Source organism: Gymnoscopelus braueri (genome assembly GCF_963280865.1).
Source record: "Gymnoscopelus braueri genome assembly, chromosome: 22".
Lineage (NCBI taxonomy): Eukaryota > Metazoa > Chordata > Actinopteri > Myctophiformes > Myctophidae > Gymnoscopelus > Gymnoscopelus braueri.
Window position 1 is genome coordinate 21,767,078 of NC_137624.1, and position 67,064 is coordinate 21,834,141.

General features: G+C 39.6%; 1 protein-coding gene across 2 annotated transcripts; it reads left to right on the top strand.

The window, feature by feature from the left end:
- The first annotated feature begins 6,218 nt into the window (after positions 1-6,218).
- sppl3 (signal peptide peptidase 3) lies at positions 6,219-53,192 on the top strand. Of its 2 annotated transcripts, none has more exons than XM_080420493.1 (11): positions 6,219-6,707; positions 22,753-22,830; positions 31,150-31,256; positions 32,457-32,576; positions 33,172-33,250; positions 34,214-34,326; positions 35,648-35,754; positions 38,098-38,261; positions 45,629-45,807; positions 47,220-47,329; positions 49,450-53,192. In XM_080420493.1, the coding sequence occupies exons 1-11, from the start codon at positions 6,682-6,684 to the stop codon at positions 49,519-49,521; spliced, it is 1,155 nt and encodes a 384-aa protein (XP_080276619.1). In that variant the 5' UTR covers positions 6,219-6,681; the 3' UTR covers positions 49,522-53,192. The 2 variants fall into 2 exon arrangements, with proteins under 2 accessions (XP_080276619.1, XP_080276620.1); XM_080420494.1 differs by having other exon boundaries at positions 31,150-31,238.
- Positions 53,193-67,064: the final 13,872 nt, after the last annotated feature.

A 67,064-nucleotide genomic window follows, 5' to 3' on the forward strand; every position in this document is an offset into this window, starting at 1 on the left:
GGGATTATGGTTAGGGTTAGTTAGGGGTAACGTAGAATTGAGGGAACAGCTACAGTATAGAGTACACACACTCCTGTAATTTATGCACAAATATACTAGCAGCAGTTCACAAACCCTCGTAAAATGGACCAAAGTAATCGGCTACATTCTTCAACCCAAAATGGTGAGAGGTGAGTATACTTTGTAATAATTATAGCCAAGTCTACATCACCATATGTGGCAGAGGCAGCTACACTATAAATATTTAAAAAATAAACCTGACTGTAATAATTTAACTTTGAGAGTACAAATGGAACCAAATGTATTTGGTGGTGAGATAGTGAGTAGAGGCCAGTAGAGTTGATGAACCACAGCTGTGGTAGGTTACACAGGCATGTACATACTGTATGTACAGTAGCCTACTGTATAAGCACTCCCCCTATTGACCTAGATAACATCTAAAGCCCGATTTATACACTGTTGTATGACGGTGTATAATTTAAGCATATAACAACAGTTTTGCTCTCTCCCTCTCTTGCTCAATTTCTCCCTCTCTCAGTGTCTCTGTCCTATTCATCATCCATCAAATGATCATATGACAAACAGAATAATGCTAATGTCATCTCACCATTCTGTAACCTTTGAGTTTTGTCTACTTTTATAAATGCAATTTTGTTTAACATAATATAATAATAATACAAATAATAAGCCTACGTGCAGGCAAAATGTTTTCAGTAACACTGAATAGGAGACTGTATGGTCTTGCACAATGGTTTTAAGAAGCATTTATAAGCTCTCTGCCAATAGTAATCATATTGCTCTGGGTTCAAAACATCCTGAGAAAAAACATCCTGTCAGTCATCTAGACCACATTTCCCCAAACTTTTCTCATTTACGGCTATGGAAGACACTTGTGAAAATAAATGAATTGGTGAATCTGTGAAATACATACAATGATATCCTAAAACAGGATTCATGTATTCCAAAGATGAAATTCAAACACCTGTAAAGTACTGCATGATCAGTGGGAGCCATTAATGAAAATGAATCCACTCCCACTGTGAAAGCAGCATTCTGCACTAATATTTAGAATGAATAATCTACACTGCTATGTTAAAGACCATCCAATATGCTATCTAAAAAAAGGAATATAAACTATATTAAAACACATACTTTGATATAGTGAGTGACCTAATACTCTGATATCAACAATGATCTATGATACTTTAGCAATGAAGCTTACAGTGCTAGCTGTCCTTGGCTGGCACGGCTGGAAATGTGATTTAAAATGTTAGTAAGTATGGTTCTCTAAAATGGGAATATCTATATTGTGAACTAGAAAACTCAATTATAAGTTTCCACTCTTGCAATAAACGCTTCCATTATGCCCACTATCCCTTCTACTATTTTATGACCACTATGCAAAACTCCTATGCAAGGCTGACAACTAGTGGCCACAAATAGGTATTACTCAATTCAACATTTAAATAATACTTCTTCCTATGTGTCATAGTCCTTCTATTCCCTGAGACAAAGGTGTAAGGAATTTGTAAAAAAAAAAGTATATATAAATTCAAATTGATGAGATATCAAAGCTTTAAAGGGCCTTTCCTAATGATTAACTATATTTTCTGGTTTCTATAGTGTCTGGTTTAAATAGTTACGGTAGTCATATGTTTACTCATGGCCGGGCCCCATTATCAAACAGTTTTGTGCTTATCTCCAGTACGCACCAATGAATAGCTTAAAAATATGTTTTGACAAGTGCTGATATTGGTAGTATGTTAGCCACACCTTTTCATAACCTACATTACAATTACAATGTATTGGGCATTTAGCAAATGCTCTTATTCAAAGCGTCTTACAAGTGTGAAATCAAAGTAAGCATAGTAAGCTTGAACCCTAGTCAACAAACAGGGTATCTGTAAATTGTCACAAGAAGAGTGCAAAGAGAACAATGTTGTGCGTCAAAGAAACTAGGACACCAGGTAAACATCAAAGCATCTGTCTAAACAACATGCTATCTAAATAACATTCTTAACATTTGTGGTCAAGAAAAATTAATATAAATAACAAAAACGTGAACAAGTAACCGACATTATCTGCATAGTAGTAAACAAGCATTGGCCCTTAGTGGCAGAGGGGAGAATGGCTGTAGTTTTTGATGTCTACAAGACTCCCTCACCATGCAGACATTCTGGGGCGCATTTGATTTGCTGCATCAGCAATACAGAGAGCGGATTTAGCATCATGTATTGGTCATTACTCCAAGCAATAAAGTTATCGAGATATGTTTAAATAACAGCAGGAAATTCCCAAATAATGCTTGTCTTTATAAAACAAGGCCTTTCTGTTTATTTATTTTTACCTCCTTTATTCTTTACTTGCAATGCATTTCTTTATAATGATTATTCATATTAGATGCATCTACATTAACATGTTGTGACTCTGAAACATGCCCTACTTCCCAATATCTTGTAATGCTGGTGATACAGAAATGTTACCTTATTCATTGTAAGTTGTTAATAAAAAGAATCCGCTGAATATAAAAAGATAGTTTATTATTGGATTTCTTATAAACCCTTATTTTCTTCTGTATGGGTCAATTCCTTCACTTATGCATTCTCACCTGATATGCAGACTTGGATCAACCACATCATCATAGATCTCTCCATCCTCCTCAGGTGGAGGGGGCAGAACCACTAGAGGACAAAGAACACAAACACTAAATGTTGACATAATCATAACACCGGAGTGTAAAGAACATTTTCACTCATAAGTCCTAACATAGCAACACCACAAAGGACAAATACAGAGACACAGTAAAGTTCAAATAGCCTTCCTGTGCTATCTGATCTAAGTGAACAGGAAGGGTTGTGGGGATAGATCATGTCCTGAATGTACTGGGTACCATGCCCTTGAATGCCTTGTTGGCTGTCAGTGTTTTGTATTGGGAAGCGAGTGAAGGAAATGCAAAAGGGGGGAGACGTGAATATTTTGTGGGGTTGAAGACCAGACATGCTGCAGCCTTCTGTATCATTATACGGTCTCCAGTGAGCATGCTGGGAGGCCATTGGTAACATCAATGTGATACCAGTACATAAGGGACAATAACAACTTTTTGTTTCACTTTTACCACTTGATCCTTAGCATCCCTATTCTGGGAGGAACATTCTCTGAAAAATATCAGATCTAAGATCTCACAACGGGTTGCAACGTGACATTTTGTGAGCTTGATTGGCTAATTTTGATGAAGAGATTTGATGTAGAGGGGAAAGGGGAGTGGACCAAGGACCGAGATCGGCTCTGATCTCGGTCAACTAAGCATTAGTTTACTATGTATAGAGGGTTTAAATGGTTCCATTTTTATTTCACACTTTCTATACTTGGCTTGTTAATTACAAATAATCAGCCCGGTTGACTATCCAATGCAGATGCAATATACAGCTTGGATGGAGCGTAAAAATACTTCACAATTTTGTGGATGCCTTTGAATTGGGCATCTCCAATGTTTCATCAATTTGACATTATCTCTTGATGGTTGAACAAACAGTGATGCAATAACCCTCACTGTTTGCAATTTTTGCCACTTTTGGTTCCTCCCAAGTTCCACTGAAGCGCACACATTTCCTGTCACTTCTAATTTTCCTCTGTTTTATTGTGAACTGGTTCTGTGCAACCAATTGGGAGATTTTGTCACATTTACTAAATGCTCACAGATGTACCTGCAGACCAAGTAATGACCAATTACATACATAATAAGACTACTAAGTTATGCTACTCAAGTGTAGGTGTAATTTGTGGGAAAATGTCTATATGGGAAAGCTCAAAATCATGGACACTGTTGATACAGCATCACTTGATAGTAGTTTAACCGCTTAAACCCTGTCCTTGGTTGACCGGAGCCCTCAGGGATCTATATTAGAAACCTCTCTGTTTTCGCTCTACACTAAATATTAAATCCATAACTAAATATTAAATATTCTGTGGAATATTAAATATTCTATGGAACACCTTCGCTCAAAATAGCCAATCTACAAGCCCACAACGCTGTGACACGTTTCGACACGTTGTGAGCTTGTAGATCGGCTATTTTCAGCTAAAGTGTTTCACAGAATATCGATGCTGGGGTTTAGGTCAATTTCATAGTAGTTTAATTGTACTATGGAGTGAGAGAGCAGCTATGCTACATCAGTGTATGACACAGAAATGCTTCTCTATCAGGCAAAATAACACATTATTTGAAATCCTTGGGTAGATGAGCTCTGGTCAATGGGTATTGGCCAATATCCTTATTTTTAATAGTATTCAAATGTACTTTTATTAAGTGTTTCAATTGCGTGGCTATATTCTCTGAGTCTGAGAAGAGCAGCTCCTTAATGATTTCAGTAATCCCCATGACTCCGTGGGGGGAGAAGGTATCCCCCTGACCCTGTTTAAACCCCTAAAGCCTTTTCTCATTCAAGTTTTTCATTAATTTTTCACACACAGGCCCTTCAGCAGTGTACAAATGTCACAGGACTGATTAACAGCCGCAGCATCCATAAAACAAAAGCACTGACAAAACATAACAAAAACAAAACAAAACATAACATGGTACATAAGACAAAACATAACAGGAACACATCAACCACTTGACTGGCAGTCATAACCCCCCTCCCCCCGGCACCCCAATACTTTCATTATCATTATACACACACACACACACGCACATATATATAATGTATATGTATATGTATATGGTTAATATGTTGGCTGTCCACATGGGAGAGCCAGGTTCGAATCCCGGGCGAGACATTGGTTCCGTGACACCGCATCGGGTTTCCCGGTGGGGGAGGTCAAAGGTGGGGTGAGTGTAACAATAGTAGCTATGCCTGATGACCAAAAGCCTAATATCTCCCCTGTGCAAGGGAGGATTCCTCTTTAGGCTAGTGGTTAAGATGCTGGCTTTCCACGCAGGAAACCCGGGTTAGAATCCCGGGCGTTACACATATTAAACAGACATACACTCACTCACATCATACAATATAGATCCTCTTGTCCTAAAGCCTTTTCTATAGGGACGCCAGGAAAGACAAACACCCATTAGCTAATGTCTCATAAATTATGTATTCTCAAACATACTCACATAATTTGACTTGATGTACAGCCATAGCTTGAATGATCATTGTGCTTGTTCTATGATTACTGCTAACAGTAACAATGATGGAGAGGAAACTAGTATGCTACAATGATCAGTAATTACATTTAAACAAGTGTATACAGTAGTTTGTCACAGGTCCAGAATGACCATGAGACTGATCAATGTATTTGTCTTACACTGTAATGTGAAGGCCTACACACACACACACACACACACACACACACACACACACACACACACACACACACACACACACACACACACGAACACACACACACACACACACACACACACACACACACACACACACACACACACACACACACACACACACACACACACACACACACACACACACACACACTTATATCAGCTTCATGTACTTATATCAGCTTCATGTACTGGACAACTCTAAGATATGTAGAGAAATAGCTTTATTATAGATTGTCAACAACAATTATTTAAATTTTTAGTTTCATTTATTTACATTTCTGTTAAGTTTTCAGTAGTTTGACTTTTTAACTTATGTTTCTATTTATTACCTGCATGCTTTAGAACTTTAAAAAACAAAGTCCTTGAAATGGACATAGCATATATTGATAATGTTAATGATATTGATAATGATCTGAGCTATCACACATTTTCACCGGATATTTATCTTCCTCTCTCACAATAATGGCAATAAAGACCAAAAAGCCTGATTCCTGCTCAATTCTATATTGCCCCAATGAGCTTGACTTTTTTTCTTTTTCTTTGGATTTTTTTGAAAGAGGAATAAAGACCAAATAGTTTACCGTAGGCCGAAATTCTGTTCTATTTAAAATTTCCCCAATGAGCTTTACTGTTTGTTTCATTTTGGTAAGGTAAGATGTTGTAATTTGTTTGTTTTTAATCGCAAATAATAATAGACTGAGAAATGCCTCCAAAAAGCCTATGTTGTATATGATAGGCTGCAGTGCTACCAGCTGAGGAGAAGAACCCATTGCACAAAATGCATTTCAGTGCACGTCCTACTTGTAAACCTCTATAGCAGGGCGATTCTGCGCGTCCCCGTGACTCTCTCTCGCCACCACCATAGAAAACAAAGATATCTGAACGGCTTCCATTACAACCAGGAGGAGCGCAGACTTCAGGAATAATACGAATTTAGCCCGGATGATGATCAAAACACGTCTGAATATGGATTTGCAGTGGCTGTAGCATCGTTACATACCGAGCCTTCTTGGCTAAAGAGGGTGACGACGGGCAAAGGAGGGCATTAGCAGAAAACCGACGGGAAAATAACTAGTTTTTTCCTCCGGGTGGCTGCTGCTTTGTCTTATTAGCCACCTAACGTTAGCAAACCATCATTGCCATTTTTCTTTTTATCGCTCAAGCTAGTGATCACTAGCCTGGGACCCGCCGGGATGATGCATCGACATGTTGTTATCTAACAGTAACTACTAAAGGACGTTGGGATTTCTTTCTTTTTTTTTAAGAAAAGAGAAAACACATCTCCGGGGGTCGGGGACCTGAATCTGCGAGCTACCCCAGCAGCCACAGTGTTGTTGGAGAGCGACATGGCGGAGCTGGGCTACGCGTCCTGGTGAGTTTTGAGTGCGCAGAGCACAGGCGTCGTACGACGGCCAGAGCTGCTGCTACTGCTTGCTCTGTGTGTGGCTACTAGTAGGATGTTTGTATGGGAGAATGAAGGAGACGTCATTTTCTTTTATCCTCTCCAGTTCACACATCACATTTACATTGTCCTGTTCTGTTGTGCACGTTAATTCGTGTGGAATGGATGTACCTGTCATGTATATATTTTGTTTTCTGTGATCCGCCAGCGGCACTGATATTGCAACTGCGAGCAAGCTAAGTTGTGTTGGCTAGGAAGGTAGCAGCTACCAAGCAAGCTATACGCTTCGTTTAAAAAAAAAAAAAAAGACTTCGTCGCTCGATTAGAAACATTTGACGTGTTTTCTATCCGAGGAAAGTGTCGACGTGAGCGGCGTTTAACAGTCGTTTTGGTTAAAGAGACGTAATATTTGGTCGAGCGATGAGGTTAAAAAAAAAAAAAAAAAAAGACAGCAGCTGATGGTCTGCTCCTCTGACCGAAGCCTTTAGCCAACACTGTGTCGCGCAAATAAATTCGCGGATCTACAAAACCACAACGCGTTGTGGCTTGTGGGGCTCGTAGATTGGCTATTGTCGGCGAGCGACACCGCCACGCAACACGATCTATAAAAGGGACTGTGATCAAACGCTGGGCAGCTAGCTAACTGGGTTGATCAACCCACCGGTTAACTAGTAACTCACTGACTGTCTCTTTAGTTAACATCGGTGCTTGCTTGCTGACAAGTGGTCATTTTGGGACACTATAGATTTTTGTTTACATGGCGAGCGACGTTTAAAGGGTCACAGTAAGCTATCGGTACCAAATCATGCACCGTTAACAAACTAAGCTAATTAGTTCGTGTAGTGTTAGCTTTCGTCGTCGTCCAACTTGCACACAATAACAAAGCCTTTAGTCAAAGACCGTGTCAGATTAGCAGGCTGATTATAGCACAACCATGTCTGATATGTCAGTTCTAGCTGCACGCCTTTACTGGATATTACTATTAATTAATGCTGGCAGTTCATTCTTGTGACAAACTTCTTTTTTTTTGCAGCATAACGTTACCTGCATGGCTAGGTATGCTTGATCAGCTGTTCAGGTTTAGTTAAGGCCTAGCTAGCTAGTAGTAAGGCTATATTGAATGAATGCTATGTGTGCACTATTCATTGAATTCTATGGCATTGTATTTAGTGTCATAATAGCTTAATTACATGTTTTAGTCTAAGGCACAGTCTACATTTTTACGAGAAAGACTCTTATTTGTCAATAGCCCAAATCTGCCATTTTCAAATAGGCATCCAATTCTCACTTAAAAGCAAACCAAAATGTTTTTGCTTAGAGTATGCCTATTCATGGTGGACAAAATTAGTCTCTAGACTAAATAAATACGTTATAAGCCATGTCTCCAGTTTTGTGTTACTGGAGTGACTATGGGTCCTCATTTAATCAAAGGTTTATCCTAACACTGGCAGAATCCATTTTTAATCAATGTCTGAAACAAGAATTCTGATCAGCAGACATTTGCAATCTATTCACAGTAACATTATATCCTTATCCCTTCAGGATAATATCAATTAGAGTTGACCTTTTGAATTTATCATAGGCTGTATGTTACCAAGTTAAGGGGAAACCGCTCTAACTCCTGTAGCCTAACAACTGGGGATATTTAGGATTTTTGTTTTTCATTACTAAGTTTAAGCGACCTGTTGAAGCATACCACCTGTGTGAGGTGATTAACCATTTACAGTCCTAGTGTCGCTTGTGAGCGACTAGTAGAGATGCATTCTGAGATTGTAGATCAGCTGTTTTCAGAGAAGACATTTGGTGTTGTGGGAAATAGACCCTATCATCAATCGCAACAACCAAAATGTATTGCAGAGTAGATGGCACCGGCAGCGTTGCATTGGAGCAGTATTCATTAACCTTATTTCTGGAAGAACAGGGCACTTATGATATTGTTATTGACTATTATAAATATATTATTTTGTTCTAGATAACCGCAGGATGACAAACTAGACACACAACAGCTAATGTTCTGGACACTTTATTTTATGTTGTGTTGTGTTAACATTCTACCCAGGAACTACCACGTTTGTTTACAAACACTCTGATCTGGTCAATGCTGGTGGACCTAGTATAGCGCCTGGGGGGACTCCAGGCTCGTATACACTATAGGGTTTACAAGGTTAGGGTTTAAGTGGTTAAGCCTGTTCATATACAAGTTTTTTGGAAACTTCCACTAGTGACTATAACTATAGCTTCTGGTTATTAGCTTGATGTAGTGGTAGTTGGCAGCAGTGCAGTGGCACCATTAACCCTAGTAATCAAACAAAAATATTGGTCAAAATGCTGGTATTGTAATGTTCGCTCACCGCTTGAAGAAGTCTGACATCGTATGGACAGGTCCACAGTTCGCATATTGAGGAAAGTAGTGAGGATATTTTAATTCCTTTTTTTGCTTTACATGGGCCTGATTTTTCTATCTTGTGGGTTATGATAAACAGTTTGTTAAAAATGTTGAGTTTTATATGCCAGAATCATTGCTGTTAAATACAACCTAATTGGACCAAACCAGGCAAACCTTATTTTGTTGGAAGAATGTTAAAGCATGTCCTTCCAACACAAACATCAAGTAGGCTTGATGTTTTCCGATTATCCATGGCCTGATATTTGAGCATTGGTGCACTGCTGATCTGTCCATTGGTTTGCAAAATTAGCTCCAGACACCCAAACATACAGAGTGACTGACACATAGACAGAGCCTCTCATAGATGGCGAGCCTCCTGCAGAGCCACGCTGTCAAAGTCGGAATAAGATGGGTTTGTTGTCTATGATGCACGTCAATATTACATTTACATTACCTGTAAATTGGCTTGCTGTGTCATCCCTTGTTTGAAGGCCAAGGGCCGAAACACTCGCCAGCGTGTGTGCATCACAGAATTCTTTGCTTCTCCTTACGGTATCCATGTTAATATGTCAGATTGGCCACACCATTTTCGTTTGCAGCACGGCTCCATGGTTCGTGCACTACACCGCAGACGTGAGGTAACCTAGTGTTTCGGCGTTGAGCCTATTTCCCCCCCTTTTGCCGCTTGCAGAAAGCAGCAAAATAGACAGTAACAATTTTATCATATCGGCATTATTTACATAACTTCTACAAATGCTCAATTATTTCAATGCCTGTAGCAACAGAATATCACAGACAAAAAAGTTGAATGTTACCGATTATTTTTCATAGCTTTTGTGCAAACATTTAAACATTTTTCAGCCTCTAATATGAGCAAGGAGCTCATATTAGAGCTTGAAGTAACCGAAAATATCATTGATTTGGACAAGGTTAGGTAAGATAGAAAACATCAATTTGTAGGCTTGGTGCATTTTGGATTCATAGCATATACTAATGCAAATGTTCCTATTGCACATAGTCGTCTATACTATCATGGTTGTGTAGGGCTATAATTTCTGTAGGTTGGAAGTGGAACGGCAAGCAACGCCTTCTTCCCTGGTGGTACAATAGGAAACGGCAATGTTTTTGATCTGGCACATGCGGTCAAGTTAATCCTGGGTGCAACTATCGATTATTTATCTTATTAGCAATTATTCTATTGACTACTTTAAAAAAATATATATATATATATCAATTAAGCAACTCAAATTCTAATAGAGTTGTTTGTAATCGATTACTCTGAGTAACTACTTAAGCCCTATTTTATTATATACTTTTTTGTACAGCAAAAATAGATCTACAACCTCAATGCATTGCGATGCCATGGGAGCTTGTAGATCTGCTATTTTTGAAAATTGATTAAATGCATTGGGTGAAGGAGAGTCCAGGAGTAGGGGTTTATGTAAAATTGACAGTTAATCTAATTGATTTATACATGTTTTAATAACACATCTGCAAGAGTATCATATTCTGATAAATGGTTCCTTTGATTATGCATGTCAGAAGCGGTCTTTATCAGGTGGATTAGGCCTAAACTGGACAGTCATTTTATTTTGCGCTCCACTAAATGAATTGTTAATCAGATTAAGAAGGAAAGCAATTGGCGCATGTAGCAGCTGACAAGGCACACATCGGTTTCATAATGAGTTTTGGTTTACAGTGTACAGCAGATCATGTAGGCCCTAAATTACTGTTATTTCTAGTTAGTTAGTTACATAAGGTCCTGGTCCTACAGTAATTCAAATGAGATTTCATGGCCATCTAGTCTGATAGGCTTTTTTTTATCAATCTTTTTCTTTTTACCTCCCCCTTTTTCTCCCAATTTTGTCCTTATGCCAATTAATTCCTCCCCACACATTTCTGCGTTGCCATTGCTGTTGTGCCGTACTGGCTCATCTGTCAGCGAGTAACCTCCAACAGGAGGACGTAGCATCTTGTGTTTGTATAGCGTCTATACAAACACCAAGAGTCTATACTATAGGCTCTTGGCCAAGTTGGATGTGCCGCGGTGTATTCAAACCCTTAGACTTCATGTGGTGGGCAGGTACTTAACCTCTGTGTCACCTGAGCCCACTCAAATGTGTATTTATTTATTTTCACAACTGTTCACATTGCTGTTTTTTAACCGTTGTTAGCTAGGCTTTTAGACTCAAAAGGCCCTGACAGCAAGCTGACATGTAATAACTAACTGCAGCTATGGCGCAGTTCAGATTGCATTGCATCGGGTTACGTTTCTGGTAATAGTTGCACTAGATTCTAGTGACTAGAACACATCGAACAGACTTCAGCTGACAGTTAGCTGATGACTCTCCGTACCCAGAGGTGGCAGCAGTCTGTATCATGGCATGTGTAGCAGAGACAAGCTCCAAAGCAAAGATGACATGGGCTGTTTCACAATACCATGCAAAGAACAGACTTGCATCGTTGGGCAGAATGGCCTTGTCAAGTAATTTGGGGAGAACTGTCATGACAAGTGTTAATATTGTTGGCTCATAAATGTCTGGGCGAATACATTAATGAATACGATTATTGTAACAAATTAAATTAAAACCAATGCAACCAGCTGGGTGATGGGATTTCCCTGTCATTACTGACTAACATCAAAATCAAAATACAAAGCATACTACAATGCCAAGAAAAATAAACACTGGATTATATTCCACAATGGATATGTAGTTTAACACTTTTAAAGCACAACGGAGATAGCAATCTTGTCAATGCATTTAACTACCTAATTTTACTTGACCCCTTATCAAGCTAAGAATAAAATATCAGGATGTGTGCTCAACTATTGGCTAGATGGTTATGTATAGGTATTTAAGAACATGCATTACAGCATATTAAGCATTCAATTAAACCTGTTGCACATACTTCTTAGACTACTGAACTGAGTTCATCCCCTATTGTCGTCAAGACTGGTATTGAATGGAAGATTGCTCAAAGTACAGCCAGCTGGTTAACTCGAGAACTTTAATGTGATCAATCAGTTTTACATAGGCTTTTCTCTATGCTTGGATGAGTTATTCACTGCACCACAATTGGGAAGACAAAAACAGACTGAAACTGAGCATTTTCACGCCACTCATGTCAATATTGCGTCTGTGTTACCCCTTTATATGTCATTGGCTTGCTGTTCACTTATTCTCATGCTCCGATTTGCTCGAGCTGAACAGCCAAACAAAGAGCTCTTCCTCCCGGCTCCCTCCGTCGCTGATTCATCATGCTAAGTTAGGTGATAAGACCAGCTGATGGTTGACTACCATCAACTGCACAGGACACACTGCAAAAACTATGGGCGACTTGTTTGATTAGGTTTTTCATAGGGCTGTGACAGTATGGAATTTTTACTCCATAAAAAAACAACACATCATACTGGGTCTGTGGTTTACCCCACGGAATGCATCACTTAACTTAAGCGTGGTATTGTGGTAATATGGATAATTGTCCTAGCCCTGGTTTTTCACAGAGGGAGAAAGGGAAACTGAACACACATCAGAAACCTGTGTGTCATCTGTGCCCATTTACAGTTGGTTGAAAAGTGGCCAACATGATGATGAGAATTACACTTTAAATGTTTGATTAGTGAGTTTCCTGCATCAAGGCAGAATCGAGGAATAAAAAAGAATTGAGTACGCCCAATCCATACCTATTTGCTACCAGACGCTGTACTTTTAAGAGTACCAAATTAATTATGTTGATGGTACCTATTCACGTTGGATAAATTGGTGCCAAATTTTGGTAGTACCTTGAGAAAAAACGTTAACTAAAAACCAAAACCTGGGTGTCTTGCTGTGATGCTCATCACTTCTTTGCATCACTTCAATTTATCCCAAAATCTAAAGTTTGGCGCGAAAATTAACACATGATTTAACGTGACATTAGATCCAACATCACATTTGATTTAGTCGCTAGTTTTTGCACATTTTGGCACAATAGACCTTTGCAATTGGTCTAAATAGATCCCATCATTGGCAGTCTTGGCTAGTTATTTTAGAATCTCTTTTATTCACTTACTTTCCCATCTAGATTTTACAATTTTCTTTCTGTCAATTTCCAAAATGTATCATTCCAGGCTAGACTTAAGGAGGTTGTGAGAGGATGTTTTCTTTGTTTATCATTGCCAACTATTGAATTTGTTGTTTCCGGCTGGCTCCTTTGTCATGTTTGCAACTTTGCACCCAGATGGAATTGTTCGGCCATGGTTTGCGATCAGACAATGACATGTTTGTTTTCAAATATACTATACAGCCTGCTTTATATGTACCACAAATCTTGGAATCCTGACTAAATTCAAAATCTCAGTTACACCAGCTCCACCATTAGCCTATTAAGCCTAATATAGAAATACTATAAATATAGATATAATGTATTTGAGACAACTGCACTTTCCAGTGAAACATTTGTCTTCTGTCATAAATGTTTGTCAAAACAAGCAGATACACTTGACCATAATTAAAAAGCAAAGTAGATTCCACAATTTCTCGAGGTCCAAAAACGTCTCACAGATAAGCTCTTAAGATTGGACAGTTTCTGAGACTATTAGCCTAATGACAGAGAGTGAAAGTCCTAGCTATAGCTGTACAAACGCAGTTAATATTTCAGTGTTCAACAGCTATTATTGTTTATGACTCCTTTGGGTAATGGTTGCACTGGTTGGTGTCTTGTGTCAAGAAAATAAATAACACTTTAAAAGCAAACTCCAAAGCTGTTTTGGACTAAGAGAGATAGTTCAGATCCACCTAATTTTAAGCATTCTACAGGATAGTAAACCATTACGCTTTTTTTGTTGCTGTGCTTGACTCATGCAATTCATGGGGAATTTCAGCCATGTGAACTGTGGGTGAAGTATAATGAAAGGAAAACTGGTCAGCAGTTTTATAAAATCATTAGACCTTGGCCATAATCCTTGAACATGTAGCAGTGACCATGATCCTTGAACAATATGTATGTATTACATCCTAAGTTAACATGCTTGAAACGTCAGTGTGTTAAACTGCACCTGAAAAAGGTCAAGCTAATTATCAAGTCGCATTCTAGATGACCTCAAACTGATCTCTTTAAATGTATCTGCATGGGATTTAATCAGAATACAGTGGAGGGAGATTGTGTTTGTTTCTCTTCTGCTCAAGGAACCAGTCCACAGTCCACACACAAGGACAACTTTTGAAAAGTCTGGTCTTCGAAGTAGCCTGGTGATGTAGTCCATTGTGGTCAAGTTATGCACTGGCTTGATGGAGGAGGGTTTTGGAATTGCGTTATTGAAACCTAGTCTGTCAGTGAACAAGGACGTCTTATGGCACTTTGGGCTGCCCTCCAGCCCTCAACAGTCCGGGATTGTATTTTGTTTTAAAATGTTCCATTCATTTATCTCACCCATGTTCGACAGGCTTATGTGAGCAGAATTCAGAGGAACCCATTCGGCACTTGAATATGAATAAGGTCTATGCTGTTTGAAACAATTTGTTGTTCTGTTGACAACAAGGAAGTGACGACTTAGTTTCATTTAAACAAGTCTGAAGCTGTCCATTTCTTACATTTCTTCTTTTTTTTATCAGTTTTTGTTTGGCCAAGTTCTCTACTTTATTTGTTTATTTCCCCGACAGTGCACATTAATCAATACACATGATTGCATGTAAATATGCCAGAGTCCAAGTAGTCTAAGTATAATTGATCTTTTAGGCATTTAAACCGTCTAAGATGGGAGCTGCGAAGCAAAGTGTCATTTAAAAAGATATGGGCTTGGTTTTTGGGTGTTCTTTTTGACCTAGATCTATTGGGTCAAGGATATGCAGCCCCATTGTGTTTTTGATATATCTGTAAAGATGATTCCTGCAGAGTCTGTTTCCCAGTCATTAGTAACATGCCCGTATGGGACACGCAAGACCAGGCCATAGTTGGGAGATGCAGCATTGTCCCGGTGTCCCGTTTCAGTGGTGAACTACATGTTACCCCTCCCCTCATAGACACCCTCCAGTCATTTCTTTACTATTGACAGAATGAAAGACAGGAGATTCCCTCTCATTATTCTCAGCCTACAATGAAACCTCAAAATTCCTATGTTGGTGGTGCGTTGGAATGAAACGCCACTATAAGAGCAAAATCATTTTTAGCAGTGGCTGTTTCTCTTAGAGGGATATTTCACTTTCAAAAAAACTTTTGGTCATTTTATCGTCTACTCAGGCCTTTGTGAGCCCCCCAGACAGTTTTTAAGTTGCTCGATTCAGTATTTAGATATTTGATATTCATTTTATCAGACACGCCCCCTTCCTATACAAACCCATTGTAACTTCAAACTCCATTTTAACCATGTTAGATTCATCAAAAACACCCGTCCTTTGTTCTGGTGACTCATACCACCCCCCTAATACGCGAGGGGGCCGTGTTTTTTCAATTACTATTTTCATGTATTTTTTATATTTTTTTAGAAAGTGAAAATTTTTTAATACAATAAAAAAATTAAATAAAATAAATGAAAAAATTAATCAGAAAAACACGCCCCCTCACGCATTAGGAGGGCAGGGTGAGTCACCAGAACCGAGGACCGGTGTTTTCGATGAATCTAACATGGTTAAAATGGAGTATGAAGTTACAATGGGTTTGTATAGGAATAGGAAGGGGGCGTGTCTGTTAAAATGAATATCAAATATCTAAATACTGAATCGAGCAACTTAAAAACTGTCTGGGGGGCTCACAAAGGCCTGAGTAGACCATAAAATGACCCAAAGTTTTTTTGAAAGTGAAATATCCCTTTAACACCTGTAGCAAAACTGGTGATATAGACTGCAGTCAACTCAATTTCAATTCAAAGGAGCTATATTGGCATGAGAAAACAAAACGTTTACATTGCCAAAGCAAGTGTCAAAATATAATAAAAAACAGTTGAAAATGGGGAAAGTATATACAGTTGGTGGGAGTACAGCATTGTGTAAACAGAGCTATGTCACATTGCGTCGTTATATACATGTTATGTATGTACAGGGTATAAAGCTTGCTGCGTGGCACAAAGTGACACGCTGTGAGCTTGTATAACTGCTATTTTTTTTTATAGCCAACTTATAAAATATGGATAAGGTGGTTAAAGTTAGTGTGATGCTGTATTCACAAATCTTGCTGGGGGGACCCCCTGGAACCCCCAACCCAAGAACCCCAGTTTGAGAACCACTGCTTTAGATATCCAGCTGAATTGATGTGTCAAGGATAATGTAGTTATATTTGACACTTGTTGATGTTGGTAGAGTACATTTGTATCAAACGTGCAATGCAGTAGCTTATGGCCTTAGTCCAGTGTCAAGGACCCCCAAAATGATATGTATTTGGCCGCGGACCCCCATCTCAAAATATTTTATTCCAGGGACCCCCAGAAGCAAAGATTTGATATATTCAAAGGTTTGCACAAATGTTCACGATTAAAAAAAAACTAGAAATCAGATATACAAGCTCGTAGCGGCGCTATGAGCTTGTTGATTTGCTCTATTTGAATAGCCAAAGTATTAAAGGTTAAAATGATTGTGAAGCTTTAATAACTAATTTCACTGGGGACCCCCTGGTATCCCCCCAAGGACCCCTGGGGGTCCCCGGACCCCACTTTGAGAACCAATTCCTTAGTCTATGCAGCGGCAGTGGTGGCATGCTTTATTCTGAGTTCATGCATGATAACAAAGGTGTGCAAAGTACACTGCATCGTGTGTGCCTCTCAACACTTCAGGGTGTAATTTAGAGAGTTTAAATGCAGACTAAGTGTAGCTTTAATGCCCGTCGATAGCATGAGCAACGATCGAGAAGATGAACCGTTATTTGGAGCGGGGTCCTCTAACCCCAGACCACATTCCACACCCATGACTGGAGAAGCAGATGAGAGACGGGTCAGGTACTAGGGCCAAACCTACCACTTTCTCAACCGAAGACAACACTTAACAATGCTCATCTCCAGAAAGGTGCAAGCGTGATGTGGCCGCATAGCAACTGAAACCCTATGCTTATTTGACCGGATTCCCAAGGGCTCTATACTAGTCCCCCCACTCTCCGTCCTGTTTTCGCTCTACACTAAATATCTTAACATGAATATAGCTGATCTACATGCTCACAACAAACACGTCACAACCTGACACATTGTGAGCTTGTAGATCTGCTATGTTCGCTGAATGTTAGCCCCAGGATAGGGAAGCTAGGTATCAAGTGGATAGTCAGCCCTAAACCACCTTTGTTAGATTCGTATAGTTGCAGTTTATGGAAAAGGCTGATAACATATTTTTTTCTTTATTTTTTTTCACAGATTTGTTCACTCTATTATTATTATTATTATTAAAAGTGCAGTACCGTCAGGTTATTTTTTTTAAAATTAATTATCAAGAGAAATAGAGTAATCTCAAATATTCAACTGCAGGGTGTCAGCCTAGCTGTTGTCTTGACTGATAGATAGACCAAAGAGAGTGTACGTTTTAGGAGATCTCAGCCTGCTACAGTACAGTACTAAATACCATTCACTGTGATAAAACACTTGGACGTAAAGTTGCTAGGCATTATATCATAGGTAATTCACTCTTGTAAAAAATACACTTTGGCTTGCAGTGACCCTGGTTTTAAAGCCTTAAACGCTTGTTTTGTTGTTAAAGGGATTCAGCCAGTGTATAAGGAACACATTTTTGAGCACCAGTCTCTTAACAGAGGATGGTGTGTTGTGTATACAAAAAAAGCACAAATATATTCCAAAGCTGTGGTGCACTATATACAGCAGAGGTCAGCATGCAGGTGATCCCACATATCCAAGCCAGACCTCCTCCGCAAGAAGGAAGGAGAGAAGAAAATGATTTAGGGAGAGCTAAAAGGAAGCAAAAAGGCGAGTAATATATAGCTCTACGTGCTCACTACCTTTCCTAAGTTCTTCTATTACTTTAGTCCACCAAATGAACCTGAGGGAACGATTTTGTTTTTAATTTTGTCCCTGACTTTGTTTCCCTTGATTTTCTGAAGCTTATCTTGCTCAGACACTGAGCTAACGCTTAGCCGATTACAGGTAGTCTGAAGGAGAAAGGAGGCCTAAAGCCACCTTGATTTTCAGAGTGAGAATTCAATTTAATCAAGCCAATGTGTGCAGTTGTATTCATCATCATTTAGCCCACCGATTACTTGCTGTGGACCTGCATTTTAAACGTTGAATGGGTCATGTTTTGAAACTTTTCTGTGGGTCATGAATGTTGACTTTATAATTTGATAGTATACAGTGGAGAAAGACGGTTCCAGGTCATGGCCTGTAACAAAGGCCATGGCCTGGATTTCTAGTTGCCAGGATATGGGATGCTTGAATGAGTGCATGTGCATGAATTTGTGTCTTCATGATCATACGATCATGGTAACGATATGAAAGTTGGTTTTCTTTAGGCTATATAAACTGACCCAATTCATACTCGAGCAGAATGTATTGCTATCATCTTGTAAAGAATAGGGCTGACTTGATTCTAATTCTTTTAAATAGTGTTTTGCATTTAACTTCTGACATTTCTTAACCTAACCTCAGACCTTCTTTATGACTAATTGCTGTTTCCATGTATTATATGGTCTTGTCGTTTGGTCCAGAAATCATTTACTGTCTCTACAGTATGTACTGTAGATATAGACATAACAATTTTAAACTCTGAAAAACATTGCCATTGTTGTACATGTAGTTGTATTTACTTGTAAATGTAATAATGGTGATTAATATTAATCATTTAGCTGGGGACCCCCTATAACCCCCTCAAGGACCCCTCGGTGTCCCCAGACCGCACATTGAGAACCACTGCACTGAAGTACACAAGCACACTGACGCACAAATGTTTACGTATGCACGTCTGCTTGCGTGCACGCACACACGCCTGAACGCACGCACACACACTGTTTGCACTGTTGTCTGGACAACCATGAATGATCAAACTACCATTGTCTGTTTTGTAGTAGGATAGGATAACACTTTGTCTTTATGAATCCCCCATGGGAGAAATTCAGGGTGTTGAAGCAGCCCAGAATAAGACGTAATAATCTTTCGGGCAAGTGAACATGACCTTTGGGCAAGTAGAATAGTGCTTTTGAAAGAGACCTCAGTGTCAACCCCTGCAGTATAAATGCCCATATTATGTATTCAGCATTATGTTGAATGTTGCACACTTGCACAGTAAGTTATTTGTGCCGTCAGGATAATCCATTCCATAGCTATGGGCAATTGAATGTGGCTTGTTTTTGCCAAAAAGCAACAGAAAGCAGAGAAAATGTATTTTTATAAATCCTATAATAATACACGAAACCAGCTAAAAAATCATCATCATCATCATAATCATTCACATGCTGCGGAAGAGCGGCGTCTATCGTAAACCACTGAAAACACCACATGACGAGAATCTCGTCATTGTGAGCCTTGGAGAAAAATTACGAGAAATCTCGTCATTGGCAGTCGATGAGTTAATTTGGTACTCTGTTGTCATTGATCATTGAAAGCCATGAATGCAATCGGGTCTACCAGATATGTCAGCTTTGTATCCATCGTCTCACCGTCCGAACTACAATAAAGATGGCAGCGTGTCCGATCAGGTGCGCCGTCTCCCCGTCTGCTTTCAGCAGTTTGAGAGTTTGATCATCCATTGCTGTCCAGACAACTGTGCAGTGTCAGTTTTGTAGAAAGGATGGGAATAGGATATAGCATAACACCTTCGTAATACCCCATGGGGGAAATTCAGCTACAAATAACTCCTGCTTCAAATGACTGTATTGCCTTTGTCAACGAGTCAGGGTCCTGACTCCTACCCGACATACCAGGGTCAAACTTTCTCAATGGACGACTAGGGAGACCACCTCCAACCACTGCAGATGTGCTCGTAGTATTGTATTAACTTAACATACTCGGCCATACTGATTGTTTTAATCATAAGTCCTGGATTGTAGCTTCAACGTTAAGTAAGCTAACCTTCAGGTGAGGGAGGATACATCACACCTGTACAGCTGATTATTTGGCTCTAATGTAGCCTGACAGCGCATCGCTAGTTCGAGTCGAGTTCCTGACGATTTTTGCTGCATGTCTCTCCCCAGCTCTCTCTCTCCCCGTTCCCGTTCCCTGTCCATCTCCACCATACACTATAAATAAAGGCAGAAAAGCCCAAAACGATATCTAAAAATAAATAAGAGATTCATTGAAATAACATTAATATCATTATTATAAATATCATATTATCATCTTGAATAGCAAGCTGCATGTGAATTAATCAGAAATAGCTGGCTACTGTAGTATGTTTTCAAGCGCACTGTGCCTCATAGTCATACTAGATTGAGTTTGGATGAATTGTTTGTGTAACCCCTACCCAAATTGTCAACCCAGTCAGCCATTAAGGAGGGATGAGACTGCAGATCAGAGGGGGTTAAAATATTAAATGCATTAAAAGCTGCTCCAGTACCTCTGCTATCCTTCCTGTTTGCCAGTGGACTCATTTAGAGGCTCTGAACCTTTTACAGGTTTCCTGTGCCTCCTAGGAGTCTCTTCAAAATGTAATTTGTGTCTTTTTAAGGCCCACTTACATTTACACAGATCTCTCCTACCTAGGATTTCGAGGGTACGGGCACTACTTGCAATATGCAAGTAGTGCTAGCTAGGTTGTGGCATTCCTTCAACATGATGTCAGTATGGTCATTCTTATTGACATTGGCATGAAAATGAGATTTGTAAAAATAAAATGCAATAGTGTGTTTACATTGATGTTTGGTATTGCCACATTTGTTTCTGATACTGATAGCTTCTGATAATACATAATGAGGCACTGTTACAACAATTTTTGTTACTTTTTCAGTGTTTCGTTCATTTATGGAGTTGACATTACGTTTCTTTTTGTTAGCTGCAAACTTTGTCAAATGGCCGAACAGACTGGGATCAAGACCATATACCTCCCATCACGTTAATATTAATAACAAATCACATCACTCAAAACAATCTCATGACTCATGTCACACACACTGTCAATGCACAACCAGGAAATGTATAGTGAAGGGAATGTGGAAACCCTTGATAGTCTGTGTAATCCACACATTTAAACGCTATTTGTTGCAGATAATATCTTGGTTACACCAGCATTGCTGTTGTGGAGCTGTCTTTATTAAGCCATTAAGACCGGGAACGCATCTGTGTCATTTTAGATTTCTTTGGCTATTCAAAAATAGCAGATACACAAGCTCATAGCGCTATGAGCTTGTAGATCTGCAATTGTTTGAAAAAACTTGAACATTTGTGCAAATCTTTGATCTTTGAATTTTTTTTGAATTTTTTTTTTTAAGCGAACATTTGTGGAACAAAATATTTTACAAATGTTCGCTTGTAGGTCTGCTAAAATAGCAGACCTACAAGCTCATAGCGCGGCACCCAGAGTGCCGCGCTATGAGCTTGTATATCTGCTATTTTTTTGAATAGCCAAAGAAATCTAAAAATGACACTGATGCTTTCCCCGGTATTAAGGGTTTAATAGGATAAGTGTTAAAAAAGATTGCTATTACGCGCTGCTAAATGATTAACGAGCAAGTCGGGAGGGCACGGCCACGTGTTACGGTCGGGTGACAACCAGTGTTTCCGAAGAGACCCCCATCCTCACACAGCCAGGCGTGACACAGGTAGCGAGAGTAATGCTTTGTTGAGACTACAAGTCAACTTCAAGTTTAGTCACGTCACAAGTTCAAAGGTTTAACCCTTTAAGACCGGGAACGCATCTGTGTGTCATTTTTAAGATTTCTTTGGATATAAAAAAATTGCAGATCTACAAGCTCATAGTGTGGCACCGAGTGCCGCGTTATGAGCTTGTACGTCTAATATTTTTTTTAAATCTTGAGCATTTGTGTGAATATTTGAATATATATATATATACATTTTTAAAGGGAACATTTGTAACTTAAATCTTTGCTTCATGCGGGTCCCCTCAACATATTTTGAGATTGGGGGGGGGGGGGTCCGTGGCCAAATACATATTATTTTGAAGGTCCTTGACATGAAAAAGTTTGAGAACCACTGATATTATTACAACATAATTGAGTCCCAAATGTTTTCTGTAATATATATATATATATATATATATATATATTAAAAAATGCACTCATTTTTCACGATTTCCCCCAAAAAATCTTAAAATGACACACAGATGCGTTCCCGGTCTAAATGGGTTAAAAGATTTTGAGAAATTATTTTCTGTACAAGCTCTCATGAATTGCAGTTACAAAATGGATAATCATAAGGGTAGATAAAAAAAAGGGGGGAAAATGTCAAATAATAAAACAACAATATCAAATATACATACGGTCACGGTGTGTGCTCAATAAATACATATAATAAAAATAAAAGCAGATTGTCTCAGTCTCTTGTCTCCTGCGAGTAGCAGCCGATATAAAACATGTATGAAGTGGGTGGTTCTAAGATCCCAACCTTGAATTCTAAATGAACTGTGGGGTGTATACACAGAAAACAGCATTTTAACACTAACTGTCCACTTTTTTGTCCAATTCTTCCTCTACATACTACACTGTGATCATTATTTTGGAGGATAATAGGACTGTAGGACTGCCTGTCTAATAATTATAATTCTCTCTTTTCAGGGCATACTCCTTGGTTGATTCCAGCCAGGTGTCCACCTTCCTCATCTCCATTCTTCTCATCGTCTATGGCAGCTTCAGGTGAGTCCTCAATGTCCATAATACTGATAGTAGGTCAGGCCGGGGGTCAACTTTGATGGACGAACATAAGCTTGTTTCCATTGGGACAAGACCTATAAACTAAAGCAATTAGAAAACATTTTAATTAGCATTGATCTTTGGGTCATACAGCATTTATTCAACATGGGCCCAAAACTGAAACAACCTGAGACTTGGACATAAAGTGAAAAAAAATTTGGGACATGAGGGAAGGGAACATGAAAAAACCCAGCTTGGACTGTTAGATTAATTGCAGCCTAAATACAAGGCTCTTAGAACAAATATTTCTGCTTAGGTCGTCAATATAAATGTTGGGAGGGAAATAATTACGTCTTCTTCCATCACCAAGGTTCTACAAGGGTTGTATGTTTTTGACATGCAGGTGAATTTGGGCACGAATTTGATGTATTTCGGAGATTTTGAGGCAGATCAGATTGTTGGTTACATAATCTAAGATTTTTTTTAATTGAATGAGCTCGTCACTGGACTTGGACTTGGATCAGACTTGACTTATGACAACAATGACCCACGACTTGACATGGACTTGACTTGCGGCTGGACTGCTTATGACTCAATATGACGGCAGTAGCATGACCATATTTTTCCTTCAAAATCCCAAGCAGTAGCTTTTTATTCGTTTTAGTTTTTATATCTTTGCATAACACTCAATTTCCCAATCACAAGCCTAGTCCGCTACTTTACATCCGCATTGCTCTGCTTTTCTGCAGAGTTTGAAAGGTAGCTATGGTAACAAGCTTGGCCCTGCCAGACTGGTGTGGATATGCTTAATGGGGGTGGTTAACAGTGAGCACCCCTAACCCTTAATGTTGTTGAATAAGTAGTGAAATGATCAGGGAGAAAATCCAGTAAAATAAATTGAGGTCCCTATTGCTACCCAAGCATAAATTCGGCAACAAAGCCTGTTATCTATGTTTGAAGTTAGTAGTTCCATTTCTACAGCAGCTCAAATAACATTTTCAAACGTTGAAAATGAGAACGAAAATGAGATTAGCTAGTTATTTTCTTTCATGCACTGATTCATATCGTCACTGTTGCGTAGAAACCTTGTAACCATATTTCATCTTTTTATGTTTTTGTTTTCATAAATGAATGCCCTATTTTATACTTTGTCATATGACAATGTCACGGGAAAGTGGCAAAAATAGCCTATACATGTAGATATATTTTGGAAGAAAAAAATAAGTAATTTAAAATGTTCGCCTATTATGACAAAATAGGAAAACCTGCTTGAAAGCGGTTTTCTCTTTGTGGATTTGAATGAATGATTTGAATGAATGAAAAGTGAATAACTACATTGGAACACGTTTTGAACACATACAAGGTTTCCACCCGACAGCTGCGATATTCTCTATTGCACAGCCTAGAAAGCATTGTGAATGTAAACTTGCCACAGCTTTCGCCCTGATGAAGTCAAATTCTTTATGTACAGAAGCTAGAACAGTGAGTGACTGAGCCACGGTCTGCATGTTGTTATTCATAGTTTTCCATTCTTATGAATATTTAACATTATTACTAAGACTGAGACCTTATGTACACTATACCTATAATTCCGCAAACGTCTGAATCATGTTAATTATGCAGTTTCATCTGCAGATATCTACAGTACAATGTATTGGCAATTTAAGATTAGCACACAAAAAACATCTCCTTTCTCAAAATGCAACTGAAATAATGCTTGAAAAGGGGGAAGATCCTGGTCAGACAACTCAGGGTCGTAAAACAGTCTTGGGAGAGCAGCTGAACACAAATGTGCTAATATTAGGATTCCACAAGTACAGTTTTATCACAGTAACTATTAAAATAAAGACTGTAATAATAATAACTGCATCCATGCTGACCATATAAGCCAAGATGCATGGCTGGTATTTTCTAGTACATAGTCATAGATTGCTAAACAGGAAATGTCAAGTTGTTTCTCTTGCAGATGTGTCAGTCAGCTCCCATACATAGTTGTGCACAGTGGACTGTTGTTTTAAATGTTAACATTGCAACACAGTTCAGTTGACAAGGGACAGTACCACACCTGTTTCAACTGTTAGGCCTACAATATGCAAACATAAGTTCTGATTAAGGTAGTCTAGATTCTAGGACCCGGAGGGACAATAGGCGTGGCCGACCTACACAAGATTTGTCCCCATTAATTTGACAATGTTGGCAATTTGATGCTAATGTTTGACAAATGCTGTTGCTGTTTCGGGTTGTGTTCAAAGGGTAATTCATGCTGTATTTTGTGGAATACGGTAGACTCAACCTACTGTATATTGAACTGGTCCAGGGGTTAAAAGGGTATGGTGGAGATATAAGATGAACCTATTAATAATCCCTGGTGGTTAGCAGAGAGGTACCAGTAAGAGTTAAGAACCAAAGCAAGATGAATACTTTAATACATGTGGTATTTATTTTGTATTCTTGATTTTTCCATGTCCAGTCAATGGGAGTGACCATTCTGCCTGGCTAGGGTCCAGGAGCTCAGACCTTGGATAAATCATCACTATTCCGCTACTCCCTCAGCAGTGGTTCTTGAACATTTTTATGTTGAGGACCTCCGAATCGATCATGTATCTGGCCACAGACCCACATTGAAAAGATGTTGTGCCCCAGGGACCCCCATAAAAGAAGAGCTTTCGAAATTGTTTGAAAAGAGCAGATCGCCAAGCTCAAGCTGTCGTGATGCCACGCAGAGTGAGCTCGTAGTTATTTTAGAAGGGCCATAAAATAAAATGGGGCCTACGTGTTTTGGACACTTGGGGGTCACCTCAGACCCATCTAGTGCTGTACACAGTTACCATAACAGTGATTTTCTCCACATCTATTTCTCCCATGCCTTCCATAGTAACATTTTCCTGTGCAGTTTTATTGTAGGAAATTGGGAGAGAAATTGGATTTGGAAAGAATTCACTGTGCTTGAGTATTCCAGTGGATCCACCCTGAAACAGAAGTCACAAATGTTATTCCTGTGATTTAAATTCAATCCATGATGTCATCAGGAGAAATTGCGACCGTTTTGGTCGTACACGCTCCTGAAAGTCAATCTGTACGTTGCATTCCTGCCATTCAGGCCTGCAACTAGGGCAGGGCAATACAGTATATCAATATCGTGATATGAAACTAAACATTGTCTGGGATTTAGCATATCGTATCGTGATATGACAAGTGTTGTCTTTTCCTGGATTTAATTACTCAAGCCTTATTTTATACTTTCAAGAATTGTCAAAAATAGCCGATCTACAAGCCCACAACGTAATAATTAACAAGAATTGCGTCAATGAGGGTTTTATTTAGAAGTGTACGACTGAAAGTTTTATTTGTTTTTGCAGTGTGACGCCACTGGTTTTCTAGTGGAAAACCTTTGCTCTGAAAGTGACACACACAAACCCCATCGCCCACAAGGAGCTTCTCTGTGCGTTTGAGGCAAACTGACGAGGAATGACAGCAAAGATACCAGCACTGTTTGCAAAACTGCAAAAATTATGAGAAGAAAGGATGAAAGGAGAATAAACCTCAGTCTGTAACATACCAAGTATACTAACTAGTGAATGTACAGATAAAGGGACATTAGACTTATTTCAATGTAGAATCTTGCAATTTCCAAAACGGCTGGGACAGTAAAGTATTTACCACTTTGTAATGTTGTCATTCCCTTTCACAACACTTAAAATGCATTTAGGGATATTTACTGTAGGGACTGAAGATGCTGAGGAAGCGTTTCAGGTGTGATTTTTGTCCCATTCTTCCTGCACACAAGTCTTTAGGTGTGCAACAGTATGGGGTCTTTGTCGCATTTTGCTTTTTGAAATGCACCACATTATGTATTGGGGACAGGTCGGGACTGCAGGCTAGTCCAGCACCCTGACCCTCTTCCACACGTTTGATATGTAAAAAATGTATTATAAGAAGTAATGATCAGAGGGGGCATATCAAAAGCAGAGTCGTGGATTGGATTCCTCCCATCTCCCCAGCAAATTGAACCCGGTTGGCAGCCTTGCCTTTGTAATGTGTGCAGAATGTGGTTTTGCATTATCTTGTTGAAATATGCATGGGCTTCCCTGAAAAATATATTGCTCCAAAATCTCTATGTACTTGTCAAATGTAAATTACAGTTTTGTGATTGTACTATTAATTAATACTATTATTGCAGACAAGTCTTTACTTGTTGCTTAACAGTCTGGCACATGCCATCCATTTATTCCAAAAAATAAATAGTGATTTGTCTGAGCACAACACACGTTTACACTGTGTGATGGTGCGATCCCAGATGCCTCAAGAGTCCAGAGAAGTCGACAGCGCCATGTGGTTATATCGCTTCTAGATGAATGACGGTTCTTGAAGCTGTGCTATCTGAGGGATCAGAGAGGACAGTTATTCAGCTTAGGCTGGCACCCTTACCCTTTAGGGCCTAGGCACTGAAATTCCTCCAGATTCCTTGAATATTTTAATTATGTTATGCACCATAGAGGGTGAAATATCCAAATCCCCTTCTCATCTGTCTTTGAGGAACATTGTTTTTAAACATTTCAATAATTTTCTCAAGCATTGTTTTGGCACTCATAGCTGGGTAGAGGTGCAGCATGGGAAACTGAAGATTCCCGTTTGGCCCTCCGGCTCCTGTCTGTGTGTCAGACGTATAATCCCCAACTGCTCCCCGGGCGCTGTATTACTGGCACTTGCCCACTGCTCCTAATAGTAAGGATGGGTTAAATGCAGAGGACAATTTTCACATATGTGCTAATGCTCTGTGACAGAAAATACCCCAAAGGACTGGTATTATTATTATTATTATAACTGGTGATCCTTGGTCCATCTTTGCTCCTAAGGGACGAGGCCTTTCATAGTTGCCAAACCATGATTACAATCACCTGTTGACATTACTTGTTTAAAATTCACATCGTTATTTGATATTCTTTTTACTCATTACTAGCCCTTTGTTTTAAATAGCAGCTCTACAGGCATAAAATGCATCATGATGCAACGCGTTGAGCTTGTAGATCTGCAATGTTTAAAAAAATCAAATCAGTTTGAGAAACTTGGATTTGATTTGGATATTTAGAAATTAGCACTTATTTTATTTGCATTTTCCATAAAGTCTGTCTTTAATTTGGTGTTCGTATTTCGAGTTCCCGATATCGAGCCCTGTACTGTAGCTGTTGCATCCAAATTTGATTTATTTCACTCTAATCATTAGAGTCTGAACATTATGAAGCAGCAACTATGCATGGCATGTCTCCTGGATAAGTACGTCAGAATCATCTTCATTGTCACATCACAGGTGATGTGACAATAAAGCTCAAATTGTAAACACAATTACAAAGACCGTAAATGTTTTTCTCCAGTGTGGATACACTGGTGGTGTCTCTTCAGGTCACTTAACACACTGAAACTCTTGTCACACTGTTGACAGTGGAAAGGTTCTTTTGTTTTGTTTCTCAGTGTGGCGACGCTGGTGTTTCTGTAGATTACCTAACCCACTGAAACTCTTGTCAGGTTTGCAGTGGAAAGGTTTTTCTCCAGTGTGGAGATGCAGGTGTCTGTTCAAATTACCGGACTTTTTTTTTTTATCGCACGATTTTTGTGACCCATTTTTTCACCCAGTGCCAATTATCTAAGTAATCCTGGGCGTTACACTCCCTCTGCCAGCCCAGGAAGAGCCGAGCTCATGCCTCCTTCAATGCATGAGAGCTAGCAAGCCGCTTCTTATCACCCGACAGGGGGGAGGTTCCCTGGTTAGACGTAGCGCGTGGAAGGAACACGTTATTCCAACCAGTTCCTTTCCCCCTCCATTAGGCGCCCCGGCTGACCAGGGGGAGGCAGTATCAGTATACTGATACTGCACACTAGAAAATGTGCTCCTCGGAGCACAGGTCTCCGCCAGGCGAGTACTGTTCCTGATTAGTCCTGTCTTACCTATTTCTATTACATATTGTCACGTGTCACGTGAAGCTTGACCAATGTTAGCTTGGCTGAGACGGACACACACACGGAGGGTAAAACATACTCTCCACCATGCCTTCGGCCTGGCGGAGACAATTACCTGACTGACTGAAACTCTTGCCACAGTTTTCAGTAGAAAGGTTCAGTGTGTGTACGCTGGTGTCTTGTCAGTGTCTTTACTTCTCCTTTTACTTCTCCTGTAAAACTGTTGATGACTGTTTGATTTGGGTTCACCCGTGTCTCCCTGTTTCTGACTGGTTGCAGAGCCGCTTACTTGTTGAAAGGCCTCTGAAGGGATCTGTCCATTCCTCAGTGTTTGGCAGTAGAGGTCGTAGGCATAGGCACACTCGGAACAGGAGATTCGAGTCAGGAAATATTGGGACTCACCCCTTTCTTCCATCATTAAATCTGTGACCATGAGCAGTGGTCTGACATCACACACAATATAAACCATTGCCGTGCAAGCCAAGAAGCCACCGTCCCTCCATATTTTAGCAAGACTGACATCATCAATATGACAGCGTCACCATGACGACAGAGATCCACATAGGAGCCACACGGTTGCATCTGTCTGTCCAGCTCTGAAGAGCTCATCTCAGACACCACTGGACTGATCGACATGATAATAATACATATTATTTATTACGCACTTAAAGGTAGGGTAAGTGATATTTTTTGGTTAAAACAAAAAGTATTTTGTTGAAAGGTTAAAGCACTATATTCTGATAGTAATCATTGCTATAGAGTGTTTGTTCAGTAACAGGAGTCTCCCTGTCTCTCCAGCTCTTTAATAAACAGAAAATACTTTTTCCGGTAGGTGTCCAAATCTCAGCCAATCAGAAGAAAGTACCCATTTTTAAGCTTCATTTTATAGTGTTCCAGTTCCAATTTTGCCTGCTCATTTCTTAGTGTCATCACTTCCAATTTCACTTGTTTAATCTATATCCTGATTGAGCTCTCTATCCTGATTGGATAAAATTGGAAATGAAACTGAAACGAAAATGCATTTTCTGTTTAATAAAGAGCTGGAGAGACAAGGAGACTCCTTTTACTGAACAAACACTCTATAGCAATGAGTACTATCAGAATAGCAATGAGTACTATCAGAATATAGAGCTATTTAACACTTATTTTAACCAAAGAAAATCACTTACCCTACCTTTAACATTTTTGCAAACCTCAATGTGCTACAGAGTTTAAAACATGGCTTGTATTCAGTTCTGAAGGAGATGGGGAGCCAGTGAAGTGAACGGAGGATAGGTGTAATATGGTCGTATTTTCGCCCTCTCATCAGGATCCTAGCAGTGCTGTTTTGAATGTACTGGACTGGAGCCTCTGGAGGCTCTTGCTAGGGATCCCAATGAGTAGTGCATTGCAGTAATCCAGCCTGGAGGAGACAAAGGCGTGGACTAGTTTCTCAGCACCTAAATCCTTGTTTTGCAAAAAATAATAACAGTGACCGATTTGCCCCAAATTTGAATTTGGGGCAAACTCAGGGGCTTCTTCTAAACAACGCAGAGTCAATAGTGATTTCACTTTCACCCATAGGGGATGGGGGATGCCACTAATGCTACAAATGACACTGTTTAGGACTGCTCGCAGCAGCTCTGTATTGTAATCAGTCCTGTGCATGTGTCATTCTTATTAGCAAAATATCTTAACTTTCGAGGTTAACTTTTGCTGCATGTCACTCCTCTCATAATTGCACGTCACAGTGACTGTCTTCACATGATGTAGCTAATATTGACATTGATACATTAACATATGCTGCTCATGTTGCAGCATTGGGAGTGAGCAGGGTTTGCCTCTGCATGTTTCCTAACCCTTATAATAGCTGTGGTCAGCAGTCCTTAAATATTTGCAACTTGCTCATGATGACCTGCTCTGCTATTTGACTTGGACATGCGCTGAATGACGTGAGACATGTAGGCGTTTAAACGTTTGTCTAAACGTCCATGTATCCATTAGTATACACATCTAGGGTTAAATTAAACTAAATTATTAAAATTTCTTTTTCAGATATTGTTGAGCTTGTACATTGACTGTTTTCTGTATTTCTTCGTGACACTGTGGTACAAGAAAGTATAACATAGGGATTAAGTAGTTAATCAGACTAATCAGTTCAGTTTTATTATTATATTTGTCAATTTATTGATATATATTAAACGTGCTTCTTGATTATTCGATTAACCGAAAATGTAATCAATAGAATAATTGCTAAGAATATAATCGATATACGCAGCTCTATACACATTACCTCATGACAGCAGTTGATATGGTCTTCAGATCATAATGACGTCGCTGTCCAGCACCTCTTACCCCCTCTCCATTCTTTGCTGTCTCCTCTTGCAGATCATTAAACATGGATTGTGAGAACCAGGGGAAGGATAAGGACGGTAATCCTTTACCGCCGGGGTTCAACAACGACAACTCGAACAACAGTGAGTGTTATATACATGGTGAGAAACAACACTTTCGGGCGTACTGCATATTATATGGATGAATGTATTATTGTAATTAAAAAAAAGAAGAAAAGAAAAAAGGCATTGCTGATTATGGATTTCCCAGATATTCATTATGAATGTCTAGGAAATTGGATTGGATTTACTCTTTATTTCCTGCATAGCTGCCAAATTCTTCACCATTAAGTGCAGACGGGAAAAAATAGAGCACCAAAGTCGCAATGTTCCCTAGCAACCCATCTAAAACGCAACCTACTGTACATAATTGAGATGTGTGGCTCTTCACCGACCTTGTCCTTTGACCACCAAATTGCACCATATTGTCAGATATTGAGTTGGTGATCTAATTATGTGAAGTTTCATGGCCTTGTGTTGTGATTTGATGATGAGACAGTGTATTTGATCATTGCGAAAAGATTGACATACATACATACATACATGCACAGGCAGTCATCCTCATTAAAACTAATTGGATACCATGCCAGAGTGATGGTATAATATAAAGGAGACAGAGCACCGTTTCAGCTTAGAATGGGACAATATGAAACGCTAAAATGGCATAAGACAACCATAGACTTGCATTGAGTGTTGCTAATGTCAATGCTTCATGAGGCGGTGTATGGCACATTGCTTACAACATTAGTTAGATATAGATATGTTTTTTCTGTGAAAAGTGTCACTCCATGTTACAGTTTTCCTGAAATGTAATTGAGAATATGCACTGTATGTTAGAACTATAAAGATATAAACAACTCCCCATTCAAAGACCTGTGAGCCATGTCTTGTTAAGACAGAACTTACTGCCCGACAGGCATTACCAAGATGACACCAGATTGAACCGAATTCTCTTAGAGACTTTTGTCTGAGACTGTTTACCAAATAAATAAATAGGTAGGTGTGAGTACAACATATTCTCACCCCAAGGCCTCAGTTTGTCATCATGGGGTGAGAATGTGATACCTTGGGCATAATACGGACCATGTAGACACCATTAAAACATTGCTAACAACTATAAAACATTGAAAACAAGAAAGACGTGCCTCAGGGTTCCAGCCCGCCTCTGATGTTACTGCCGCAGCACCTTCAAACACCCATTTTAAGACTTAAAAACACCTCGTGTGTGTGTGTGTGTGTGTGTGTGTGTGTGTGTGTGTGTATTTAAAGGTTTCTTATGTTTTTTTGTGTTTTTATTTGCAGGTATTCAGACCATAGACTCCACACAGGCATTGTTCCTGCCCATAGGAGCTTCTGTGTCTCTGCTAGTTATGTTCTTCTTCTTTGACTCTGTACAGGTGGTCTTCACCATCTGCACTGCAGGTAACTGCCCTTCTAACACCAGGGGCATTTATTTGTTGCTTGTGTCGTTTGTGTCAAGCGTACAGTCACACATAACGTGAATATTACACCGCAATAAAGTGATGTAACTTTTTTTATCCGGGGCCAGGTTGATTATTTTCTGAGCTTCTGTTGCATTTTCATATTGTTTATTCGTCATGGCTCCAGTGTGTAAAGGATTTAAGACATGACTTATTCAAAAACTGTACAATTGCAGTGACGCAATTTTATACAAGCAGTTATTAACTGCTTGTATAACACAAGCAGTAATTAACTGCTTGATCCCTATTCAAAAATAAAGGATCTGCAAACTCATCGTGACATCACGTTGTGCTTGTTGATCGGCTTTTTTTGAACGAATTTGGAAATCTTGAAAAAATTGAGTTTTCACAAGTTTGGAAATTTACGCCTATAATAATGACATGCCCAAAATGGTGTATACATATCGGAGTATTACAGATATAAATTATAGATATAAATTCACTGTCCCTTTAGGCTAAAACAATAAAACTCAACCAAATGGTGTAGCGGTCATTGGATCTGGGTCTCACTATTCTTTCCTGTTTGTTGTTTCCAGTTCTTGCCACGATTGCATTTGCATTCCTCTTGTTGCCAATGTGCCAGTATCTGACCAGGCCCTGCGCCCCAGCGAACAAGTAAGGGAAACCATGTCTTCTTCCTTGTTTTTTCCTCAACGCTATCTCTTCCTCACCCTGCTTCCTCTTCCTCCCTCTATTGATTTGTGAATGCCTAAGTTGCTCATCACGTTTCCAACGAAAATAGCCAAATCCCAATAATGATTCCACAGCATATGCAAACAAGCTTCCCCTCAGAAGTTGCACATTCATCACATCATGTTTTGCTGTTTTTTAAATGCATATATGTATGTTTTTTAGTTATTGTTGTTGTTTTATGCATAGCTGTATGTTGTAGTCCACATGTAATAGAGACTAGTTCAAAGTGCTAATGTTCTCATAGTAAATATATGTTTTCATCCCCTCAGTTTAAACCCCTCAAATTACTAGTAGATCCTATCTGGGAACATAGACCTCTTTGTATTATGTTGAATTAAAAGGCAGGAAGGATCTCCCACATTTGCCTATTTACATAATGGATAATCTAGGTGTTGGAACATTTCCGATATGGCCTTGTTCTTTTATAGCCTTAATAGAAAATGATATGAGTATCTCCACAATGCTAGAACCACTAGTACCGGTAAATGTAATGATGCAAATGTCCTGCAAGGCCCAACTATTTATCATTCAGGCATATCCCAAATGTACATTCAATCTTTTGTGTATTGTTTTATTTTCTCTGCTCAGTCCTCACACATGTAAATCATCATTAATTTAAACCCGATCAGTGTACAAATGGAACCAAATGGACCCTTGGTTTCATTTGTACACTCTTTGGAGTTAAATTAAAGTAACTTTTCTTAAGATAAATTTAACCTGTTGATTAACTGTTATTTAAGTGCAATTAGTCGATTAATCGTATCCCGTGACCCTCAAATTCAAATTTGACCCTGGAGAATTATTAATCGGTTGATCAGACCCATCCCTAAAATGAACACGGAGGATTTGACTGTGATCTCCGCTGATTGTCTGTCCTCCCTGCAGGATCTCCTTTGGCTGTTGTGGTCGCTTCACTCTGGCGGAGCTCCTATCCTTCTCCCTATCACTTCTGTTGGTGCTTATCTGGGTGTTGACTGGCCACTGGCTACTCATGGACGGTAGGTCACTCTGTCATGAGGCTTGAGGCCAACATGCATGCAGATTTGCTGTCCAGGCATCTTCACACACAGCACGAGAATAACTTGCCAAACACTGTAGAATTTGTCCTCTGCATTTATCCATCCTATCTACCAGGAGAAGCTTGGTGATTTAGCTTTTTACATTTTGTCTCTAAAGCTTCATTTGCCACTTATTTGAATGATTATCGTTATTTTAACCAATCTGAATGATAGAGTATGTTAATACAATATAACTAGTACATCTGCCGTGTTGGAGATGGTCTCACTGTTCCTCCATTGAGAAATTTAGACCCTGGTGTCAGGTAGGACAGCTTCTGGCAGACTATGTCAATCAAGTTATTTGCGCACCGGATTGCACCAGACACTAGGTGCGCCACCATCTTTATCGTAGTTCAGACATCGTTGCAATTACCTCTCTTCATCGGTAGAGGAAGGTGACAACGGACAGGTAGAGGAAGGTGACAACGGACATAAAGCTTAGGAATGGACTACTATTTAGCTGACAGTACTTGACTTGGGATGTGCAAAGAACATTTTTTAAAGTAAAAAAAATAAAATATGAAGAGGTCACCTGAATCTGTTTTTACTGATCGTAGGCACTCGTAGGAAACTCTTATGCTGTGGGTGGGGGAACCTGAAATGAATTCGGAAGAAACTAAATTCCACCCAACATAAGAAAGAAAAGTCTGCCCTAAATGTGTGGACATTTATTTTGTTCAGATTGTGAGCAGTTTTCTATATCTCATCGTGTATGCCCTAAAATGTTGGAATGAAGAGTGAACAAAGTCTGTTTTGTAGCAGTAGAGAGAAACACTCATTGACCATAATATGGTCAATGAGTGTTTTAGTGAGATGATCTTATTTTAGTGAGATGATTTTTAAGGCTCCATATCATGGAGCCTTAAAAATCATCTCACTAAAATAAATCACGATCATGTGCTTCCCCAGCCTGATCTCACAGAATGTAGTGTACATTGCACGGACCCAGTGCACCTCATTGCGTGCATAGTCGCCTAGAAAAGTCGCAACGTTCAGGACGGCAACTCGTTCGCTTAAGCTTACTCGTGGTCCCTTACGTGGCTCCAGTTCCCTTGAGACTGCGCGCCTCCGAAATGGTTTAGTCACAATGGGGGAGATGCGAGGCGGCTATGCACGGATTTTCGGGGTTTTCCAGTTGTCTATGCACGGAATGACACCTCCGTGCAATGTATACCAAGTCGTGTGAGATCGGGTTGGCTTCCCTGCCTTGCCTTGATTTGATTGTGATCACATTTTAATGATATGTGGGTTTTCTCCTCAGCTCTAGCTATGGGCCTGTGTGTAGCCATGATAGCCTTTGTGCGGCTTCCAAGTCTGAAGGTGTCTTGCCTACTGCTGTCAGGTCTCCTCATCTACGACGTGTTCTGGGTAAGATATGCAGCTGTTACACACAAAACCACTAGGCACTGCCACAAGTCATGCAAAACCAAAATAGGGACACACCTCAGTTAAACAATGTCGACGTTGGGGGGTCAATTCTGTGGTCATTTGATGTGCTTTGTATCAAGAATATTGCCACCGCAGAGGTTGTGGGTTTGAATCCACCGTGGTGCATCTGGCTTTGTCGAGCGTCTACACACGAACACAATTTGCCCGTGTTCGGGGGAGGGAAACCGGGCGGGGGAGGGTGATAATTTTCACTGCATGTAATCCTATGGGCTGAGTGGTGGCACCTGTCAGCAGGTTGTGTTGGGCGGGAGGAGTTGGACGAAAGGCTCAACGTCCTCCCGGTGGGGGCTCCTCACTGGTAGGTGAATCAGTAGGACACAACAGCAGTGGTCGCCATATTGGGGAAGGAAGCCGAGCCTTCTAATGCATGTATATCCATTGAAGCAGACTCTCCAGAGTTTCCGACCAATTTTCAAGCGGTTAAGTTTGTAACAGATGCCAGACATGTTGTTATGGTTATCTAAAATGCATATTTTCAAACCAAAATATTTTTATCTAATCCAAGTAGCAGAAAACCAGTAGGATACAACAGCAGTGACAAGTTCTGACAACATGGATATAGAAACGTTAGATGCCTCATTGGCCGCTGCAGGTCATCACAAAACATTTATGTCTCAAGTCACTGAAATAGATAATAACATGCATGAAATATGCAGGCCACATCGCAGAATTGCCTTTTCTGTCTATATCCAACATCCTCAACATGCTATTCAGCTATCTATCACTTTTAGTCCAAACATTAAATAATAAATACCACAATGAAATAAATAAAATCGGCAATTAAATACATATTTATTTTAGAATTTTTGGACCAAAAACATTCTATTGCTATCAACTTTGAAAGACTGAAATTTACCATCATGAGTTTTACAAAAACGGCAAATACAAGTGAAATCGGTCAGACAGTCTGTCTGTGTTCTATATTTTAATGGCACTGAAACCATAATACATAACACTCCAAGACAGTTGAAAGCAATTATAACATCAAAGTCGCAGAGCAGTATAATATAATGTTTAGCAGGCAAAGTAAATAAATAAACAAACAAATAAATAAAGTAAAATAATAACTCCCTGGAAGTTAACTATTTTGCTCAACTTTTGCCGTGTTGCCACTCTGTAATTTATAGTTTGGCGATGTGGTGAAGCCTCAGGAGGAGGCATCTACCTTTTTATGTCTATGAGTGACAACACAGAAATGTGTGGGGGGAGGAAACAATTTGCATAACGACTAAATTGGGGAGAAAAAGGTGGTAACAAATAATTGGCTACCCTCAAAAAAAGAAAAAGAATATTAATACATCATGTTCTCGATTAGTTTCCTTGTGAAAATATATTATTGCTGTATTGCCGTTAAGCATGGCAAGTGTAATGATGTTGTTCATCAACACTGTTTCTGTCTGTGGCGTAAACTGTACACAATGATGCGCACAGCAGTGACATAATTCCCATGGTTTCTGTTGGTTTGTGCTCCGTGGTGGCAAAGCATACCTAAAATATGCTTGCTTCCTCTCTCTCTACGTCATCCTCAGACGAGTCCTGGTCACCATATTGCTTTCATTTGTGCAGAGACTGTTGACCACTGATGTACACAAGAAATGGGAGCAAAGCTGGAGTGTGGTCCATCCTCCTGACTGCACACAAACACAAAACACGTTTGTGTTTGTGTTGGCGCCATCATGTGGCGTTAATAGACAATTGCAGCACAACAATTTTTAATTGCCATATGTCTTTAAAAGAAAAAAAGAATGTCCGCATGTTACTCAAATGTTCTTTACAAAGCCAGGAAGAGGGGTCTCCAACATTAGGAAAAATCATAATAATTATTTTTCCAAGAGTACAGAAACTGGCTGCTTGTTTTCGGTGTCTTGAGGTCAGGTGCCAATCCTAACCCACTGGTCTGTGCTGGCAAAGCTCCCTGTCAGGGTTGCTAGGTGGTTGCTTGGTCTTACTAGACATTTCCTAAGGTGTGCTTGGGGCTTGATTGTGTGTTACTAGGGTGTTTCTAGGTGACAATTACATGATGCTAGGACATTAAAAATGTTCTTTTAAATCTGACCGCTCAGCATAATATAATTGCATTTGTCGATAAATTACATTGTTTCACATTTATCTAGCTTGAACTGCTGTTTGGATTACTTAGACCAGTGGTTATTTGTATATATTTGGCCATGGACACCTTTCTGAAAGGAGTTTGTGCCAGGAAAGGCAACAGAAAACTGACTTAGGCAGTAGGTTTAATTGCCTCTATTCATCCCGTTCCAGGTATTCTTCTCAGCCTATATCTTCAACAGTAATGTGATGGTAAAGGTGGCCACCCAGCCAGCTGAAAACCCCATAGATGTCCTATCCAGGAAGCTACACTTGGGGCCAGGGATGGGCCGTGATGTCCCCCGCCTCTCCCTCCCTGGCAAGCTGGTATTTCCAAGGTAAAGCTTATGAAACCGTGACGGTGTGAAGGAAGGTGACCTGCTGCTTAGTGCTGCTTTTTTACACCTACTTTGCCTACTGACTGTCGCAAGCACGTTACACCAGTAATGGTGACTTAATGATGTTTGTTGTGCTAGACTAGAGAACTGCCGTCACATGCCGTATTATAATGCTATACATTACAGCACCATCCTCCTATAATTTGACAAACCTCTGTAGTGCATGGGTGCATGGTGTCGTGGTGAGGCCAAAATTGTTCTGCCCGGTTCTCCTCAGTGGCTGGAGCAATTGATCTGAATTTGCACACAGCCATTGACCCTTACCATGTGCACCTAACAGCGTTTTCCGATTACACAAAATCTCAGCTGTTTATTAGCGTTTTTGTGTTCGCTGGCTCCCGGGTTGCCAGATCATGTGCGCATATCCCCCCACGGGTATGGTCTAGTACACCATAATAGACCATATTCACACGGCGGCCATGTTTCTATGAAGTCAATGAAAGTAGCCACCCCGGGTGGCGGCACTTTCAATGTTAAATTCCAATATGGCCGCCGTGTGAATATGGTCTATTAAGTACTACAGCATGACTTTTTTTTTTACGTTAAACAAATTCTGTTATGTGCTAAACATGTGAATGTGAGATCGACAATATTCGCACTTCCCAGGTTACTGGGCCCTACCATAGTTGAGCATCGCTACTAGCAATTCAATTTTATTATAGTGCTGAATCACAACAATTGTCTCAAGACACTACATAAAGAGCAGACGTGAGGGGAGCTTCACTTGTGCACTGAAGTACACAAGCACACTCACAAATACGTATGTATGCACAGGCTTGTTTTAAACATTTTGGGCAAGTGGACATGACCTGTACTTGCCCAAGGGACAAGTGCTTTTGGTATGTGTGGTAACAAAAGGTGGCAAACAAACCTCTTAGCACATAAAACAAAACAGGACACTGTACTAAACATATCCTGCTCCTCAGAAAAATAATAAGCCCTCCATAATAAAATCATATTCTGTCACATAACATTGTAGAGGATGAGCAGTAAGTTGCAATACACGATCAAGATTATGAGGTTTTATTTGTCACTCATGTATGTGTATGTGCTGTGAAATGTCGGTTTGACATGTGCCGCAGACTAGAAATATATAACAAACAAGAAAACGTTTATAACAGGAGTTTAAAAAACTTCTAACGGCAATAAAGAGAATTTACAGCTTCTGAATAATGGGAGAATAATTTTGCAAAGACATTCAGCAGTGTGCTTACTAGAGTAAGGTGCTGGATCCACCAAGGTGATTGTTGTTTTGAATTGTTTTCAATGGGAGTGCTTCGTATTTACACTTATGCTGGAAACGCAAGCAGCATGGTGAGGCCCTGAGCGTCTACGCTGCGCGTTCACATCTGGCTTTTTTTATTAGGTCGCCAAGAGTTGAAAATATTGCTACAATGCTTTGCTGGCCAATGGCCTTATTATGTCTCTAACCTGGCTCTAGCTGCAGAATAGAATGTATTATTTAGTTTATATTTTATGGTCTTCATTTTGGAATATATTTTATTATCTAATATTTCTGTCATTCAGAATGCTGTCTGACTGTAATTAAATCTAGATTATTATGCTTGCCTCCGTCATTGCCTGGGAATATCAGCCCAAGCTATTGCAGCGGAGGTTGGATATGAGTGGATGATGGATTATGCCTGCACAATACTTTAGATACCCATCGCCTCACTCATACATTCCAGTGTATCCTCAACTGTGACGTTTCACCCACGTTTGTTGACATGTTAAGTTCTTTCTGAAGGCAGGTCATTCATGGTGAATGTCAGTACGCGGTGGCACTGATTGGTCAACTAGCCATTTCAGCCTTACGGCATATAACGTGCCACGTATTTACGTACATTGGTACTGATAGGTTCTTGATCGTAATCTTAAACCCCCTTGCTGTTAATCACACACAGATGAAGAATACACGTGACACACGAGATCTCTTTTACTCGTACGAGGATTGTAAACGACCATGTATCTCACTGGACACGATCCCAACTTACAATGGCGCATCCTCCCCTCTACCAAGCACTTTATTATCACAAGACAGGAGAAAGGAGGAGACAGTGGAGTGGAATTCTACTAGCTGATAAGGACTGTCAGACATATTACACATTGGATTAATACATTGCAGGAATTCCATTAAATGAATACAAATCAAAGAAAGAACTTATATACACACATTATAATATATATCTCTGTACACAGATATTATAAACTGGTCCTAACATTCCCTCCTGTTGTTCATTTAATTAATACTTCTGAACATCACATTTCAAAATGAACATCATAACAGGATTTTTATTAATCAACCCAACAACTCAAACATTTGCCTCTTCGCTTCCAGTGGCCTTGGGACTAACTTTCTATGTCACTCTCAAATAGGGCTTGAAAGGAATACACACTCTCGTGTGGAGTGGAGCACTTGGGACAAATATCGTCATCAGTCTAAGACAACGCCGCATGTCTGCACGACCTTTTCATTGACCATACACTAATGGTCTTGCTTTGCGTCACTAACATTCTTGGAATTAATGTCATCTGAAATAAAAAAAACACCACATGTCCTTTTTATCAGAAACGCAGACCCCTCCACTCGCAGCAGTCAAAAGGTCAAGAGTCCATCTATTCTGGACGGCCATTAACGACGCTGACTCAAACTCACGGTTTTGGGCCTCTTCAAATTGTCATTGTAGCATTGAGGAACAGGCTACGTCTATAGTTAATTGTCTCTACACGTAACATAAGCTTTCCCACTCCAAGATGGGGAAAGAGAGACAAACCAACCTTATTGGCACGGGATTACCAGTGAGATTGTATTTTTCTTACAACCTCCAATTCTTAGTTGATCTAAACAAACACGGGGGAGTCAGCATTAATGTCTGTTGACAATTGTGTTCGTTGATCTGACCCTTCTTCACAGAGCCAGCGTGGACATAACAAAGGTTAGGCTTCCGAGTGACATACAGGCTTAACAGTGCTATTTAGGGCGTATTTCAACTGATGGTACGGTTTACACGGCAAATAGCTGCTGTTAGTTCAAAGTCATTTTCTCCCAAGGCTCACCAGTGATATTGGATTTCGAGGCATGTCACTTCTCATGACCAGTTGTGTGAAGCAGATATATTTATATGTGTGCAAACATAAACATTCACATTTTAGTCTTAGCGATTTGATTAGCGTAAAAATATACCTATATATATTTAGATTTAGACGGTGAGAAACATTTTCGTCAACACTCCTCGATTTACGAGTAACTTTAATAATACAAATATATAATACACTCATAGAAATTAAAAAACTCACAAAAATACCAGGGGTGCAATTCTAGGTGTAATAGGAATGGGGAAGGGGATTATTCTAATGGGAGTCTTCTCCAGGTTTGGGTCTGACCGTAGCGCTATCAGCTCGGCCCCACCCGCTGCTGGCTTTAGCACTCCTATTACTTAAATGTCTGATAATGTTCGAACCAATTTACAGTGGCCTTTTGTGGATCCAAATAACCCGTTTCACAGCAATTGTGTTGGTGACCAGGACTCGGAACGGACCCTCTCAGCGCAGAGTTGGTCCTGGTCCTTTCGCTTGATGATCTTTATCACGGCATGCAGATCACCAGTGCTTCAGTCCCTGTAGGGAGAGAGAAAAGACTAGACAGATAATTTGCACTTTGGACTTTATTCGCTTTTAAATACAGTAAACATCCAGTTTCCAGTGTATTTTCTTGATGTACAACCTGTGCCCTGAATGTTCTCCATGGTGGGAGTCTAACTTCTTTACCATTAACAATTTCAAAAGGGGTTGGGCCCTGAGTCGTATGGACTATTTGTCATGTATGGCTCCACTAATGTGATGCATTATGGCTATGGCCGTTTTGACACATCTGTACTTCAATCTAGTTTTACAGTATCATCACTTTTCAAGAAGTGGAAATAATAGTCTTACATATGGCCTTTCGTTACCTTTTCATTGTCTAAAAACATGTACAAAACTGTTTAGCATAATTTTGAAAATTATAAGTGTGAAAATGCTGCTTAAATATATATTATATGTGTACCATCCCTCCTGTTTGAGATATGACCTATGGTCATGACTCAACTTCAGATCCTAAGTGTGAAATGGTCTGTGTCACTGGTGGCAGACATAACAAATAAAAACTGCCAATGTGAAGCGCGACTAGGTTCCTTTGTTATCTTATCTACATAAGCGTTTCCCAGGCGTAAAAGTGCCTCTGCTAGTCTACTGTGCAGCAAAAAAAAATAAACAAAGTAGAAAATGCATCTTGGCAACGAACTTTAGTGAGATGAGGTTCAGTACATATCAAAAATTTACACAGGTTCCAGGTCTTAATGGGTTAGTTAAGAGACATTTGGAGTAAAAACCTAGAGGCCTTAACATCTTTCAGTTTGGACAAAGGGATTAGTATGGTCAGGCTGAGTGAGTGGCCTAGGAAGCTAGATGCTTTATTGCCCGTGACCTTCAAGTGCTTTAAGAGCTTACTTGTGGTTTTCCACACATACCTCACGTGTGTGGGAGATTCTCCCAAAATAAATCAACACAAGAGATTACGTGAGACAACTGATAAACGTGGCCTCAAAATTTGCTATTTCCCTTGAGAAAATGGCTGGACTATTAACAAACTCTTGCTGATACTTAAATGAGTAGAAATACTTAAACAATGAGTACAGATACTTTAAAGTTCCCAAACTGAGTAAAAATACTTTAAATGAGTAGTTTGCCTCTGGCTTTCTCCTTTTTCTCTCTTTCTTGGCTTGACTTCACTGACACACACACGCACACGCGCACACACACACACACACACGCATGCACGCACGCACACACACACACACAGAGGCAGGCTCACTCGAGCGCACACACACACTCCAGTAATCAGTCTCTGTCTCTCTGTCTCTCTCTCTCTCACGCACACATGTGAACACACACACACATGCAGACAGTCAGACAGACACACTCACTCCTCTCACACACACAGTACCTGACACTCTCCAACGTAAGTGACGTCATTCCACATGCTTCAAACACACACAGTCTTTTCGGTACATGAAACTACACACATACATACACTCTTACTCTCATTTAAACATCACTCCTTCCATGTCGTTGTGCACCACGACATGGAATTTTGAAATGTTTAAATGATTGCTGCATCTAATGTGGGGCAATTCATACAGATCACGAAAAAATGCACAATCCACTCTCTCATTTACACATCTTTTAGACAAAACAAAACATGTTCTTCTTACTACAAAACTCTCTCTCTCTCGCTGTCGCTCTAATGCGCACAGCCTCCTACCTTCTTCTCTTTCTCTCTTCTCTAATCATCCCAGCCTGACATATTGCATGACTCGCAAAGAGCCAGTCCGAAGAGAAGGTGGCCCTTACGACCACATATACAACATGAGTTGGGGGCCCTTGTTTGGCCTTTCTCTTTCCTCGTATCATCCCATCCATGTACTGTTGTGCTTGATCTACAATCAGCCACAAAATGGCCTAAACGACCACACCTAAAACATGAGTTGGGGGCCCTTGGCTGGCCTCTCTTCTTGCCCTGCTTTGGCTTATCTCCTTCGTTGGTAACATCGACTACAATCACTTGTTTCACAGGAGCACCTGTATCTTCTTTTTCCTTCTCCATATTAGCAGTCAATTACTATTATGTGGGTGAAAACTTAAATATGTGTGGTTATTATAATGTTCTGTTCAATGTGTAGAAATTATTTTCATCACTGTAAATATCTTGTTCTTATCCTAACTAAGTGTATTTCAACGTTTCTAGGCACTGCTGTATACTGGTCAAAAACTGTATCACACCCAAATATTCACCAGTTCACCACGTGTTGGACTAGCCCAGGGGATCAGCTAACTTATCACATTCAAACCACACACCGTACACCCCTGAGAGTCTTATGGGGGTTATACAAGATATATAGACTAAACATAGACAAAAGGATCATGCCCTGGAAGGTCCACCACGTGTCGACTTGCCCCAGAGGATAAATCACTGAACCCTCTGGAGGGAGTTTTCAGACTCTTTATCTTATTAACTACCGTGACTCTCTCTTGAACTCACACAAAACTCGTTTCTCAGTATACAATTGCAGCTAATAAAATGCAGTGGCCCCCGCCACTACAACACAACTATAACTGTAGTTGCTTATCTATGCACAACTACAACACACTTGTCAATATTACACCTTAGTAATAACAACAATATGTCCACACAAGGACCACACTTACATGTTTCTTATAGGCGTGTGATCACGTTCAGATTTCGGCAGTCGTTCGTCGAAGAGAAGATTTCGGACTGGTGAACATCGGCCTGGTGCGACTTTACACCCCAGGGCTTGCAGGACCCTCTCAGATCTCTGGCTATCGATAGACTTGCGATGCGTCCTCTTCTCCTCTTCCAAAAACGACGTAGAAATCCGACACGAAGGACCAGTGAAATGATAGGTTCTTGATCGTTATCTTAAACCCCCTTGCTGTTGATCACACACAGATAAAGAAGACACGTGACACACGAGATCTCTTTTACTCGTACGAGGATTGTAAACGACCATGTATCTCACTGGACACGATCCCAACTTACAATGGCGCATCCTCCCCTCTACCAAGCACTTTATTATCACAAGACAGGAGAAAGGAGGAGACAGTGGAGTGGAATTCTACTAGCTGATAAGGACTGTCAGACATATTACACATTGGATTAATACATTGCAGGAATTCCATTAAATGAATACAAATCAAAGAAAGAACTTATATACACACATTATAATATATATCTCTGTACACAGATATTATAAACTGGTCCTAACAGGTACATACACTGATCTATTTTTCCTATTAAAAAAAACAACAACTCTTTACTATTTTTCTTTGCTGTTATTATAACTTAGGCTGCTACATTGTCTGAGGGAAGCCAAACTAAAATAAGTTTTACTCTTATGTACCTGTGCACAAGATGTAACGATAAAGAACCACCTTGAACGATTGGCAAATAAAGGCTGGGTATGTATAAAGGTTGGGTTGCAGAAATAGCCCACCAACAAGCTCACAACGCTTCACAAGCTTATTGTTGTTTGATTATGTTCATTTATAAATATTTCAGGTTAATTAAGTTTAGATAAAGTGAACCAGTAATACGTCATTTTCAATATTGAATTCTAGCTCATGAATATGAACAATATATACTGGGTACCAAGTTTTGGAAAATAGTTGTTGGTAAGTCTGCATCTTTTACAGCTTACCTTTCACTTGTTTAACATGTTTTTGTTGTTGTTTTTTCTGTCTTTCTCCAGCTCTACAGGCAGTCACTTCTCCATGCTGGGTATAGGAGACATTGTGATGCCCGGGCTGCTATTATGCTTTGTGCTGCGTTATGACAACTATAAAAAGCAGGCAAATTCAGAACTACCAATACCAGGTCGCATGCAGCGTGTCTCCTACTTCCACTGCACCCTCGTTGGTTACTTCATTGGTAAGGATTCGTTTTTTGTAAAATAAGCAGAAACAACATAAGCAGGGCTTCATAGTGATACTGCTAAATAAGAACTTAAAATATACTCTGAATATGTTTTCGTCATATAAATCATGGAATTGTAAGTTGTATTTAGTTGAGGTTGTGTTATGAAGTTTGTGAAATGCACTGGACCAGTTTCCCCTCTCGTGCTCTAATAAGTTGGCATAATGTCATTTCATTGCCGTTGTGTTGAATGGTCAGCTGCAACTTGGGTCAAAGTTCAGACCAGAGCACATTGACTCGCAGTGAATCCAAGCAATGTGCCGTGCCAAAGTTCTACCGCGGATGTGGGTGCAACTGCTTTCTCCATAAAATAATGATGTTGCGCAGGAAGCATGAAGTTGTTTTGCGGTTCGTCAATATGAGGTTTAACCACTTCAGCCTACATACTTCATCGTCCGACGGATAGCGAAAATAGCCAATCTACAAGTTCTGGAACTTATATTGACATACCCAAAATAGGGACGCTAGTTTGAAAGTGGTTAAGAGTGATGGCTTTTATGAATGGACCAAAAACATTCCAAAGTCAGAGTTGCAATGTCCCTGTATGAAATGGGAAAAATACATTCCAGTGTCAGACTCCCTGGCATGGCATTATGTCCATCATGTCTTTACAACATTCAGTCTAAATTTAATGGACGTATCATGGTACTCTCTGCGTGAGAGTTTGATGTCATCCAATGCAGTGAGTTTGACACAGATATTCCAAGGCTAATTTGACATATTATTAGCATGATAGAATCCCTTGAATGTGACTATATCTGGCCAATAAATAGATTCTGATAAAAAAATGATTTAATACTGTAAATTTCGTGAAGATGATTTGAGAATATTATAAAAGGCACATTATTGGGAATGAGACAAGTGGTTTGCGTTTCCCATTGTTTTTCATCATATCCTACCCACAACTCTGCATATATTTCCGTGAGGACGCTGTTTGGATAAGCCGTTTTAACTATTTTGGGGAGGGATCAAACAGAAGCGTCAAGGATGAGGACATCATTTGTTTTGGTTATCGCCACCAAGGAGGCTATGTAATAATAAATGATATCTATCGGTTTCCCTATTCTTATTGGTCTGTTACCAATGTGTCTCGAAAAAGAAGTATTGCCATTACATTTGTGGTAAACATAAATGTTCCCAAGAGGAAGACTCCTATTAATTGTGGCGACCCCATCCATGATCATTCCTCTAGCACCACCAAGTGGAGAGATTGTTAGGCCCTGGCAGAGGGCTGCCCTCTACAGGAGTGGTTCCCAAACGATGCGTTGTGAGCTTCTAGATCTGCTATTTTGGGCAAATGTCCAGAATATGGACGCTAGGGTTAAGTGGTGAACATGTCCTTGACTGTGTGTATCTCTTGTGTTCAGGTCTGCTGACTGCCACCGTGGCCTCGAGGATCCACCGTGCCGCTCAGCCCGCCCTGCTCTACCTGGTGCCCTTCACCCTGCTGCCTCTTCTCACCATGGCCTACCTGAAGGTAATGTAATCATTCTAGTCATTCCCAACCAGTGGCCAGTTGCACCACCTCACACTAAGTTCAAACTTAGCCTAGTTATAGCTTAAACACATTCAATCCAGGAAAGTGTCTCTGTCATTTTAGATTTCTTTGGCTATTCAAAAATAGCAGATATACAAGCTCATAGCGCGGCACTCGGTGCCGCGCTATGAGCTTGTAGATCTGCTATTTTTGAAAAATCATGAAAATGAGTGCAAATCTTTGAATATATATTTAAAAAAAATATATATATATTTAAAGATTTGCTCAAATTTTCACATTAAAAAAAAAAGCAGATCTATAAGCTCATAGCGCGGCACTCGGTGCTGCGCTATGAGCTTGTATATCTGCTTTTTTTGAATAGCCCAAAAAATCAAAAAATTACAGATACTTTCCCGGCTAAATGGGTTAAATGGCTTTTTTTAAAAGCCATTTAAGCTATAACTAGGCTAAATTTGAACTTGGTGTGAGGTGGTGCAACTGGCCCCTGGGGTACAAGTACTCCTAGGGTTACTTGAGCAGCTTGCAGGGGGCACGTGGAATAATTGGGGGATTTATTCAAATGTAATTCCCAATTTATTCAAAGAATATGTAGTCTCATAAGCCCCATTGCTAAAATGTTATGTATAACTAGTTTTCGGCGCACCAGCAGGTTTCACCTATTACACAATGGGAAGAGGTCACGATCAATCATGCTTGCAAAACCAATACAGCCATGGTCAAATCTGCACCCGAAACAATAAGTGCGACAAACATGGATAAATGGCTCAAACGTCCAGTTGTTGTCACTCTGATTCTATAGGTTTGGATGCACCAAAGACAGTTCCTTTATGAAACAACACAGTGACCTGTCCAGATCGATGATATGTCTGATACTGTATGTCTTAATATTGTTGGATAGTAATAGAACAAATGTGGGCGAATCGTCAAAAACGCATGGGTGAGGGGGTACTATCGGCGTGGCAAAACAGCTCAAAAGGTTGTGCCCACTGGTGGGCCGTGAGTGTATTGCAACTGGGCCCACAAATAATTGCCAAAACACTTACGATTTTAATATGAAAAGAAATAAGGTAATGGTATTTTCTTCTTTAAAACCTTGAAAAAAATGAGTTTTTTCATTGTGATACCAAAAAATAGGAGCTATGCTATGTATTAGTAGTATACTATGTTAGTTCCACTGATTCAAGCCGGAACACAATAGATTGACCATTAAAATAAACATGCTCTGAAAATGCACATTTGATTTTCAAGTGGGTTGAGAACCACTGATCTAGGAGTTATAACACAGTGTGTTTCCATCCAAGTTTACATTTTTGGTAAGATTATATGTTTGCTTTATTTAGATACAGGCTGTGTTAGAGAGACAGGAAATCAAAGGTGTAGAGGGGATGACATGCAACACAGATGCATATTGTTTTGAGGCTTTAACCAGTCAGCTAACGATACACCCCTGTCCATGGGGTGTTAATACAGATCAGATAATGACTGCATTAGAAATGCACAATGTAAACGACACATTTTGATAAACTTTAGACTATATTGCAAAATGTTTTATGTCTGTTTGAGAACATTTTTAAAACACACAATGCCCACAATAGCCTACTAACCAGAAATATTATGTCAGTTGATAGGCTCTCATCCTAGTCCATAGGCCAAAGGCAGGAACGCTATGCGATGGAAATAAAGAACAGGCTTAATAGAGTAATAATCATCCACAATATAGTTCATCACTATTAAGTGTTGAGCGTGTTTAAGCCTGTCTTGGGCAGCCCGTAATCCTTTGCCCAGTGCATGGAATTGAGTTTAATTGTGTCAGCCTTGGAGAGGAGATAGTGGGTGTGAAAAGAATGTCATGTTTGCAGAGTATATTAAGTTTGTCTAAGAACACCGCTCATATTCAGCCTTTTGAGAGATGGATTAACAAATGAAACACCAGCTCAACAGCAGCACCGATATTACCTGCTGTTTCCAAAGCAATCGAATTGCTGGTCTATTGATCAATATAGGGGGGGGAAAAAGAACGTACCCTGCCCTACAGAGACACGTTTCAGTCTGGACCAGAGTTATTGCCTTGTGTCTAACCAATGATGTGTGGAATACAGGGAGACCTGCGGCGCATGTGGTCAGAGCCCTTCCATGCCAAGGCCAGCAGCCCACGCTTCCTGGACGTATGATGCATCCTGGGGTACACAACCAGCACGGGGAGGACCGGAGAGCCCTGCCCCGGTAGAGGGAAAGAGAGAGGGTGCACTCTGAAGAGAGGCCACGTTGTCCTCATTATTTTGTTCCTGCTTTCCGTCAGCCCTCATTGAAACCCAGAGGACACTAGTGTGTGTGGACCACAATGCCCAACACGACTCATCGGCCCGTTTTATCTGCGCTTCCCTTCCCACCCATCTTTCTGCCTGCCTATTTCCTCTGCTTTCCAACACATCCTGCCATCGCTGTTTTTTTCTCTCTCTCTCTCTCTCTCAAGCCCAATTTATACATAGTTGTGCGCCAGTGTCGTGTGCCGAAAATATCCGATCTGCAAGCTCACAACGCGTCGCAGCGCGACGAGTTTTGAGCTTGAAATCAGGCATTACTCCTCCCTCACTTTGTCCTCTCTGCCGATTCTTTCAAACTCCCTCCCGTAGTTGGGCTCCTATTCACTTCCTTCTCATTGCCCATTCCATTTTTAGGCCTCTCCTCTCTTACTTTGGACCTTTCATTTTCTTTGTCCACCCTTGCATCTTTGTATTTCACTGACTCTGATGGACTTAAGGGCCAGGCCTCCCCTTCTTGTGGACTTATGGTTGTGAGACATGACCGGGGCTTTTTGTTTCGTTTTTTTGTTTTTGTTTCTTTTTGTTTCCTTGTTTTTTTAGCATTGTTGTGGTCATCATTATGGTTCTTGTTCTTGTTATTAATATTATTATTATGGGATGATTTCAACAGACATATGGTGGAGAAGAGGTAAGAGTGTTGCAGGACAGTGAGTTTGGACAGAGTTTGGAAGCAGCAAACACACAGTAAAGGAAAAATCTCTCCACCTTCACCCTCTCCCCTGCTATCTTACTGGCGTCTCTAGCTTGGGCATGTCATCATAGGCGAACCTCCCCTAGCAGATCTACAGGCTCATAACATATTGTGAGCTTGTAGATCGGCTACTTTTGCAATTCATCGTACCCCTAAAGCCCTATATACTTTGTCGTGCAACAAATGGCAAAAATTGCCGATCTATAAGCTAATATTGCATCACAAAGGTTGTGAGCTGGTAGATCTGGTATTTTTTTTTAAAGAATTAGAAACATTTTTTTTAAATGTTGAAGATTTGCCCAACAGGGACGCCAGGGTTAATGTGGTTCAACTTGTCTGTCATTCTACTACAGTGGCTCTGCATCATGGTGTCCCTTTCTCTAACACTCCCTGCCCACCCCATTATACTGCAATCATCTGCTGTCCCCACCCTGCTCACAGATACGATATGTATTTTATTTAGAACATTTTTATTCTTGGCATATACAGAAAGGATGCATTATAAATTGTGAATGTGTCCCCACAGTGTTGAAGGGGGCACTTCTGTTTGTATATATGTGTACACTTGTATTTGGGGTATCATGGTGAGTTTCTATTTGTGAATGGGAGTGTTTTATGCAGGGTTGGAAACTTGACACCAGCCACCAGCCAAATGCTGGCAAATTTGGGCTGTGGCTGGAACATGTCTACTCAAGCAACCATTAGGAGCTTATTTTCTAATTCATTTTGGATAGTATTCTAGTTAATGTATCAGGTGAATTTTGGAGTATAAAAGGCACTATGGCTGGTGGACAAGGTTGGTTTCCTTCCTTTTGTGTTAAGCCCAATTTATACTTTGGCAAGCGGCGAGGTTGTACAACAAAGCATAAATGAGGCTTTATAGTGTGAGAGTGAGAGGAGATGAATGTTTGTTTTACTTCATTTTAATTTGAAATCCAGAAAATGGAACAAAACAGTAATTATAGTCAGGTTTCCATTAACCCACGTGTGTTTAACAAAACCGTTGCATACAAAGATGTTGTGTCTCAAATCATGTTAATCAACAGGAACACATTTTTAAATGGGGGCCAATTTTCTTGTAACCAGTTGACAAATGGAAATACAGTGTTTTTCAAATAATTAAATGAATGTGTATTTGGTTTTTAGGGCACGCTATTTTGGTTTAGTCATGGAAGCCCAAGTTTCTGTGAACTGTGCTTGAAGGCATATTGCCAAATTACCCACGAATATTATGTACCTAGTTCTCTTCTGAAATACAAAAGGCTTGTCATGCTTATTTATGTGCTTTTGGCCAGCATTCAATTCTTTTTTTCTTTTCTTTTTTTTTCATATAATATGAAGTGATGTGTCTTTTTGGTCCACATCAGTACTTTTCCTTTTTTCCCCTCTCCCAGATCAAATGAATGGAAATGTGGTATTTTATCTGAATTTTCTAAATCTATTTCTTGTTATGTTAATGAAAACCTGACTATTGTGTAATACTGGACTAAATGCCTGGATATATTCAGTGGGATATGTAGTCCTCTGCTGATGTTAAAACCATATCCAGAAGATATCTGGAAGATGAGTCCCACTTGAGATGTATCTTCTCCTCCATAAATGTAACAGTTTCCGGGCCATATTAAAATCCACAAAAACCTAGGCGTGTGCCAAGGCTTTAACTGGAATTCTCTGGGTGGTGAATAGGTTTTGTGTGCGAGTGCCTGATCAAATAGCATTACTTAAATGAGGTCTGGACTTAGGGAGGGGAGAAGATCTGTTATAGGCCTCTCTGAAGTCAGTTATGGATTTTGATAGGCGGACCCTTAGAAGTTAAAGCTAAACCACAGACATTTTTAAAGTTAACGTTTGGTACCCAACAGTCTTACAGTCTTTAATTTGCAATTGTCATTCCTCCTGCTGTTTTTGTGGTGCTTGTTAATAATAGCTTAAGTATACTAGGACATGTGGGAGGAAGCAGGTGAACGTCAGAGGGGGAGAGACACATGGAAGATGCCATTTGCTGGCTTCTTGTCCTTTCCCTCTCCTTTTCTCTCCTTGTTTTTCTTTTCTTTTTTTCCTCCTTAATCTGGCCGTGCATGTCAAGTGTACAGTGTGTGATTTCTCAGATTGCATTACCAGAGGAACTGCAGCTTTGTTTGAAACTCTGCTGGCCTAAACCCAAGGGACTGGACCTATTAGCTTGGCTATAACCAGAGGAACGTACAATGGACAAAGGCAATGGGTCAGAAAGACTGGTCAGCTCTGACCCTCTAGGCCAGACGTGACTGATTTCACTAAGACTGAATATTCCCTGAGCGCTGTCAGGGTTGGACACTCAGCCTGTCTCTCCGTCTTTGCCTACAAATCATGGAACCACGACCCCACCCATCTCCCCCTGCCTCTCGATGGACATGGAAAATATATATAAATAACTGAAGCCGATCATGGTGATAACAATTTAAAAAAAGAGAGAGTAAATGAATAACTGCTATTTTCATTTTTTTTAATGGAAGATCGCTTTCTTTTTATCCCCTTGTTTGTATTGTTTGTTTTCTTAGTGCTGTAGATTTAGGTTTTCCATTTTATACTTTTCTTTCAAACCTCTTCTCCCCTCCGGCAGAGGGTTCTAGCTCTGTTGGTGCGTTGACATTACAGCTGAATGGATTCTGTATAGAAAAAAAAGGTGAATAAATAAATTAAGAAATGTGTAGTGAAATATGGATCCTGAAGTGCTGAATCTAAAACACTTTGTCTCCTTTTAACTCCTTCCCTATGCCCCTTGCCCTCTCCCTTCTATCCCTCTCCAGTCAGGATTCTGCTGTAAATAAACATGACTCTAACTGTACTACCAGTGTGTCCTTTTCATTCGCTCGGTTTCCCAATAGTTGTCCATAGCATTATGCCGGTCATCTGTTTTGCTATTTGATTTGCTTAAAAGAACGATGTTCTTACACAGAATAATCTAGCTGTGGGAAATTGTATACGTTGAAACGGATATTATTTTTCTTGCACAAATGTTGAACTATTTTGTTGTGCAAGACATAACTATGAACAGTCAACTAATGCACAGTAGACTATATATATCATGTTCACTATGTATCCTGAGGCTGTAACTTTAGAGAATGAGAAGCAATACAATACAATACAGTATGAGTGCTGCAGAAGTTAAACTTATGAATATCATAGTGTGACATAATTGCCTTTGGCATTCTTAAACATGCCTTAAATGATGGTGCATAGTAACCAGTAGTACTGTACACATTCACCATGAAGTAGTTGCTTATTAGCATGCATATTAGTAGCATATAGGGTCTGTATTATTATAGAACTCTTATTAATGCTTTATTCTGCATGGATACAGGTTGAGTGGCCACCTAAACATTGTGGGCACATCAATGTTAAATTGGCAATTTTTTCCCAAAATGTAAAACAGAAATGAATGTATGTTGTGTACAAATGGTGTGAAATAATGTAAAGTGGATAAAGTGGAAAATTCACGGCGCATCTAATAGACCTAAATGTACCCTTCAACTTCTTGGTTATGTCCAAACGTTTATCAATTTGTGGCAGTAGAAATATTCTGCCTTAAATGCCAGGAAAGAAATTATATGTATTTGGCCCCCCATTTATACAATATGTAAATAAAAGTATAACGAATGGTGCCCAGAGTTCTCAGGGGCCCACTATTCGGTTACCTTCTCCATGACCCTTTATGGCATAATTGAAATACAATGTATCTTATTCCAAAATGTTTCAGTATCATTATCTCGGATAATGATACTGAAACAACTTCCGAAAGGCTTAAAGAAACACTTTGTGACTTTACACACAAATCTTTTTCGTGGCCTAGTATTTATATAAGCATGTCATACAGTATGAAAACAAATAGAGTGTGGTTGAATGTCTGTGTGATCTTTTAAAATTTAGGTAGTACATTTGTTCTTAGCCTTGAAGAAACTTTATTTTCATTTTTTCCTTCTGAAGTTGTCCATTAGTAAATTAGATTTGTCTACTAGTGCTGACTTTGTTCTACCACTGAATGAGACAAGAACCTGTGCATCTCAATAGACCTAGGACACAACTTTAGAATAGGGAATCTGTGTGGGTTAACACAGGTCAAACTACTTGAGAATTAGTTTTGAGCAAGATCTCACTTTAGATTGGGGAGAATATTTGTATTCGAGTTCGAAATACACTATTAACACTTGTTTTGTGATTTGTTACATGAGAATAGACCATATATTAAGTGTTATTAAGGGAGAATTAGTCTTTAATGTGGTTTGATTTGATGAATTTTATTTTGGACATAAAACTGGAAAAAGTGCTCTTCGGAGCACAGGTCTCTGCCAGGTCAGGTAGGTTATTGTGGGCTAGCAATATTGGAATTCGCCAATCAGGATGTAATTTGACAAATCGGACGGATCCGTCCGAGATAATACCGATTTGTGTGATGTTTGGACAAAATCTGTAGGAGTACTGTCAAAAAATTTTTTTTTTTGCAAATATGAAATAAATTGTTTTGCAAAAATCGGCCTCCTGGTGGCGCTATAATAGGGCAATGTTAAAGGGGTGGCATTTGTTCCTCAACGTAGTGTGAATGTGTGTGCAAAGTTTCACCGCAATTGGACGCTGCATTCATGATTTGCAGAATTTTGTTCAAAACAGGCCACTCATGCAAACTTTAGATGTCAATCTTAGCCAATCAGCATGGAATATGAAAAATCTAACAGATCCATCTTGATCACATGACTATAGAGATCATGTGTACCGATTTACGAAATTTTCATAAAATCTGAAGGAGTAATAACCAAAAATGTGTTTGCGCTATAAAAGGCAGATGTGAAAAATGCAGGGCAAACGTTTTTCCTTGGCCTAGGGAGTGATCATACAAAGTTTTAAACAGATTGGTGCAGTTATAGGTAAAAACATGAATCGGCCTGTTATAGTGCCACCATGACGCTGATTTGAAAAAATCCTGTGTACCAATGTGTGTGATGTTTGGACAAAATCTGTAGGAGTACTGTCAAAAAAATTGTTTTGCAAAAAGCGGCCTCCTGGTGGCGCTATAACAGGCCCATGTGAAACATTTGGGGCAGAGGTTCTTTCTGGCATCCAGGGAATGTGTGTGCACAGTTTCGCTGCGATCAAGCCAACGGGGCAAAACAGTCTCGGACATGCCTTTCGGCCTGGCGGAGACAATAAATGAAAAGAAATGTTAAAATAACTAGAAAACAACAACAAATAATTCATTTTAATGTGTTACTACCGGCCCAAAGCATAGTTGGATCATAACAGCTGAAATTCTTCATATAGTTTTGGTTTAATCACCACTAGATGGCGATGCAGACCACATAAAGAAATTGCTGCGGAAGTATGAGCGTTATGAAAGGCTCTCGGCTCGGCTCACCCAATAGATTTGCTGCAGAGTACACTCGAAGCAGACACGTCTCCTTGCTTCACATAATTACTTCAGAGCAAGTGGCCCTGAAGAATAGGCCCACATACATATTATTACATTTTAGATGAACATAATGTAGTGACATTGCAATATAGCCTAAACTAATGCTAAAAGATTTTCAGGGACATTATAGAGTAGGCTAAGTAAGGACTGGAGAAGAACTGTGTGACTCAATCCCACAAACCAGTGATTCTTGATTGTAGCTAAGAAAGTCATTATAAACTCTCAAAGTCCTTAACCACTTAAGCCATAAATGTTGTCTGATAAATACCAAAAATAGCCAATTTTCAAGCTCAAACTGCATTGCATTGCAAGTTAAAAAAAAACATTGGTGGATATGGATTGAAATGGGGGAAAGAATTAAGATTTTGATCTTTTAACATAGGGACACCAGGGTTTATGTGGTTAAAGCCTCACTATGTAACTTTTTTTTAATTAATAGATTTTAATTGTGTCCAATCTGTATGGAGTATGTTAGTACAACTTATACAATTGGGGTGGTTGTATTTTGTCTCCCTGCTCTTCTATTGAGACATTTAGATCATGTCAAAGGTCATGTCTCACCTATAGACACAGGATCTGATACGAATTTTGACCTGATGGTCAAGATTCAATTTATCCCCATGCAAGCAGACCAGCTCTATTAGCTCAATGGTCAAAATGTCAGCACTTAAGCAGGAAACTAGGTTCAAATCTGGGGTAGAACAGGAAAGTTGTGATCTTCAGTGGTGGAAAAAGTACTCAATTTGTTTTACTTAAGTCAAAGTATCAATACTACAATGTAGAAATACTCTGTCACAAGTAAAAGTCCGGAATTCAACATTTACTTGAGTAAAAGAACAAAAGTATTGGTATCAAAATGTAAAAAGTAGAAAGTAGGTTTTCAAGTTTTCAAATGTATAAAATGTAAAAATAATTCTTGATTTGCCCAATGACTACATACAGTAATTTACTTACAGGGGATTTTTTTTAACAACCATCCTACTTATTCACAATAGAATAGTTTACAATAGCATTATTGTGAATCTATAACTGTATGTAATTATTTTCAATACCCTATAAATTGTGAAGCAGTTAAAAAAGAGAGATCTTTACTTTTATATTTCAATGTCTTTGTCAATTAAGGCTAAAATTCAAGTTGCGCTTCAAACTGAACAATGTGCTATTTTAAACATTTAGTTCTTTATACTTTTAAACCTATCGGTGAAATCATAACTAAACTAATATATGACAATGCTATATTCAGAATGTTGGGCCATATTACATCTTTTGTTTTTCCAGAAACCTATCCAACAAAAAGACATAAAGGGGCCTATGATGTCCTATCAAATAACAGGCTATCATGATGCAGATAGCCTATCAGGTAATCTGCTTCAAACCTCTACACACAATAGGGAGAGAAGTTATGTGAAGTTTAACCACATGAACCCTACCGTCCTTTTTCTGGGCATGTCATAATAGACAAACATTCATCGAAAATAGGTGTATGTTTGGCGAAGTGAGCAGATCTACAAGCTCACAATGCTGCGCAATGCGCATCAAGACGTATTGTGTTGCGAGGCGTTGTGAGCTTGTAGATCAACTATTTTCACAAATTTTGCCTCAATTTGGCCAATGTTCGACCAGTTTGTCTAGTATAGTTTGTTGATCACTTTTGATGTAGTAATGGTCTTTTTTCATTTCATTTCTTTATTTATTTTCTTAGGTATTAAAAAGGTCTTAAAAGTCCTTACATTGTCACTTTACTGTCATCTGGGGACCCCCCACCCAAAATCATGTGGGGATCCCGACCCACAGGTTGATAACCACTGGTGTAGAGGGACAAAAGGAGGATACCTAGTATAGACCCCTGGGGGACAAGGCATATAAACACCAAGAGATGACTGACTGACTGACTTTAGTGAAGGCTGAGGGGGAGAGGGGATGGAGCAAGAGAGCTTTGAGGACAGTGTGGGGGTGGGGGTGAGGTCAGTGGGGTCAAGGTAGGGAGGGTCCACCCCCCTTCATTTATTGGTCAGAGCATCCGATGAGTTCTTTGCCGCTTTGTGGCCCTGAAGTGTCCAGAATTCCACCAGGGCCATGGGGATTGTAGCATGTCATTTGTAAAATGGTTTGGCGAGATGGTCCTAAAAATGGAGAGGTTGGCCTACATTTGGAATGTAGGGTTTTGTCTTTTAGAGGAGATCCTCGGGTCCCTCTCCTCCTGTTCCTACAGACTGTTAAGGTGACAGGGTATGCTGTCACTTCCTGGTCAGCCACCCCTGAGATATAATTAGTTTTCTTATTTTAAGAAACAAGATCCTTACACAGTTTAAATATATTAAGAACAGGCAGGTGACATAAACTGACATTATGTTCAGAAATTCCACATGTATGAATTTTCCATGGGAGAGCTTATGAACAATCGCCTTCACTGATGTTTTGTGATTTAAAAAATCCTTATAAAGGATCCTAATAAACCCCCAAAAGAGCTTGAATCCTGTAGGATGAAATATTTTCCACAATTTTCATATACCTTTTTCATCTAGCACCTGGTCAAGACTCTTGACTGTGCATAAATTATGTTTTGTTTCATTTTGGCTGCTGTTTATTCCTAGTTTCAATGAGGAAGGAACCGCAAATAGTTAATATGTAATTTTAAAATGTTATCATGGAACGCATAATGTTGTAGTAAAGTTAAACTTCAGCAATGCATGGAGGCAACCAATGCAGGTACAGTAAAATGCTTGTCATGGCCCCTGCTACATCCCAATGTTAATGGCAGAGAGGTTCCTTCCCCCTCTTCCACCCAGGCATTCCGGGCTTGTTTAAATAAGGCTTGCTTGCCTGGGCGCGGGTGGATTCCCCTCTGGCCCTTTGCCCTTTGACCTAAAGTGCATTCCGTATGTAAAGTGAGGAATTCTTCTGAAGTTCAGTTAATGGGGTTGAGTTTTTCATCCTTTGGACTCTGCTCTGCTTTACTCACCCACTGGTAGGAAAAAAAAGTCCTTGGTGTACATGACAGGGCAGCCGTGTTAGTTAAGGATGAAGTTTTATTGTTAGTCTGTGGTTAAAAATCAATTTCTCCCACTGGCAGATCATGATTTCAAGCTTCAATAAACTTCAACAATGATCCTCTGGGATTGTGAGTGATTGGTTTTATGGCTGAGAGGGAGAGATTGGAGAATAGGAAGATTATGGAGATTTGAGGAAGTAGAGTTACTGCATTGGTTTATTTCATCTGCCCTGACCATGGGCAGAGAAACATTGAAGCAATAATATTGATACTATGACCATATGCAATGGAATACGATATCAAAGGTTACAGCTGTGACTTCCATATGTTTAGTGTAATATGATTTACTTTACATGTATTTGCACATATAGATTAGAAGAATGAGTATTTATACTCTGACTTGCATAATTAGAGTAACTGTGGAATGTATATTGCTAGAGACACAATTAAATCTAAACAATTAAGATGTCAACTTCTTATCACATGTTAAAAAACAAACATGGTGGCATTCCTCAACTGCTCTTTGCTTTTCACAGTCACTTCCATTTACCACTTAACCCCTATTTAAAAAATAGCAAACATAGCTGAAGTAAACGCCAGGTTTTGGACGCCAGGTTGATTTTCTTGTCACTTTATATACCAGATCGAAAGAACCATTGTGAACCTTCAGAAGCAGACCCAGCTCTGCTTGGTCAAAAACATGTGGTTGAAGATAGAACAGTGTGCTCCTGGTTTTGTGCTTTGGGAACCCTGCACAGTGTAGAAAATGGACCCTTGCGGGGCCATTTGCTAAATTAACACTCAGGATTTTACTGTGGGTGTGCGTGTGTGTGTGTGTGTGTGTGTGTGTGTGTGTGTGTGTGTGTGTGTGTGTGTGTGTGTGTGTGTGTGTGTGTGTGTGTGTGTGTGTGTGTGTGTGTGTGTGTGTGTGTGTGTGTGTGTGTGTGTGTGTGTGCGTGCTGTTGGAGACGCTGTAAAAGGCAGTGCCACCCACACAGCTGGAATGTCATGTATGCAGTCTATAGAGTCTGTTTCAAGAGGGAGGCGGGAAGGGATGGGGGTGGGGGTAGGGGCCGTGGATGGGGGCGGGGGTCTCTTTGGAGGAGACAGGGTGCACAGGGGCCTGGAACTTGTGGTGGGGTCTACCAGTCCATGTAAAAGATAGGGAGGAAAATCACTCCCAACCCCCACATCATTCTCTCTCTCTCTCTCTCTCTCACACACACACACACACACACACACACACACACACACACACACACACACACACACACACACACACACACACACACACACACTCTCTCTCACTCTCACACACACACACACACACACACACACACACACACACACACACACACACACACACACACACACACACACACACACACACACACACACACTCACTTACTCACACACACATGCTTGCACACGCATGCGCGCACGCGCACACACACACACACACAATGAAAACGAATCCATTAACCTTCTTTTTTTCAGTGGGAAATGATCAGTGATGATCCATCAGAGATGTTTGGCCTCCTCCTGATGAGAGGGAGTCACCAGAGACGTGAGATGGTAGTATGGGGGGTTGGGAGAGGTGAAAGGCCACAGGAAGAAAGGGAGGCACACACTACAAACCCTCGGTGTCCATTTAACTCCGAGAGGGTTTCACGTGTAACCAAATGGACCGTTTCGAGGTCCATTTTGGTCACATCTGCGTACTCTCAGGAGTTACAAATGGATAAATCGACACTGAGGATTTTACTGTGTACATTTTCGGAGGAAGGGAGGTTGGCAAAGAGGGAACAATAAGTCCCATGTTTAAAAGGCTTCTCTCTCAGCCCCCATGACACCCCTCACAGCCAACAGTTTTGAATCATGTTATTCAAACGAGACTTTGGTGTTTGTTGCACTTTACCCCCAGGGCGGTTTTCTGAACAAACACTTCCAAAAGATGAAAGGGATTGGTTTTGCCCCTCGTATTTTTTTATCTTTATTTTAAGCATTATGGAAGTGCACAGAATTGTTCCTTAGATTGACTTTTTACTGTCGCCATATGAACGTTTCCTAAGTATAATTTGAACGTTTTCAAAATGTGATGCTTTGTATCCAGTTAATAAATGCAAACCTTTCAGTAAAAATGTATAAGGTGCATGATTATCAGTCCTATTGAGGGTATTAGTATGGCTATAGGTTATTTTAAATCTGACAGAGGTTATCTGCAGAAGAAGACATCATTTTCCCTCTACAGTCACATGTTCCTGTTGCATTGTCCTCTTGTCCTGAATGCTGACATTACCCCCAAACTCAATTTGTTTTAATCCATATATAGGACAACAAACGAACTGACATATTTCCTTTTGTCCTCAGATGAATGCATTCAAACCGAGGGTGTTTAAGTGTTTCCATGTGGTAGACAGACATACAAACTTAAAACAACTACTATAAAGGTCAAATAAGTGCAGAATAAAACAAGAAAAAATCATTTCATCCTGTCAAATAGAATCACATATTTGTTGTGTACATTTTTCTATTGCATTTGCACACTTCTTTATATTTTATGAAGGAATTTAATTAGACTAAGTAAGCTGTTATTTAGCTATCAGAGCTGTTAGAACTTGTTTTATTAGTGAAGTGTGTAGTTATTTGCTGTGTGATGTGTGTGATGTCATATACAGTAAAACTCAATTACTCTGCTTTATTCATAATGTCTTGAATTGGCCTTGTGTAACTCACAGCTAAAATGGCTCCATTATATGCTTGAATGTGGGTTTTACTCATAAAAGACCTGGATGTGCAATGCACTAGCTAAATGTAAGTTTAACAACTTATAAGCTTGAAAAGCATTTTCCAGTACAGAACCTCAAATTAGTGTAATCAAAGTGTATTATTGGTTTTCTACAAAGTTTTGATATCAATAAATGTAAGTCAACAGCAATATTAATGCTTAAATACAGAATAAGAATTTAAAGACAAATCAATTTTGTTTTAAACAAACTTTTTGAATCATGAAGCACGATATAATAACAATGTAATAACAAATAACTAACAATATCAGTAAATTGATGAAAGAAAATTGCATGATGAAAATGTCCTATATGTGCTGATGGGAAATCCATTTAATACAAAACCTGTAAAGGGTATAAATAAATACAGTTATACATGTAGTTATATGATATTTCATAAACAAATTTAATTACCACTTTTGAATGTGTTTTCAATGTGTATCCTGATAGTTATACCCATGCAAATTAAGTGGATGCCATATGCCCACTGATAGAACATAATTATTGAAAGTCCCACAATTATTGCATGATAACTATGTGGATATATTCATTTCTCAGCCAGACTGATAACAATAATAATAATAGACTAATAATAATAATAATGTTACATCAACATATTTTGCTACACTTATTTGTTCAAAATGGCGTTGAGTGCTTTAGTTTTGCTAATAATTCATTTCAAATGTATTATAATAATTTGTTTCTAGTTAGGGAAGAGTCCCCTCATATGTAATGTGTTACATTTGATCTAAAACAAATCTTGCTATATAGTATAACAATTGGATTTTAATTTCACAGTGATCATTTGATTGAACATGTATGATTTGACAATAAGCTGATCATCTTCACTTTATTTTATTGCATGTTTAATTTTAGATTCAGGAAGGCCTATATGCCTTCAAACACTATTATTGGGCTCTTCTTGCAGACAACAATTAACCTGCTTTTCTGACTGTTATTTAAATGACGTTTCAGATTATTATTATACATTTTTTAAATTAAGTAAGATATCAGAAGTAGCCTACCTTTGTCTTTAGGCCCTGGGAAGTCATTTAATTTGTAAGTACCATTACGAAATTACTTGCCTTTGAGTTGATTACCCTTTTTGATATCAGGCTAAAAGTCTGCTGTATACTTCGTCGTACAACCTAGCAGTGGTGGAAAGTAACTAAGTACATTTAATCAAGTACTGTACTTAAGTACAATTTTGAGGCATTTTTTACTTTACTGGAGTATTTTGAAATTTCAGTACTTTTACTTGTACCCCACTACATCTCAGATGCAAATATTATACTTTTACTCCACTACAATTATTTGAAAACTTTAGTTATTTTGTAGATTTGGATTATTATTACAAAACATAAATTACCCACTTCAGCCATTTATACATTTCGGCCATTTGAAAACTTGTGAAATGGGACATTCTGCATAGTGAGTATAGGTACTTTCTATTTTTACTTTAAGTACATTTTGATACCAATACTTTTGTACTTTTACTCAAGTACATTTTTAATTCCGGACTTTTTCTTGTAACAGAGTATTTCTACATTGCAGTAGGCCTATTGATACTTTTACTTAAGTAGCCTAAAACATTTTAGTACTTTTTTCCACCACTGTAACCTAGCATAATTTAGGCTTTCACTAAAACAGTGTTTGGCCTACAGATTCAGTCCAATTAAGGAGAGTCAATAAAAAGCGGCTCTGGGAGGCAGAGGGGGACATCGGTGTTGCCATATTTTGTGAGAGAAATAAGCAACCAGGTCTAGGAAAACAAGCCCTAAAGAAGCAACTAGGCCACATGAGCACTTTAAACCTATGCATCGGCTATTTGAAAATACATCTGCTATTTTCAAAAACTCTTGCAATAAAATGTGGAATATCATTTTGAAACATTCTAACAATACAATCCCTGGGCACAAAACATTTTCATGAAAATATTTGAGAACCACTGGTTTGATTTTTTATTTTTTTTATTTTAATTAAGCCTAAATAAGCGAGTACTCTTTAGAAACAATCCCCAAAAACTGCAACTACCAGTTTTTACAAGCAACTTTACAGAAAAAAGAAGCCCAAAGTCACTTATAATATGCAGACATGGCAACACTGGGAGACATCCTTCATCTCTAAAGTCTTTACCGAATCCATCAAGCCCCGCCTTTTTACATCAAACATTTTTGCCCACTGGCTGCACGATCAGATCCAGGGTTGCCATGTCCGCTTATTATAAGCGACTTTGGGCTTCTTTTTCTGTAAAGTTGCTTGTAAAAAATGGTGGTTGCGTTTTTTTTGGTGCTTGTTGCTTATTTATGCTTGCTTCCAATTTTATTTTATTTTTTTAAACCAGCACGTGGTTCTCAAATATTTTCATGTCAAGGACCCCCAGATTAATATGTATTTGTCCCTATAACCCCCATCTGAAAATGTTTTGTGCCTGGGACTCCTGTACCAAATTTGTGTTAACTTGTTAGAATGTTTCACTTTTTTTTAGCAGATTTACAAGCTCTAGATTGGCTATTTTCAAATAGCTGATGAATATAGATTTAAATTTCTCATGTGGCTTCTTTTTGGGCTTTTCATGGACCTGGTTGCTTTTTTTTAATCTCACACAATATGGCAACACTGGATCAGATCTCTTCAGAGTGGGGTGGGGTAGCTGGGGGAGCGGGGAGGGAAAAGTGGGTCCTCTCTCCCACCGGACAATGCCATTATTTCAGCTCCTCTGACTAGGAATGCCAGATTTCACAGCCCGCTACTCTTCTCTGCGCGTCAATCAAAGCGTCGCATGGGGTTATAGGCGCCCACCGGGAACGCCTCCACTACTGTCCACACACCACCCTACTACTGTTTTTCCACCACTGGAAAAAGTTTGACTTAAGTAGCCTATCAAAACTGCAATATAGAAATACTCCGTTACAAGTAAAAGTCTGGAATTCAAAATTTACTTGAGGAAAAGTACAAAAGTATTGGCATCAAAATGTATTTAAAGTACAAAAAGTAAAAGTACTAATTATGCAGAATATCCCATTTAAAGTTTCAAATGTATAAACATCTTTTGAAAATAGCAGATCTACAAGCTTGTAGATTGGCTATTTTCAAATGGACGAAATATATATACGGCTGTGCTTTGTAATAACAATCAAAATCTACAAAGTAACTGGTGACTAAAGTTTTCAAATAATTGTAGTGGAGTAAAAAGTAGCCTACAATATTTGCCTCTGAGATGTAGTGGAGTAGAAGTACAAGTAGTGAAATTTAGAAATACTCCACTAAAGTAAAAAATTAATAAATAAATAAACTCAGAATTGTACTTGAGTAAATGTACTTAGTTACTTTCCACCACTGCTGGTCTATCAGCAGCATCACCACCACTCTATACTACTACCCTACTCCAACAGCACCACCACCCCCTATACTGTAGATTGAGTAGCCTACCACCAGCAGCGGTAGAACCACCACACCATAGGCTACTACCAGCCCCCCCCACCATACATACACTACTATCCCACTGTACCAACCCCAACAGCACCATAGGCTATAGGCCTATACGTCCACAGCACAATTTTGTACAGTCATCATCAACCCCTTGCAGTCTTCACCAAGCAAATTGTATTTTAATCATATGAACTTACCTATAGCCAGGCTAAGTATCTTTGAACAGCTTTATTCTGAAGGTGCTGTTGAGGCTACACTGGTAAATAAATACCAAAGGAAAATAAAGGCTATAACCTATAAATACAAACTAAGACCTACCACAGGTGTCTTAATGGTCATCATGCAGTGGGTGAAATTGCACTCTCAAGACAATAAGCATCATACCGAGTCTAGAAAACAAAGGATGTTCTACCACATAAGCCAAATAAAATAAGCGTTTTAAAGCGATTATAGCCTGCTCTGATATACATTCAAAGATACAGCATTATTACCAGAGGGTAACCGCCTCATACCTGTATACAGTATACATACAGGGCTATTCATAAGCCACGCTGGACTGGTTGCTCAGTGTTGACCAGTGATGGAGATGTAGGATACTTTCATGAATTGAAGGACCCCAATGGAAACAAGCCAGGCTTTCTTGGGTTTAAAATCTTCTAAGCAGACCTTGTACTGTACTTTCCTGTGCTTTTTTGGGTAAACTGCTAATAAGGTATTCAATCAATCAAAAAAACTCACATGTTTTACTTAAGTACAAGTATCAATACTGCAATGTAGAAATACTCAGTAAAATTCCAGTATTCAAAATGTATTTGAGTAAAAGTACAAAAGTATTGGCATCAAAATATACTTAAAGCACCAAAAGTAAAAGTACTCATTGTGCTGAATATCCCATTTCACAAGTTCAAAATGTATACAAAATATTTTGAAAATAGAAGATCTACAAGCTCTGGCGCATTGAGAGTAAATTGAGTAAATGTAGCCTACTTAGTTACGTTACACCACTGGTGTTGGCATAGGTGGCCAAAATGCTCTTAATTATTATCCATCTAAATTGGTGCGCAAAAATGAAGATGGATAAAGTAAACCTTTTACAAGCGGACAGATGATGAGAAATTTGTGAATGGAAGACAGTTAATCAGGTATTCGTTGTTACGGACATGACGCTCCCAGTGTGTTCAACCAATCGCCTGTCGCCTGGCGTACAGCGCGTCGTACGGCGGTGTCCCGCGGCGAAAATGGCCCGATCTACAAGTAGTTGTAGACAGTGTTGCCATGTCTGCTTCTTATAAGCGACTTTGGGCTTGTGGCTTCTTTTGGGCTTGTTTTCATAGACCCGGTTGCTTATGTCTCTCGCACATATCTGGCAACCCTGCTTGTAGATCGGGACATTTTTCCGCCCGCGGGACACCGTCGTACGACGAGCGCGACAAATCGGAGCTGAAAATGTTGGGGGAGAGCCTCTTTCTTTGGTGTTTCGACCAGGTGGGCGTGATTTTGAGGCATAGTTTTTGTGAGGTTAAGGTTAGGGTTAGGTTGAGGCATATAACCACGCCCACCTGGGTGAATCGCCAACGAAAGAGGGAGTCCCTTGAATGTTGAACACGCCGAAAGCAAACCAATGGCTTATCGCTCCGGCAAAGACTAGCGCAGGAAGAGGCCAATCAGTGGCGAGGCATGCAAAACACGAGGAATGTGGGCTCCGGCGTAAAGGCTCTGAATGTCAAGTAGTCAAAGATGGAGTCTGGATGCCTGGTGGAAGGCCGTGTGTGTGTGGGTTTGTTGCATGGGAAGATTTTTTTTTTTTTTTGGGGCGATTTTGATCGTCCAACAACTCCGGCAGAAACATGTGTTTTTTTGCCCCCCTTCGGAATGACGGCACGGTTTCCCGTCGATACTGCAGGATCTTTAAAAGAATGGTTTGTGGAGAGGGTTTGGTTTCTTTGTTTTATTTATGGACAACTTTTGGTTCTTCTTGTGGGTTTTTCTCGCCTATATAGCGGATTGTCCCTCCCATGGCTTAGATAGCATAGGCTACTATTCATG

Bases quoted from the DNA above. Each gene is read 5' to 3' on its own strand.
- sppl3 (XM_080420493.1), top strand. From the start codon at position 6,682: ATGGCGGAGCTGGGCTACGCGTCCTG. The intron at 6,708-22,752 runs GTGAGTTTTGAG...CTCTCTTTTCAG, and splicing joins GAGCTGGGCTACGCGTCCTG to GGCATACTCCTTGGTTGATT. The intron at 31,257-32,456 runs GTGAGAAACAAC...TTTTATTTGCAG, and splicing joins CAGTGAGTGTTATATACATG to GTATTCAGACCATAGACTCC.